Raw genomic sequence first — 70,530 nt, forward strand, 5'->3', positions numbered from 1 at the left:
TTTGTGTGTGTGTGCATACGTGTGTGGGTGCACACGTGGAACCAAACATATGGAGACCAGAATTCAAATTCAAGAGTCATTCTTCAAGAGATGTCCACCTTATTTTTTTAAGACAAAGTCTCTCCCTGGGATCTGGCTCACTGATGAGGGTAGGCTGGCTGACCTGCCATCCCTGGGGATTCACCTATCTCCTTCTGTCCAATGCAGGAATTATAAGTGTCAGCCATCCTACCTGTCCTAATTTTTAAAAACTTTATGTGTATGGGCGTGTTGTCTGTGTTTTAGTTAGGGTTTTATTCCTGTGGAGAGACACCATGACCACGGCAACTCTTATAAAGGAAAGCATTTAAATGGGGCAGGCTTACAGTGAGCCATTACAGGTTTCGTCCATTATCATCATGGTGGAAAGCATGTCAGCGTGTAAGCAGACAAGATGCTGGAGAAGGAGCTGAAAGATCTACATCTTGATCCTCAAGAAGCAGGAAGAGACTAAAACACTAGGTCTGTCTTGAGCATCTGAGACTTTAAAGCCTGCCCCCAGTGACACACTTCCTCCAACAAGGCTACATCTTTTCCAACAAGACCACATCTCCTAGTAGTGCCACACCCTATGGGCCTATGGGAGCCATTTTTTATTCAAACCACCACATTCCACTCCCTGGCCCCCATAGACTTGTAGCTATATCATAATGCAAAATGCATTCAGTCTAATTTCAAAAGTCCCCATAGTCTATAAAAGTCTCCAACTTGTTTAAAAGTCCAAAATTCAAAGTCTCTTCTGAGATTCATGCAATCTCTTAACTGTACTCCCCTGTAAAATCAAAATAAAAAAGCAGATCACATACTTCCTGTTTGGAAAGAGTCTGGTGGAAGATCCACTTTGGCTCCTTTCTCCATCTCTTTCCTTAAACCCGCCCTTTCAAAGCCCCCCCCCCCCCAAAACACAGCTCCACCCCAGAGAGGCTCAGGACAACTCCCCCAGGGGATATATAAACAGCATCCCTGAAAACAGTTTTGTGTTTCTTCCGGTCTCGGTCTCGCATCCCTGTCTTCTCTCTGCAGGGCCGAGGAATCGCCCAGGAGCGCTTCACCCATTAAACCTGGGCTCTTCCTGATTTGGTGGAGAGGCCTTCAGGAGGCCTAAACTTATTACTTCCAACATATAATGGCACAGGATATACATTACTATTCCAAAACACTTAAGGACGCGTAGTGAGGAAATACTGGACTGAAGCAAGAGTAAAAACCAGCCAGCTGGGCAAACTCCAAACTGCATCTCTATGTCTCTATGTCAGATGTCAAAATGCTCTTCAGATCTCCAACTCCTTTAGGCTTTGTCTACTACAACTCACTTCTCTCTCTCTCTCTCTCTCTCTCTCTCTCTCTCTCTCTCTCTCTCTCTCTGGTTCCACTCCCTGTTAGCAGCTCTCCTTGGCAGGTATCCCATGACACTGGCATCTCCAGCATCTTGGGGTCTCCAAGGAAATCCAGGCCTCAACATCATAGTTTCACGCAATGGCCTCTCTAGGTCTCCATTCAGGGACACCCCTGACACATGCCTGGCCTCAGCAGCTTTCCTCAGTTGCGGAAGAAGACTCCATAACCCCTTTCTTCTGTCCTTGACTCTAAAGCCAGAACCAAGTGACTGAAGCTGCCAAGTTCTGTTGTTTGCAGGAGCTGGAGCTCAGCCCCCTTGTTCAATCACCTCTTCACCAGCTTTCTGTTTGTGATGGTTTTCTTCACTGCCTGAGATTGGCTGTCCTGAAACTGGATCTGTAGACCAGGCTGACCTTAGACTAGTGCTGGGATTAAAGGTGTGTACCACCACACCTGGTTCTGAGATTTTCTTTAATTCCTTTTCACCTTAGCTGGGTAGGTTCTTGCCCTGGGGTCAGCACTCCCATTATTCCATTTAACATCAGGAATTTGTTTAAGCTGTTTGTTTTCTTGAACACAGGGTTTAGCCCGATTCTACTTCCTGGCACCCCCTTTTTCCCTGGAACATTCTGTATTTGTATAATACATTTGTAATACAAAGAAATCACATTTGTATTTGTATTTATCCTTGTACATTTTGTATTTTTTCCTTCCTCAGCTTGCTCCTTTTCATTATAGAGCTCCATAAGAGTGAACGCTAATAACCACAGGACAGAGTCTATACTAGGCTAGTTTGAAATTTCCTCTGCCAATGCTATTAATCCAAAACTCTTCACTTTAACCTCAGGTAGACTTCTCGGACAAGGCATAAAGCAGCCACATTCTTAGCTAAAATATTATAGGAATCGTCTCTAGGCCACATACAAATACTCTTCCTCTCTGAAACCTCTAGAGCCAGGCCCCCCAGAGTTCAAGTCACCCCCAACACCACTGTCTTCCATGCTCTTACTGGTGTGGCCCATTAAGCCCCACTTAAAATGTTCAATTGCTTTTCTAATTCAAAGTCCACATTCCTTCAGACAAAAGCATGGTCAAGCCTCTCACAGCAATGCTCCAGTCCCTGGTGCCAACTTCTCAGTTTGGGTTTTATTGCCACTACCACCGCAGTCTGCACGTATGTCTGGGCACCACTTGCGTGCCTGTTGCCCACAGAGGCCACAGGTGGGCATGGGATCCCCTAGAACTAGAGTTACAGATGGTTGTAAGCTACAATGTGGATGCTAGGAACCGAACAGGATCTTCTAGAGGAGCAGCCAGGGCTGTGAACTGCTGAGTCATCTCTCCAGCCCCTCACTCGGCTCTTTACCTGGGTTCTGAGGATCAAATCCAGGTTGTCAGCCTTGCATGGCAAGCGCACTTTATGATGCGCTACCTCTGCAGTCCCAAATTCTTTTTAAATTTTTAAGACAAGGTCTCACCAGGCTAGCCTCTCAAGGGCCAGGACAGCAGGCGTGCACCATCACATCCAGCGATCAAATTCTGACATTTTTGCAGATGGAAAAACAAGCAGCCGGGGGATTGGGACTGAAGGTCTTGTTAGACCCTAAATTAACCTGTAAGCCCCACCTGCCCAAGGACTAGGTAACTTTCTGGAATGTTGGGAGTTGTAGTTCTTGAAAATAACAAAGCATGGCAAAGTACGGTGGCCTATGGGTTTTGTCCTTATTAGACCCACCAACACGGGTCTCCGGGTGGTGGTCCTGACCAAATTCCATCTTGGTCCATATTTAATCTTTTAATAAAAGCTTGCTTTAATTTGGTCAAAATAGTAGAACTTGTTTTTCTCTGACGATTCTCAGGATTAACCGTCACTCAAGCAAGACCACTGACAGAGGGCATATTGGGGTCCTCATGGTTCCTTCCCAGCCTGTGCTGGGGATGAGAGAGTGGAGTCTGGACCGTCCCACTCTATGCCCGGTGGTGGGCTGGGATTCCCCAAGACCTTACAGCCCAACAAAATATGTCCACATCCATTTCATTAAGGAAGAATGGACTTCCCAGATCAGTTCACCCAGGACCCCCATAGGCTCTTTTTTTTTTTTTTTTTCTTTTTTGCTAGAGCTGAGGACCGAACCCAGGGCCTTTGCACTTGCCAGGCAAGCGCTCTACCACTGAGCTAAATCCCCAACACCCCCATAGGCTCTTAAGTCATGGAGTTATCAGGACCCACAAACTCAGTGCACCAGAGGGGAACTGGGACTTCCAGGTCCTCATTCCTCTCCTCTGTTTTTGTGCCCACACCATAGAAGGAGGGACTAGGGACCCACCCAGGCGCCCACTTCATGACCACAGGGCAAGGGGGAATTGAGACGGCCAAGGCTGGACTTCGCGTCCACCGGCTTCATGGAAAGAATGAGACACCCCCTGCCCCCCAATCCCTGCATCCTGTATGAGGATTCAGATGCTCCTACGCCCGTCAGAGATAACTCCTACAGTCACTACGCGCCATTGAGGGGCAATCACTACCCCCAGCCTCCCAACCCACTTCGAGGAAGTGACAGTGAGGGATCCACTGGGCGGTACTCTCCTCCCACGCCCAGTGTGGGTCTCATGACTGAGGATGAGGACATGGGAGAGGAGGAGGGTGCGGCGCCCCGCCCCGTCGCTTTGTTACGTGCCACGCACCCAGGGGCGGAGCCGAGCCTGCTACTTCTAGGGTCCCGGGACCGAGGACTCGTAGCTGTCTCTGTCCTTAGCTCCTCTGTCTGTGTCACCAGGTCCACTGCAGCCAAGATGATGTGTGGCGGGCCCTCCGCCACGCAGCCGGCCACGGCCGAGACTCAGGAGATCGCCGACCAGGTGAGGCTGGGCCCGGGTCAGGCCAGCAGGAGCCAGGCCCACGGGGACTAGGCGGCCTAAGGGACCGGCGTGTCCAGACGGGCCCGGGTCCTGCAGCAGGGTTCGGGCGCGGTCGCACATGTGGCTGGGAGCTGGGACTCTGGGACTCCTGGACTGGGCCATGTCTGCAGCTGCTTGCGTACGAGAGGACCGCCCACCTATTAGGAAACACTCACCCGGGATCGGTGGAGGGATGAGCAGGTCTCAAAGATTGAGGAAGGCAGTGCTAGAGCCCAGGGGTAAAACCAGAAGACGAGGCACCCTCCGACTTCAACCCACACCGAAACGTGGGTCGCTGAAGGCTAGCTTAGGCTACAGTGGCAGTCTCCTTCTTAAAGAACTAGGAATATGGAGCTCAGTGGCAGGACACACCTCACCACCACCACCACTAGGAAAAAAAGTTGTAAAACTTGCTAGTGCCTAGATTGTCTAGTCTACAACCAGAGGGTGGCCCTGGTTGGGAGGGGCTGGTGAATGCAAGTCCGGGCAGCCTGTCCTGTGGCTGTTAGCGGAACAGAGAGTCTATACAGGTTAAGGAGGTTCAGGTTATTAACAAGAGAGGAAAAGTTAAACATGTCCGACCTTCAGTTTTCCTGCTACTTCCCAAGTCCAGGGTCCTGTCCACCAAGCCGAACTGTCCTTGGGAGGTTTAAGCTCTGACCGAAGTGGCCAGGAAGGAGTGAGTCATCTCCATGAGACCCTGAAAATGAGGAATTGGTACTGATACCCTTGCCAAACCCTCCCCTGGCAGGCCCAGGCAACCCTTGTCTGTCATCATTCTTACTTAGCCTAAACCGATTTGCACCCCTGACTCTGAACTGAGTACTGGCCAGGTGTGTGTCACATGCCCACACTCCAGAGGCAGAGACGGGCGAATCTCTCCTAGTTTGAAGCCAAGCTGGTCCACATAGTTCCAGGCCAGCTATAGCTACACAGTGAGACCCTGTCTCAAAAAAGGAGGAGCTGTGTTCCCCAATTATCAGTGGGGCCAACAGCATACCATGTCCCCAGTTGTGAGGAACACTGGTGTTGAGGGCTGGCAGGGAGAATCCTGGGAAAGGCAGGAAAGCATCTATTTGATGATGAGTCTGAGTCCTCCCCTTACCGCCCACCATCCAGGTGAAATCCCAGCTTGAAGAGAAAGAAAATCAGAAGTTCACCGTCTTTAAAGCCATATCCTTCAGGCAACAGGTGGTGGCTGGCACCAACTTCTTTATCAAGGTGGGTACTGAGTACTGAGTGACCTGGGAAGGACTGAGGACATAATCTTAGAGTATAGGAGAGTGCTCTTTCTGCAACCTCTTCTTTTAGAGGGACCCCCCTTAAGAAGCACATACAGGTTGTGAGGGGATGAATTTGGGGTACCGGGGCTCCTGGCCTTGAAGGAAGAGACAAGCATTATCATGGGCCCAGTTGCTGGTGCCCTGTCCTGGCTCAGCTCTTCTGAGGCCGGGTTGAGCCTGGAGCTAGGACCTCACCTTTCCCTCCTGGGGACCTCTTTCTCTCCCTCCAGGTTGATGTTGGTGATGATAAGTTCGTGCACTTGAGGGTGTTCAGAGCCCTGCCTCATGAAAACAAGCCCTTGACCCTGTCTTCGTACCAGACCAACAAAGAACAACACGATGAGCTGAGCTACTTCTGATTCAGCAGCCCCTGAAGCCCCTTTGCCAAATACTTTTTATTCTGTGTTTGGGACCACAAAGTAAATACCCTTCTGTGATGGAGAGGATGGAGTTAAGCAGCTTTTTCTGTGATTCCCAAATTGCATTGTGTTTGTTTTCTTCCAAGTAATTATTTTCAGGAAGCTGTCTATGATCTCTCTCTAAATATATATTTTTAGAGTCTATACAAACTGTCTCCTTTGTTTAGAATTATTCCCTTTGTTTAAAAATCACGATCACTGTCAGGTGGTCGTGGCGCACACCTTTAGTCCCCGCACTCAGGAGGCAAAGGCAGGTGGGTCTCTGTGAGTTTGAGGTCAACCTGGTCTACAGAGCAAGTTCCAGGACAGCCAGGGCTATACAGAGAAATCCTGTCTCAATAAACAAACAAACAAACAAACAAACAAACAAACAAAAATTACAGTCACAACAAAGATATGCCAAGAAAATGTAAGTGATTGTTTACTTGCTATTTAACTTTTTTCTACATTTATTTACCAGTGTGCGCACATACATGAATATTTACATGCATGCCGCAGTATATATATGGAGGTCAGAGGACAGCCTGCTTCAGTTGATTCTTTCCTACCACATAGGGTCCTGGGATGGAACTCAGGTCGCAGCGAGTGTCTTTAGCCACTGAACCTTTTATAAACTGGCACCAGGCTCTGGTTTAATCCCCAACATTGTAAAACCACAGTTGGTCATAGCTGAAGTGACCCAGCTGGTAGAGCCCCTTCTGTGACAGGCATGACCTGACCTAGCCTGGGAAAGACTTTCTGCTCTGGGGCACTGGAGTGACCAGGCTCACTAAGTCGCAGCACCTGAGTGGGAGAATCAGGGCTCACCCCTGGCGTCTAACCTCCATTGTTAGTGACGGTTCAGCTCAGCTACGGGCTCTTGTTCCAATGTCTCAGTCTCCTGATAAAAGGCTTTGGGTGAGTCAACCAGTTCTAGTGTCAGCACTTGGCTGGTGGGACACATTCACATGCTGCACACTACTCTGCCACATCACAGTTGTCAGATAACTACACAGCTCAGAGCACAACGTGTGTGTGTGTGTGTGTGTGTGTGTGTGTGTGTGTGTGTGTGTGTGTGTTCCTAAGTGGAGGCACCCTGGCCAGTCTGCCCCACTTAGGAAGGCCAGTGGTCTTCCTCAGGGGGTCAGTGTCATCCATTATAAAGATGAAGATGGGTGACGTTTCTTGAGTTCAGAGTCATGCTGTAAACATATTACTGAGGACTGCTGAACTTCGGTCACCTCCGAGGCACATCAAGACCTCGTGTCGAGTGTACAGACAGATTTAGGAACCCTGGTGATAAGTAAGGCCAAGTGAGTGCACAGAGGGAGGGGGTGGTGAAGGTGAACGGGCTCAGACCCCTGTGCCGTAGAGGACCCCAAGAATAAACCTGTAACTCAGAGGTGGAATGCCTGCCTAGCATCCCAATGCCCTGGTTAGATCCTCGGCAGCACCAAAGACAGCAGACGGAACATGAAATGTGAGACCTGCCTTGTTCCCAGCCAGGAGGCTGAGTGTAGTAAGGCAGGTGGGGCAGATACTGCTGAGGATGTAAGAAGGGGTCAATGTGTCATCCAACAGGAAGGGAGGTGAATCAGCAGCTGTGACTGAACCCCCCCCCCACACACACACATGCACCACAATGAGCAACCAGAGCAGGCAGAAGCTGGGTTTAGAAGCTGTGCATGCAAGCAGGACACAGCAAGGTCACTGTGGGACCTGGATACAAGCTGTAACTGACATGGAGGGCTGGTATGAACCCTGGTTGGTAAAATGATTTCTACAAGGTGGTCCATTTCATCAAAGGCTTCCCTTGGAGAGCATGGGGGGAGCAGCAGTGTGGGGGTTGCTGGGGTACTCTGGTGCTAGGATGGGGGTCACAGGGTGTGCACTGTGATGCCTGTTCTAACACCTGGAGGGCCGGTTGACTCCTGGAGGAAGTGTGCGGAGGAGCAAAGCCGCCTCGGGTCATCCTGGTGCTCACAGCATGCTGCAAGCTGTTTTCCTCACCTGAGAAAAGTAGGGAGGGATGACTGAGCTCTGTGACCTCTGACCCCATGACTAGGAGCATGTCATTGGGCAGGGTTGCTCACCTCATGGTAACCAGAGGCAGATGGAGCCAGGAAGGGACCAAGGAGGTCAAGTTATGTACTTCAAAGGCACAGGCCTACTGACTTCCTTCTTTCAACCAGGACCCTCTTCCGAGTGGCCATTTAGCTATGAAATCATCCCTGGATTAACCCACTGATGAAGTCACCCTCACATGCCAGTCACCTCAGAGCATGCTGTGGGAGCAAGCCTCCAGCTCAAAAGCCTATGGGGACATTTCACATCCAGACTCAGCAGAAGTCTGGAGGGCATAAATGAGAGGTGGGGGTCTGATGAATGTGTGAAAGGAGCCATGTTCCACTTGAGAACTGCAGAGGAAGTCATGGGGGCTGAGGGTCTCTCCCACTGCCCAGGCGGTAGCAGAGCCAGAGCGCACATTGGTTGAGAACACTCAAGGAGAGAGCCTGACCGTGGCTGAAGGACTTCGAAGATCCCTTTGGAATAATGCTGAGATATTCCACTGGCATGAACTGTGTGCCCAGCACAGCCAGAGCTGAGGACTTGGAGGCCTAGCAAGCCCCTGGTAAGGAGGCCTGAGCTCCTGAACCAATCATGATGCTGGGTCCTTAGTCTCAGCACATGCTCATTCTGGAACAGTGGGAAGGCGACAAAGTCACACCCTTACTCACTTGCAATGGACTACATCCCTTTTAGACCCTAAAATCCAGACGTTACTCATAACTCTGACGGACATGTCTTTCCCCAGAGTGTCCTGCCTGGGCAATGTAAACAAATGACTCAAGAAATCAGTAAAAGCCATCAGTGGCACCCCTATAGGCTTCTCCCTGTGCCTAAGGTTGGATCCTGCTCTAGAGACCGGCATCTGTGTGATATCTCACCACCTCTGCCCCTTGGATGATCACTGGCATGCTTGGGTGCTGCTGCACAGTCTGGCAGCATCACCATGTGCTGGCACTAGGCATCTCTAGTGCATGGTCTTGCACCATGTTCAAGACCAGCTGGGAAAGACAGGCGAAGGGTGGTGTGAAATGCCCGGCATATGCAAAAATAGGCTGTTCTGAGCTGGTGCCTATGTGGTGAGGCCAGTTTGGAAATGCTCATTTTGTGCCTCTTTACAGTGTTCCTCATTCTGCCCTGGAGGATAGGGGGATTGAGAAGGTACTAATTAGAGCATCCTCTGCCCTAAGAGCCTCATGTCTTCACTCAGGATCTCAGTGCCAAGCAGCAGGAGCGGTCCCCGGCCTCCTGGCATCCAGAGTTCTCAGTTACTGTTTTGAAGTCTGAGGGCTTTGCACCCATGCCTCTACTCTAGCTGAGCAGAGTAGCCATGCACTGGGCTGGTTGAAGTCTGAGAGAGCTTTGGCAGGGCAGCCAGGAAGGTTAACAGTGTCCTCCACAGCTGGGAGAGAAGTCAGGCCAGGTGGTAGCACCACACCCTCCTGCACCATCAGCCTGCACCGGGAAAAATACTGTTAGGTGCAGCTGATGGGATGAAATTAGATCCTTATTAAGGCAGTGATAACAATGCATGTAATCATAATTGGATGCATGTTCTGCAAGGGAAAAATTGCAGACCTGAGGGGTGGAATCACTCCTCTCTCACCCAGCATGTCCAGAAGTCCTAATGGACTCCTTGAAGGCAGCATAACTGTTTCTGCCTGGAGGTCATCAGAATCACTGGAGAAGCAGAAGAAACTGGGTTCTGTGGGCCTGAGGCTGGGAGCTGCCATGCATAAAGCTGAGTGGTGTTTCTAATGTGAGGCCTATGGGGAGCCATGAGAGCTGTAGGAGGCCTTAGAGCAGAGAGGAAGGTCTGCCTGTTGTCGAGACATGTCCAGTAGCCAACATGGGTGCTAGGAGCCGGAGCTAGGAGAAGCTGTTTGCTCTGGGCCACAGTTAAGTCCAAGCTTTAAGAATAGCTGGGTCCATGCCTGGACATGAGCACCAAGACATGAGATTGCCACAACCAAGTGCCACATCTAGTGGCTTAAACATCAAGAACTTATTCTCTCAAATTCTGAAGCCTGAGGTCCAAATCCCAGAAGTGAGCAGGACAAGGACCCTGTGAAGGGCCAGGGAAGCCATTTCCCGTGCCTTGTGTCTGCCATGCTGTTGTCCACAGATGGGCTCTCTGCTCCTCTCTAGCTCTGGGCTGACCTCCTCCAGTCTCCTGCCTCCACATCCCATCTTCTGTGTCTCCAAATTTCCCTTCTACATGGACACCAGTCATCAGTTGAACAATCCAACCTAATCTATTGTGACCACTAATTTCATCTCAATCACCACCTCATTCTAAGAGAGGTCACGGGCATGTGATATCAACGTGGAGACAATGTTTGGGGATCCATTTAACCCTAGGACACTGGCACAGTAAATACCAGGGTCTAAGGTGTTGTCTTCTATCCCATGCCCTGTCCTGAGGCCTCACCTATCAGGCTCTGCTCGTGCCTGCTGCCACAAAAAAGGCCATCTGGAATGGGTGTTATGAATTATTGCACGGGTGGGAGGGTGGGGGGGGGGGGGGGGGGGGGACGGGACCCGAGAGTGCAGGGAAACACGCTGCGCAGATGCAGTGGCGGGCTGGGAACATGCACGCCATGTGGGCATGGCGGCAGCCGCGGCCAGTAATTCACAACCCAGACGCTGCATCCACATGGAGAGTTTATTATAATAGAGAGATGAAGAGAAAGATAGGAAAGAGAGAGACAGTGAGAAAGAGAGAGAGGAAGAGGGGGGGGGAAGGGATGCACCTTGTGGGAGGAAAAGTGGAAGAGGTATGGGGAAGGGGATGAGTTTTTCCTCAGAATGAGGCTTTTATGGCAGGACCCAGGGCGTTGCCAAGGGGGTGGGATTTCAAGGGGCAGATCAGAATATTAACAATGGGGGCATCTTTCCTTCTGGCTGAAGTCTGAGCAGGGGTGGCCCAGGGGCTCCAGGCTCTGCAGGCAGGTCTGGAGGGATCAAGGGCAGTCCTTTGCTGCTGGCTCCAGATGTGCTCCATACACAGCCCAGATGTGTGCTACTCCCACTCAGTGGAGGAGGCTGGGGAGCAAGACCACCAGGCTGGCCACTCCAGGTGTCCCGTCCTGGTTCAGGGACTACTCTGTCCCTGCAGGGCCTTTGTTTGGAAGGAAGCCATTGCCCTAGTTCTCAAGGGGTGGGGCCTAGGCATCTCTTGGCCCTGAATTGAGTGCTTTACTCACAGGCCACCTTCTTATTGGGTCACCAGACATGAGGCAGTTCCAATCCTGCCCGTCCTCATCTAAACTGTGATACCTGGAAAGACCCAATTACAAACAACCAACCAACCCTAACAACCCCAACATTCAGGAACACCATTGGGGGTGGGGGGCAATTATTTAGAATTCATTACACCTCCAGTTATATCTTTATAGCAAGATCCTGACCACATTTTGAATGGGTGAACAGTGTGATGTTACATGGCAATAAGGAGACAGATATGTAATGCCAGGCACTCTCTCTTTTCTCCTGCTTCCCTGGCTGGAGTCTGTACAGGACAGGGAGACACTCCATGTGTGGATAAGGTCATGCCACAAGAATGCAGGGAAGCGGTGAGCTGGAGAGATGGCTCCATGGTTAAGAGCACTTGTTGCTCTTGCAGAGAACCCAGGTTCTGTTCCCAGCACCCACATGGTGAATCACAACTCTCTGTAACTCCAGTCCTAGCGGATGTGATCCCTCTTCTGATCTCCATGGGCACCAGATGTGCATCCAGTGCACAGACAAAACACTCACACCCATAAATAAATATAAAAAAGTTAAAAGAATAAAACTAAAAAAAAAAAAAAAAATAGAATGCAGGGAAGCACTGATGGCCTGGGCCAACAGCTGGAAGGGATCACTGTCAGTGACCAGCTTAGCCTGCACATACCGGTTCTCCTAGGTAGTGAAAGTGGGATTCCAAGCAGGGCAAGACCCTGGAGGAGTCTGGAAAGTCTGGCTTGGCAGGCACTGGCCAGGCCTCTGGGGCTCCCTGCCTTCACAGAGAGCAGAAGAGAACAATCTTACACAAGACCGTAGGTAGCAGAGGCCCTGGCAGAGGCCCACTGGGAAGTCAGGGTTGGGTTCAGATGTGCTAGACGTGCTCACGAGAGACATAATGCACAGGAAGTTGCTGAGCCAGGGGCAGTATATGGCCAGATCTTCTGACAGTCACAAGGCCTAGCCATCCATGAGTCTGGTGGCTTACTAGAAACCCCGGGGATGTCTTCCCCACCTCCCTTTACCCTCTGTCCTTTCTCTAGCAGCATGGACAGCTTCCCCTTCACCACTGGCTGGACACATTGGCCTTATTTGACTGGTCCAGGAACTTGAACCCCTGCAGGTAGTGAGCTTGAAGCCAGCCTTCCTTTCTAGGAGAGACCCTGAATTGGTGAGATTGTGAGCCTCGGTGGGATGTTTGACTTAGATCTTAAAAGGGGAGAGGTGACCAAGTCAAGATGCTACCCTCTTCTACCCTTGTCTCAGGATGTTGCTCACTGAGGAATGGCTTCCAAAGATGGCCATATCCTGAACCTTCGGAGATGATACATGGCATGGGCAAGAGGCGGGATTAGACTGGAGATCTCAAGAGGTGGGTGATCTGGTGTTGCTGAGTGGCCCCGTGTCAAACATGATTGCTATAATTAACGAGGCAATTCCACTTGTATACACCTGGCCTCCACAGCTTTAAATAGATGGAAAGCGGTACAGCAATCACAGGACACTTGTCACCACTTTATGTCTCTACTCTGTCCCTGTCAGCCTCCTGCATGGCTCTGCATCCTCTCTGGTGGTGGACGACCAAGTGGGGACTTAGGGATCTCTTTCCCAGTCCCTTCCTTGCCTTCAGACCCGCTGCTGAACTGCTCCAAGGCTTTACACCTAAGAGCCCGAATGAGTTATGTATGGTCGTGGGACTCCCACGCTTCAACACTCATTGTCCCCGCCAAGTGTCACCAGAGCTCACTAACAACTGAGAAGTTCGACCGTCAGCCAATGACTGATCTCCAGAACTTTGCCGGGAGCACCAGGGCAGGTCTTCCATCTCCAAGCTCCCGCTCCAGTGAATCCTGCTGGGAGCCTTAGGTCTGGCTATAAGGCACCAGAAAATCCCACGAGACAGGAGAGAGTGAAGGGTGAGCTGGGAGCCACCACAGGTGGGACCAAGAACACACTTTGCTTTGAGGGGTATTTCAAAACCCATTCGAGGAGGAACCACAAGGCGTAGCCTGGGAGAAATAACCACACAAACACAACTGCAATGAAAATATTTATTTGTGGATAATCATAGAAGTCAACAGACCAGCACGAAACAGACACAGCTACAGAGTGCAGACAGGTGCTCATGTCTACAAACACACTGACAGGGGACAGTACACAGGGCTGGGGGACTTGGGCTGGAGACCACCTGAGCCCAGAGCAAGCCCCTCCTGCGCAGCAGGGACTGTGGGCCAGCCTTGTGCTTTGCTCTAAAGGCTAGGAGCTTCCATGATCTCTGAGAAAGAAGGTAGGTCGGGGCAGCCCCAGAGATGCAGCCCGTCTTCTGATTGGTCCAGGTTTGCAACACATGGGTGAAATTCTGACAAGAATTTCAGGAAATCTTGATATATGTATTTATAGAGAGAGACAAGGTCTATATTGGGAATTAGGCAGCTATGAAGCTAAGAGCACTCAGGAAGTCACCCATGTCTCATCCTTCAAGAGCTATGTTCACGAAGAATCTACCACCATTTCCAATAAATACTCTCTCCCCCATCATCCAGAAAGTGATCTTAGGTGTTTTGTGGGAACCGATCAGGTCTGAGTTTGAAGGAATCAGGCTTCTGCCTTCCTGCTCTGTGGACAGGACAGATGTACTAAGTCTGGGGGGTCTTCAACTTGTCCTGTCACCCCAGAGCATGCCCTCATGTCAGGCAGGAGTCAGGACCTCTGTGACAATGTAGCTCAGACACTTCCATGGCACTGGCCCAGGTCACACTAAGGGTGAAGGCTCCTCCGCTTACCTTCATGGGGGACTGCCTCACCCTGCAAGGCAGGCAGTGAGGTGTGGCCATGGTTTTACACATCTCAGCCTGCCTTGATGGGGTCTGCTGGCTGTATAAGATGGGCAGTGAGGCATGGCCATGGTTACAACCAAGGCCTTCTGGGAGCTTCCAAGCATGGAAGTCTGAGTGACAGGCTCTCCCCTGTTAACACCCAACTAAAGCCTCAGGGCGGGGCAGCCCTAGCTTCTATTTAAGAGCTGACAGGGGCAGGGTGGGGTCCCCATGGCTTAGGGAGACCTTCACCTGGAATGTGCATCCTGTTGCTGAGATCAGGAACTAACTGCTCACAGAGAGCTAGGAGGAGGAAAGAGGAGGTGCTGGCATGGGGAGCTCAGCTCACCATCACCACCCTGAAGTGGGTGTTCCCCAGGGCTCAGCCCCAGATGGGCATGGTGGGTGAAAAGACGAAAACTGTGTTTATTCTACCAGGAATTAAAAAGAAATCCAGGAATAACCGTGTGTTTAAAGATACTGTCTTATTATATAGTTATCATCCTCCTGCCTCAGCCTCTAGAATCCCAGATTGCAGGTGTGCACCACCATGCCTGGCGAAAAATTTCCAAAAACATAAAAAAATAAACTACTGTTAAATTAAAAGTTACTCATTAAATCCTGGTTTGAAGCAAATAACCCACCAGGTTGCCATGAAGGGAGAATAGAACATATACGACATTATTTTAAATCAATTATCACATGGAAAAATGTCTGCAACAAGAATAAACAAAAGTCAACAAGGAGACACACACCTCTTAAAATCCACCCAAATTTAGGAACTGTCAATCAAGTCTGGCTGTGCTGACCAAGCCATAGTTTCTGGGAAGTCAAGAAAGGCCTGGGGACACACTGAGTTTCTACTCACTGTGGGATGTCATACAGCACCAAAGTCTGGATGCTAACACAAAGATTTACACACTAAAAAACCAGCCTACCAAATCTCTCAGCTACTGTTTAAGCTACTGCTGGTACCAGCATCTGCCTGGGCAGCTGACACCACTCTGGTCCCACTGTGCCCCCTGCTGGTGGACACTGAAAGTATGCAACAGGAGGCAGAAATCTCCCCACCCTGGTTCCACAGGACTGGAACCTGAAAATGCCCTGCCAGCCACCACCTGAAGCTGTCACAGGAAGTGCAGGAAAGGAACAGACTGGCACATGCACATCTAGCAGCACCTCCACTCCAGGGCGCTCCTCCATCATTCAAGGCCCTCAGAGAGCAGCATCCACACTGGTAGGACCAGGTTCAAGCCTTCCCTACAGAGCCCACAGTTCTATGAAGAAAATGACAGTGAACCTGACATCCTAGAACTGTCCCTGAAGCGGGTGGTGGTGGGGGGAGGGACAACAACACACCTTTTCCAGGCATCCACTGGTGGTGCCTGTGGTCAGCATCCATCTGTCACTTAAGTAGCTGCATGGCTGAATAGAAGCCCCCCAAATGTCAGCACGACAGGAATAAAAGGGGGCTGGGCTGCAGCACCCTCTGGAGAGCACATGGAATCTGGATGACACCAAAGCCTGTGTCCTTTCCTGCCCCTCTCTGGACCCAGATAGATACCTTGCCCCAAAGGTACATGGAGGTGACCAGTGCAATCTGTGGTCAGCCCAGTGGTCACTGGGCACCTGAGAACTACATAAGTATGGACCAGATACACCCCAGTGAGTGATCCCTCAAGGCAGGAATGAAGCAAAGGGTTCCAAAATACATTCACTTCTCTTTTCTATACTTTTGACCTACAGACAGCGTAAGGTTTGAAGCAATGGGAGCTGGACATTGGGGTCAGGAGATGCCCAGGGCCACAGCAAAGGGCTCAGCGCTGCACTGTCCAACCTGCCTCCTTCAGGAGGGCCCTGCCTTCCTCAACAAGGACAGGACATGGCCTAACTTCTAACACCCAGTGCTATTCTCCTATTCCAGATGGTGGTGGTGACATCATACTGGGAACCCAGGTAGACTGTGGAACACACAGTCCCCTCCTTTCAATACCCCACTTCAGCCCAGTGAAGCCAGGCCTGGCCACTCCCACTGAACAATCAAGCAGCTTTTAAACACTGGGCTCTTCCAACTTGAAGAAAAGGACAGCATTTTTTTTTTTTTACAATCATTAACATACTACAAAAGTAAGCTAGAGGCACATGATCTCCAAAGCATCACTGTCAGAATCCCCTCTTAGTCTTCCAGGAGGTGGAAGGAGATGGACAGAGACAGTCTCAGAGGGAGTCCTCAGCAGGAAGCAGGCACCACCAGGTTAACACAGCTTCATTTCCAAATACTCCATTTCATCACTAGGCAAAGGGAGAGCGGAAGGCAATCCTGACTTGGAAACAAGGGGAGAGCAGACCTTGTGCTTGCTGGCAGGCAGGGCCACAGACATTTCTTTGGACAGCATTGCTTCTGCCCAGGCCCCATGGTCCAATCACTGTTTCTTCTGTCACATGCCTGAGTCACAGCCTCTGTTCCCTGACCCCTGGGCTCCAAAGCACACAGGAAGACAGTCCAGACCACACCCAAGTTTAGGACTTTAGAGGAAGTTCTCATGAGGAAAGAGCACTCACCCAGCTGTGTAAGCAAGAAAGGATCCCCCACCCCCATTAGCTCCTGGTTACAGCAAAATGCTAAGGCTCTCCTGGTGTGGCTGCAGAGTGAGGCCATGAAGACCCCCCCCCCCCCCCCCCCCCCCGCCTCCAGCACACATTAACCACCACACCCAGCACTGCTCTGCCAGTGCCTCATCATACACATATAACATATAGGCTTTCTTCAACCCTATGACTGCTCTTATCCTTTTATTGTGTGCATGTGTGAAGCCAGATGTCAACATCTGGGGTCTTCCTTTATTACTGTCCACTTTTTGTTTTGAGACAGGGTCTCCCCTTAGTCACACTGGATCTCTCCCATTTGAATAGACTGGCTGCCAAGAGAGCCCCAGGGATCTTCCGGTTTCCACTTCCCTAGCTGAGGTTATAGGTGCACACTACAGGACCACACTTAGGTGCTGGGGACTGAACTTGGGTCCTCGTGTATCCACGGCAAGTACTTTACCAACATGGCCATCTTGCCCATCCAGCCTCAATACTCAGAGGAAAAAGGAAATTTTCCTCATTGCTGGCAAGATGGTGTTCCCTGCTCTCTGGGAGGCAGTGATGGAATTTTCCTGTGACTTAGGGAGTGTGGTTGTTCCTCTCCATTCCAGGACACTGGCCAGGGCTTTCTCTTTTCTAGTCTGCATTAATTGGGGCTCAGAGGCCTGCCATTGGGTCCAGAAATCAAACACCAGAGAGCTAGCTAACCTTGGCTTAGGATATTAGTGAACAAGGTAATTTTTGATATTAAAGCTGGTTTCACATGAGGGCCTCTTGCCCCTCAGAGCATAGTGGGCACAGAATACAGAAATGGAGGAAGGAGCCAGCAGGTAAATGTGCCACTAGGGTCACATGCCACCTGTCTCTCCTTCTCTGTCCAAACATGTCTGCAGCAATGTACTGTCCCCAGGAGCACATGGCATGTGCAGTACCAACTGAGGACCACAGGGCTGGGTAAGCTCCCACAAGAACCCTTCCCTGAACTTCCCAAGCCACCTTAGGCTCAGCAGCTGACCCCTAGGTTGGTCAGTTTCCCAGTTTTCCCAAGTTACAGGAGATCCTGCTGACACCCAGAAAGCTTGCAGATCCCCTGGAATGTTTGGGACCCTTAAAGGGTCCCTGTCACAGTGACTATACATGCTTGTGTGCCTACCCAAGCATGAGGATTTAAAACCTTCCCACAAAGTCCAACAGCTGTGTAAGTGTGACATCCTCAGAGACACAGAGAGCAGCAGACACACACACAGAAACTCTGGTGCAGGAACGAGGGTAAGACCCGAATGGCAAGGAAGATATTTGGCGTAATTCTTCCAAATGCCATGGTTAAGACTTAACCGAATTTGAAAATAGTGATACCAGAGACCTAGTCCAATCACAATCAGGAATCTGTGGGCAACGGCAGCCCATGGCCAGCAGAAGGCTCCACAGGCACCAGGCTTGCCTACTCCACCTGCCTTCCACACACCTAGGAGTCATCAAGAGGCGGTCAGTAGGCCCAGAGCCTTGGGGAGAAGGGGCCATGTTTCTGAGTCACATATTTCTGTGACGGCTTTGTTATTATTATTATTATTTAAAAAAAAAAAAAAAACATGATGGCACATTTTCACCATTGAGACTGGATGAGACCCGACCCTCAGGAAGGAATAAAATGTCAAGTGTCAGTCATGGCTCTAAGGCAGACGTTACAGCTTTCACAGGGATGGAAACAGAGACCCCAGCACGCTGTGTGTTGGGGCGGAAGCACGGCCCTCACAACACCGTGGCCTGCACCACAATCTCAGGGTCCTCGATGTCCTTTTTGCTCTGGACCATCCTCAGCTCCAGTTGAGCCGGGCTGGGCTTCTTTCCTTCTCCTGCTTGAACTGAGGAACACAGGCAAGGTTAGAGCTGGTGGGATGAAGCCTCAGGCATCCCTCCTCTTTCCCACACTGGAGCTCCTGCTTCAGAAGGCGCTCCACACTGCCCCCTGCTGCCTCACTTCTAACAGGCAGCGGGATGCAGAGGCTGAAGGGAGAGCTCTCCCCTCCCTCCTGCCCACCCCTAGACAGGGACCATCTACAAGAAAGGCAGAGCACAAGGGCCAGTACCTTTTGCACACTGGATGGTCCTCTGCAGCACATGTTGCATGGCAGACACAGTTTTCTCACAGGCCACCTGCGGAGAGGACAGAGACACTGCCTTGGTCTACCTGGGCTGTGCATCCCTGTCCAGAGGACAAGGTGCAGCTGTCCCAGTCACCAGGAAGCTGGTTCCACTGTCATTCACACTGGACACAGCTGGGCCCCTGTAGGGTTGACTGTACAACAGCCCCCCACAGAGATGCATCTGCATTAGCCTGTATCTGGAGTGTCCCCCTAAAGCCCAGGCTAGAGGCTAGGCCCTCTGCCTGGGGTGCTATTGGAGGAGATGACAGCTTCTCGAAGTGAGGCCTGGTGCCAGGTCCTTAGGTCCCTGCGGGTGGCTCCCGGAAGGGGAGGGTATAATTCCTTTATCCTCTTCCTCTTGCTTCCTGGATCCTACCAGGATGCACAGCCACAGGTCTTAAGCAACAAGGCCATCTCACCATGGACAGATAGATACTTCTGAAACCATGAGTGGCAAGAAACCTTTCCTCTTTATAAACTGCCTCAGGTATTTTGTTACAGTAGTGGAGACGATCCACTTTGGTGTGGATGGAAATGCCTCATGGGAAGGGACCGCAGCTTGGGGCTTGTCAATACTGTGTACACCTGGCACACCACAGGTGCTGAACAGAATTCCTGGGAGTAATAATTATTTTTAAGCTGAGGATCAAACCCAGGGCCTTGCACGTGCTGGGCAAGCGCTCTACCACTGAGCTAAATCCCCAAGCCGGGAGTAATTAGTGTTAAAGACTCTATAAAGGAAAGCTCTGCTGCCCCCAACTCTCAAGGCCAGAGGCACGGCGGACTCAGCAGGTACCCAGACACTCCTCCATCCTTACATGGGTTGGCTGATCCAGGGCTTAGCTTAGGAGCTGCACTGTGAGGTTCCTCTGAGGGCCAGCTGGCAAGTTTCTGCTGCCCTGCACAAAGGGAACCCCCCACTGCTGCCAATTACACAGGGCAAGTCTGGCTTGGCCTGCACCTGAGGGAGGCAGGAGCTGGAGAGTCAGTGGAGGGAAAAGGGAGTGAAGTGAGCCTTCTAGACTTAAATTCAGAGTTCTCAGGGGACTGGACACACGGGAGTCTGTCTCCCTCTCCAACATAGGAGGAGCCAGAGACAGGTGTCAGAGTGGGGTGGAGTGGACGGTGGGACAGCACCAGGGAACCCACTTCCAGGTCCCCACATCCAACTGTCTCTCCTAGGTGACAGCCTTTCTCCCCTCCCTTCAGTCTAAAGGAAGGCAGCCCTTACTCAGCTGTGCCACCCTGGCACACAGTGCGGGACATCAAGGCCGTAGGTAGCGGTCTGCAGGGCAGGGTCAGTCTACACTGGGGTAAGCAGCCCTTCCAACTTTGCAGTCTTTTTCTTTTAGTGTTTGCTATGCTGGGATGGAACCCAGGCCCTGCATGTGCTAGGAAAGAGTTCTACCACTGTGGTAGTTTGAATGTAATTGTCTCCCATAATCTCACAAGGAGTGGCTGTATGAGGAGGTGTGGCGTTGTTGTTGGAGTAGGTATGGCCTTGTTAAAGGAAGTGTGTCACTGTGGGGGTGGGGTTTGAGGTTTCCTATGCTCAGAATACCGCCCAGTGTGTCAGTCGACTTCCTGTTGCCTGCAGGATGCAGGACTCTCAGTTCCAGCACCATGTCTGCCTGCATGGCACTATGCCCCCATCATGATGGTAATGGACTGGACCTCTGAAAGTGGAAGTGAGCCACCCTAATTAAATGTTGCCATTGTCATGGTGTCTCTTCACAACGATATAAACCTGAACTAAGACAATCACTGCACCATAACCCCAGCCCTTGCGACTCTGCCTGCAACATCACTGGAAGAGGACATGCTGGCTGTCAGCTGCTGGGCATCAGGAGAAACAACCTGCTAATTGGCCACCATGCAGCTTTTCTGCACACAGGCCAGGACGTGATAGATACACAACATCAGTCCCAGTTCAGCTCCAGATGGGGCTAAGTTGGCGTGCCTACCTAGCGCAAACTTGGTCCCAGCTGGTCCACTCTGCCCAGGAGACCGGAGCCATAGCACCCTCCTCATTAGTGCATGAAGCAGGTTGGATGGTCATCCAGGCAATCATAGAAAGACTGACCTCCATGACAGGTCTGAGGGGAATGTCTATCTCAGCCTGCATCCTAACCTTCTGTCCTTGATATCTCAAGGGCTGTTTCCATCAAGTCAGGCAATAGCTACATAGCAGGTAACTCCTGAACTGGGCTGAACAGGGCTGAACTGGAAGCGGCTCCAGGGTCATCATGGAGGCACCTGGAAGGCTGCATGAGTTGAGGACTTTTCTCGGACTCCTGTGTGAATGCTAGCTTTATTATTTTTTTTAATTATTTTTTGCTAGGGGATGAAAGGGCTTATTCAGTTTCCACTTTCATATCACTGTTCGTCACTGAAGGAAGTCAGGACAAGAATTCAAACAGGGCAGGATCCTGGAGGCAGGAGCTGATGCAGAGGCAATGGAGGAGTGCTGCTTACTAGCTTGTTCCTGGTGGCTTGCTCAGCCTGCTCTCTTATAGACCTCAGACCAGAAATGACACCACCCACAGTGGGCTGAGCTCTCTCCTATCAACCACTAATTAAGAAAATGCCCGCAGGGTGGTGGTGGGGGCAGGGCTAGGCTTTACTCCCAGCACTCGGGAGGCAGAGCCAGGTGGACCTCTGTGAGTTTGAGGTCAGCCTGGTCTACAGAGTGAGATCCAGGACAGGCACCAAAAATACACAAAGAAACCCTGTCTTGGAAAACCAAGGGGGGAAAAAAAGGGAGAAAGAAAAGAAAATGCCCTACAACGAGATCTCATGGAGGCATTTTCTCAACTGAGGTTCCCTCCTTCCAGACTCCTCTGGTATGTGGGTCAAGTTGATATAAGCACAGCAGGACAGTGGGTTCCTGAGCCCACAGTCATCTGTACCTCCCACAAACCCCTGGGCTGGTGCACAGGCCCAGGATCCCACTAAAACTGGTTTCTGGGCCCCGCCCCCAACTCCTTACCCTGTTTGGACCACATTAACCTATTTTCCCACCGAAACACAGAGGTAGTCGTGTAGAGGAGCAACATGGACAACTGACCTTCAGGTTGTCTGGATGCTTGTGTGTCCACGCCAGAAGCATGGCAGCGAACAAGTCCCCAGTGCCCACAAAGACGGCATCCACTTTGCGCATCTCCATCCGGATGCGTTGGGTCACCGTGGAGCCATCAGGCTTCCCTGGGGGGAAGATAAGGCAGGTCACTGGGTCTGAGACGTCTCAGCTAGACAAGAGTCACCCCTGCAGTGGGAACCAGTCAGCCCAACTTGTCCCCACTTCTCCTGGAGGGACAAGAATGCCAGCACTTTCTCTCCTTGGGAGTGGTCATACAGATGTGGTGTGGTCTCCTTCAGGAGCTCTTGGACTCAGTGTGGGCTGTCATACTGACCCCCACTGCCCCAAAGGGGAGTGAAACACTGGACCCTTAGAAGCTGAAACTAGCATGGCCTTTACACACTCAGAGTGCCAGGAACTGCATGGATGTACTGCTGTGTGTGTGTGTGTGGCATAGGAGCATTCAGGTGCACATCCCCATCCATACCCTTGTGCATTCAGAATGCTCACTGGAGTCAGTGGGTGTGAACTTGGGGTTCCTGTCAGCCTGTGACCCAGGTTTCAGTGCCATTGTAACATTGTGTAACATTGTTCAAACACAGTTAACTCATGTGCTATGTGTATAACCAGTAACTGAATCCAGCAGAAACCTACTCCCTGTAGACACCTGGGCCACAGAAGCCAGATTCAGCTGGCCTCTGGCATAAGGCTCCGGGGCAGGGTGGCTCAGCAGCCATGAGAACCTGGTGGTTCCAGCACAGCATGGATCCCTGAGCATCTGGCGAGTGGGAGTGGGTGAGCCTGCTCGTGTCCCAGTGCCCATCTGGTCCCCCCACCCCACAGAGCTCTGACCTGAAGCTGCCTTCTGCCTACTCTCCTGAGGGGCAAGAGGTACTAGCCACTTGCTGACCAAGTCATAATCTCCCTCCTACCGAGCCCCAAATAGTCTCTGGGGCCTGAAAGCCATGGGCTGCAGAAACAGATGGACCCAGGAGCATGCAGGGGCAGGTGGAACAGGCACTTACGCATCCTCTGGCTGCCCAGTGCGATCAGGTAGTCACTGCCCTGTGGGGAGGGCAGGTCAGAGCTGGTGATGACCACTGTGTCAGGACCCATGCAGTGCAGCATGTCCATCACCTGCCAGCAGCAAGGGAGAGTGTCAGCACATGCAGCCACAGTTAACTCTTCCTGACAGTCATGCTTCTCCAGGGGACAGACCCTGGTCAGCCACCGACCTCTGCAATCAGACCTCAAGCAGGCAGGCATAACCAGCATGCTTGATGGGCTTCCAGAGAACCGGGAACATTGCACACACATGGCCCAGCCTGTGATCTGCCACCTTCTGCCAGGGCCATTGGGAGTTCAGAGTCTGGAAGTGTGGGGAAGCCTGGGGGCCCCGCCCCCAAGTCCTTAGGAACTGGGAAGCTAGTCAGATCCACCAGTGAGATCTCCAAGCTGGCTTGCCTTTCTTTTTGCCAGCTGTTTATTTATTGAGGCAGGGTCATACTATGTAACTCTGGCTGACCTGAAATTGGCATTAGACCAGGCTGGTCTTGAACTCAGAGATTCTCCTGCTCAAGCTGGTGAAAATTTCCTTAAACCTGATGAATGTTCCTGTCTGCACTGGAGTGCTAACAGGGCACATTCCTGAGGCTCAAGAGGTGAACCTAGCCACCAGTGCCGTTCACTGGGGAGACGACATTCATGGAGGTATATACTACACACACTCTGTGGTCTCCAAGGCCACAGGGGTTAGATGGGATGACAACTCTGGACTGCTTGGGTGTGGCACAGAAGATGTCTACCTTGGGGCTGGAGAGATGGCCCAGTAGTTAAAGGCACTGGCTACTCTTTCAGATGACTCAGGGTCAGTCACCAGCACCTACATGGGGGCTCTCAACTGTCCTTAACTTCAGTTCCTAGGAAGCTGACACCCTTCCCTTCCAGCTCTGAGAACACCAGGCATAGACATGGTGTACACATACATACAGGAAAAACACTCACATAAGATACAAACAAATCTTGCAAAAGAAAAGATGCATATCAACCCTGTGAACACACAGGTCACAGGGCCAGGAAAGAGCTGCCACCATAAGCTTCTGGGTGGCTCATTCATGCCCACTGCCTGAATAGTGTGAAATGAAGGTCACCAGAGCAATGTGGGGCCATAAAGAGGGTATGAGAGGCTGGCACACAGAGGGCTATGGGGCTCAATAGGAAGATTGTGCCCAGAGCTTACAGAGTGCCCAACACAAGGTAGGCACATAATACATGTGGTGACTGCTCTGGGCTGACTTATGATAGACATATTGATATCCTCACCCCAATTCCTCACAGCAGGATTCTACTTAGCAATAATCTGAGGCCAAAGTTATGCGGAGTGCACAACATTGTCTTAAAACCTTACACCCAGAACTAAAGGAGCTGGAGGTGGCAGGACGGACCTCCTGGGGGCCTCAGAGGGAATGCACCCTGCCCCCAACTGATTTTGGGGCTTTCAGATTCCAGAGCTGTGAGAGGATGCTTTGGTATGGCAGCTTCAGGTCACAGACATGGACACATGATGGACTGAGTACAGAATTGACAGAAGTACTGGAAATGACAAAGGCTGGGTGCTCCCCACATCTAAGGTCAGAGCTCAGTATCTCTCCGGTGCCCATGTCCAACCCTATGGACAGTGACATGTATGAAGGTCTCCTTACCTCCAGTGCCTCTTCCTCACTGTGGATTTTCCTGCCACTCAGCAACCTGGAACACAGATGGGAGTGTGAGTCAGTCCCTACAGTACAGACATCCTGGCCACTGACCTACATCCCCACAAGAGGCCATCACAGGTTCTACTAGCCATAGGAACCAGGGGAGGCAGAGACACACACAGAGGAGTGGGGAAGGTCAAGAGTGAAATGTGTTATATGGAAACTCACATCCATGGTGAGGTTCCAAATGCTGGTGAATGCATTTAGGTGACAACAGAGAGAAGCAGCCCCTACAACCCCCAGTATCTCTCAGCACAGCAGTCATGTAACCAATGTGCGTGGAACTCTGAGGGCCACAATGACCACCACAACCCATGCACCTGCTTCAGCCTTCTGACAGCACAGGGGCCTCAAAGGGATGCCATCCCTTACTTGGGAAGGGCCCAGGGCTGGGGCCCTCAGCTACTCAGTCTAAAAAACGCCCACCAGTGATTGCATCCAAGGATTGCAGGACTCTGCTCATGGGTCAGAGAGCCCTGCGCCCTGCAAGTCAGGGTTACTGGCAGGTTTCTTAGAAGCTGACTCTTCAGCTAATCAGGGGCCATGTGCTCTGAGCTCAGAGAGATCTGTGGCCAGCAGGTCCACCTGGGGCATTCGCAGCCACATACATGAGCCCTCAGCTGGATAGATGCCACCCCACCTTTCTCTCCTTGGAGCATCTTGTTAGCAGGGGGATACTGTGAGCCAACACCATCATGGACCATAAACCAGAGAGAAAGAGCACGGTCATTACCTTAGAGGCCATGGGAACACTGTGGGGGCTGGGATACATGTATATAGGGGCAAGGGTGACAGGATCAGTCTAGTGTAGGCCAGGCTTTCTAAGGGCCATCTAGGGGACCGAGAGGGCAGATGTGGCTGGGGCACATGTGAAGATGGTGCAGGGCTCCCCAGAGCATCTTCTGATTGTGTAGTTACTTACTCAGCCTCAAACTGGTTGGGAGTGATGATGTCTGCCACGGGCACCACCTTCTCCCTGTACACGGGAAGGAGGTCCTGGGGGACGTACTGGAGAACATGGGAGACAAAGAAGGAGACTCACTCACATGGAAGGAGAACCCAGGAGAGGAATGCTCCCAAAGCCCAAGTACTGTGGGGAGATATGGCATCCTCATCAGGAAGAGTACACAGCTGAGGGCCCGCAGGGACAGGGGCAGAGAAGGGTGTCACCTGGGGCAGGAGGGGAAGGCCTCGGCTCACCACAACCAGAAGGGAGGATGGTAAGTAGGGAGCTAAGACACAGGATTGTACAGGATGACTGGAGTTAGCCTCGGGTCCTCAGGACCTGCCAGCTAGGCTGGGCCCACCTGGCCCTGGTAGCCTGAGTCCTGGGGTGTCTCATCTCCACCTAAGACATGCTTGTGAGCCAACATACTCAATCATCTCATTATTTATTTGTTTGTGTGTTTGTTTGTTTTTTCGAGACAGGGTTTCTCTGTGTAGCTTTGTGCCTTTCCTGGAACTCGCTTTGGAGACCAGGCTGGCCTCGAACTCACAGAGACCTGCCTGGCTCTGCCTCCTGAGTGCTAGGATTAAAGGCATGTGCCACCACTGCCAGGCAATCATCTCATTTTTAAGCCTCTCATATAACTAGGATTACAGACACCCCTTACCATGTCTGGTTCCTGACATCCAAGTACTACATGATGCCCTAAAATAAGTGTTTCTTCCCACGATGCTTTACAGCACTAGTGAGTGGTCCAGGGTTCCAATTTCTCCCCATCCAGTTGTTGAGGAATTTCCCTGGAGGTCCAAGGTCCTATGCAGATGGATTCCTGCTGGCTGGCATAAACTGAAGAAGAGCTAAGAATAGATGGGACCACTTGCACAGCCCAATCCCTAGACTTGGGTCTGACCATGACACCCCAAAAGGACCTTATACAACTGAGTTTGCTGAATGGAACACATTAGTAGTAGTGCATTTGGCTAGCACATTAGAGGCCCTGGGTTTGCCCTCAGCACGAAAACAGAACAAAACTCATCATGTGAGCTACAAACTTGCTGCTTGTCTGAACCTAACACTTTATCTTGAATCTGGCCAGTGGTTCTCAACTTTCCATATGCTGCAACGTTTTAATATAGTTTCTCATTTTGTAGTGACCTCAGGCATAAAATTATTATCTGCTACATAACTGCAATTTTGCTACTGTTATGAATTGCAATATAAGTATCTGATATGCAGGAGATCTGATCTAGGCCCTCCAGTGAAGTTATTTAATCAAAACTAGGACACGCCACAGAGACACTGAGCCAAAAGGAGAGTTCTTTAGGTCCCAAACACCAGTGTCTCTAGGTTGACTGGGGACACTGCAGCAAGCATCATCAGAAAGAAAGGAGGGGGTCTGCTGCAGGGAACCTTCCAGAAAATAGGCATTGGAGAAAGCAGATGGAAAGACAGCCACCAAGCACACTAGACACCTGGTCCAGGTGAGTCCTGCACTGGTGTAGACCCTGTGTGGCCGGTTGTGCTCAGGGAATTCACAATGAGTAATCCATGAGTCAAAAGCCACAAAGGAGGCAAACGCCAGGGTGGCCTGTGAGTTAAAACGCTGACTTTGAAGCTTTAGGCCTCTGAGGTGAGGTCTCCCATCTCCACAGTCTGAGGTGTCTGACATGGCCACAGGACCAGTTTCACTCGTGGATGAGACCCACCCGGTTTTGAACAGCTGGAGCTAAGAGTGACTTCCTGATTGTTAAATGCACAAAGGGAAACTGACAGAAGAAAAAACATTGCATGAGAAGGTGATCCGGCTGTGACATCCGTCACCCTATTGATCTGCAGTGTGGACAGGCTGACATGGCTGGTGAGGTGTCCCCTTCCTCCCTGACTGCTTCATACCCATCCCTCCTGAACTACACAGAGAGGAGGCCTCTCCTGGATGGAGGAGTACTGCCCTGAAGTCCAGGGCAAAGGGCTAGCCTTCTCCCCTGCAAGAGCCTCCAAACAAGCTTTTGAGAAAATCCATTTGCAACAGGAGAAACTGGGGACATTCACCTTCGGTGCCCACACCTGGAGCTTCATTAGACAGCTTGCCCACAGCTGACAGACTGTCTAAGGTACACACCCTAATGCCTGTCATCCATTTGACCAACTTCCTAACAGGAGTGTCTCAGCCTTGTATAGGGGTATAGGGGTCACGCTGGTTAACCCGGGAAGGTGACCTTCTCTTTGGTTCCAAGCAGATGCACAGACCACATGTTTACAGCAGCGTGGGTACACTCACCATGGAGCCTTCCCCGTTCCACTTGTCGCCCATCACGGGATCACACACTGTGGGGACAGAGCATCTGGTCAGCAGCTGCTATAGCTTCCAATGACAGACCTCCACACTGTTTGCTTTATCTCTGTGTAGCCCAGGCTAGCCTTGGACCTTCAATCCTCCTGCCTCAGCCTCCCATGTAGCTGGGAAAGCAGGCATGCACACCACACATGCCTCCATATCTATCTCTTGCTCTAACTGCCGGAGTGTGTGCCTGCATGTATGTACATGTTCCATGTGTGCAGGTGCCCAGGAGTTCAGAAAGGGGCAGGAGATCCCCTGCAGTGGGGTTTACAGACAGCTATGAGCCAGAGTGGGTGCCTGGAACTGAACTCGTGGCTTCTGCAAGAGGAGTACACACCCTAACTGACTATATGTTTTCAATTTGCCCTGGCTGGCTTTGAACCCACTATGTAGATGAGATGACCCTGAACTTCTGACCCTCCTAGTACTGGGGTAGAGGTGTACACCTCCACATTCAGTTTATGTGGTGTTGAGGCTTTATCTTTCCGGGGGGCTTCATGTATGCTAGGCAAGCACTCGACCAACTGAGCCACTCCCCTATAATTTTTTTTAAACATTACATATGGAGACACAGAACCCTAGCACTTCTCTGTCCAAGACAACTAGGTCCCCAGGATAATTTCACACATAACTTACCATCATTCACACCTTTGTCTCAAGAACACATTACTTCAGGTCACCTGGACTGGCATAGTGCCCTCCCCCTGCCCTGGCTGAGACTAGTAACCCCAGGATTCATAGCATCTTCCCAGGTCCAAGCACATTCCCTTTGGCACAGTCCACTGCCATGTGCTATTGGCCTTGAGGGCAGGGCACACTGGCACACTATGCACACCCGGGAAACTGGAACTTAGGATCCAGCCTTAGTCTGCGAGTCTGGTTAACACTGCCTCTGTTCTTGGTGGCACTTGGACCCAGTGCTGCCTGGCAGCCATAGTGCATACCACTCTCCCCGAAAACTAGATATGGTGTGTCCCCCCAACCCCCACCCACTACTTTTGGCTCAGCCTGGGGTATCAACCCAACCTACATCCTCTTTAGGGGCAGACCTCACACATCTTGGGCACCCCAGGCCTTCCCACATACTTAACCCTCCCTTCTTATGCACCTCACAAGAAACCCTATAGTCACCCTGACAGACTTCTCAGTTCCCCTGCTGAGCCTGTCCTCACTCCTCCTTAGCATTTCCAAAAGTCAAATAACTAGTAGGTAAAGGCCAAACAGCAGGCGGGGAGGCCAGAAGACAGTTGGCTGAGCTGCCCTGTCCGGAGGGTACGATCAGCATGGAGCACACAGGGAAGGGGCATCATGGTCCAGCTCTCACCGTACACCAGCTGGGGGTTCTGTTGCTTCAGCTCCCGAACGATGTCCACCACCATGGCCAGGAAGGACTTGTCCCTTGTGTAACCTTGGGAAGGAAAGTCCAGGTTTATCCTCTCAAACAGGACACACTGACCACCTGGGCATCTGCCCTAATAAGAGCTATCAAGCATGCATCGGCCTGGGAGCAGGCCAAGGTCTCCATTAGTCTGTATTCATGGAGGAGGACAGGCCGCTCCCAGGGACGTGAGTTTTGACTGACTACAGATAACTGGCAAATTTTCCACCTTCAACAAAACATGTATCATTTAAAAAAATATTTAATTTATATGTGTGCCTGAGTGTATGCTGGTGCACCACGTGTGTGCATGAGTGCTTAGAGGTTAGAAGACGGTGTCAGAGCCCCTGGAGCTGGAGTTAAAGGCAGTTGTGAGCTACCATGTGTGTGCCAAGAACTGACCCTGGGTCCTCTGCAAGAGTGGTAAGTGCTCTTAACCACTGAGCGCCCCCTCTGTGCTTCTCAATTGTAGACTAGGCTGCCCTCAAACTCACAAAGCTCCATCTGCCTCAGTGTTGAGATTAAAGACGTGTGCCACCACACCCAGGTAAAACATGGCCCTTTAATTGGGCTGAGTTCAAGGCTAGCCTGGTCTACAATACAAGTTCCAGGGCAGCCAGGGCTGTTACACAGAGAAACCCTGTGTCAAAACAAACAACAATAACAACAAATCCAACTAAATTAGGGCCAGTGTGATGGCTTACTGAATAGGAATGTTTGCTGCTATGTCTAAAAATCTACCTTTAATCTCTGGGACCCACATGGTGTAAATACCTCTGCACCCATGCTGTGGCCCCATGCATGTGCAATTGTGTGGATATGAACACATATACATATAATCACAACAAATCAGTAAATAGATTCAATATGTAGAAAATACAACCAGAAACTTAGGTTTCTGTTATCACATGAACTCAGGTAGTGTTTCACCATCAACCCAGGGTGGCAGGACTCTAACAGCCTCCAGAATGTGCCTAGTGTACACCAAGACCCCCTGAGAAAGAGGCAGGGACCAGGCCTCAGGCTCAGACCCTGTGCCACGACCCTGAGGATCCTCACCAGTGAGCACGTAGTCATACTTATTCACACTGTTTATCTTGAGACCTTCGTACAGCTCATGGAGTTCCTGTGAATTCAGTACTTGGCCCTTCCAATGGGCATAGCCTGCAGGAAGAAAACAGGTTAAGCTGTGGGTGTGGGAGCCCCACGTTTCCCTGGTGACCATCTCAGCTGATGACAACCACCTACCCGCCTTGAGGAGACCCAGTGAACTGTTCTTCTGAGGACTGGCCTGAGACACAGACTGGGCCCAGTGCCTCAGTGGCATCCTAGTTCCCTAGAAACACTCCTGTTCCTGCACTGTGGAGGCTGAACAGTGGTCTCCACCCTGCCATGCCCAGTTTCTATCAAATCAGTCCAGGGCAGCAGACAACTCAGTGCCCTAGGCAGCCCTGTGGAACCATGTCCCAGAAGATGTGGATAGGGACACCATGGCACACAGCTGTTTACTTCTGCATTCAACAGGAGCAGCTGAGGGAGCCCACCCCACCCCAGCTCAGGGCAGACCACCTAACCCCTCCTTAGCCTGAGGTATCACCATAGTGGAAAGCAAACCACCATTTGCCTGGGTAAGCATTCAGGCTTTGGAGCAGCATAGTTCAGCTGAGATCCATTTGGATGAGGATTCAGAAGCTTGCAGTCCGAGGAAACAAGACCAGCTGAGGAACTGGCAAGGTGAGGAAACTGTGGCTTGTTCTGTGTCTCTGATCTTCCAGCATTCACCCCAATACCTGGCCTCTCAGGACCCGGCAGCACTCCCTGTGATTTACCTGGGCAGCTCTGCTACCACAGGAGATGCTATGACTGCCAGCTTAGCAGAGAGGGAAACTGAGGCACAGGTTTTCCCACCAGTCAGCTCCAGAACAGAGGTCACACACACCAGCCATGGCACTGGGGTAGACCTTGCACAGAGTGGCACTTCTGGGTTCCATCTACCGGCCACAAGAGGTGGCACCTACTTGCTCAGGGCCAGGTTACACGCCATGCTCACTTCCCACCATGACTACCACCCAAAGGGCCTACCTGTGTGGTTGGAAAACTGCACAGAGTTCACGGCATCAACCTCAAATCCCAAAACCTGCAGGACAAGGAGAAGAGGTGTGAGAGAGGTGCCTGTCTGTGACCCCAAGAACCCAGGGCAGGGCTCCCAATCATGGCTAGAGTCTTGACTTGAGGAGGGTAACAGAAGAGACCATCGGGTAGTACAGACCCCTGGGCAGGACGGTCGCAGGATGGGAACAGAAGGCCTTCCCAAGCCAGCCAGATGTTTGCATTTCAGGGCCACACAAGCCTGACCATGAGATTCCTCTGTTCCTTCACTCTGGAAAACTGCCCAAAGGGCCAGGGTGGAGACACCCTTCTCCCTTGCTGGAGCGCACTGAAGGGTTAGTGGGGCACTCCTGAGGACCCACCTGACAGAAGTGGTCAAAGAAAGCGCTGTAAGCCCCTGTCAGTCCAGATAGGGGCAGGGGTCCCCTGGGTCTTCTAACCCACCCCTGAGTAATGAGACCCAGAGCAGCTGAGGTAGCTCTGCCCAGCCAGCCTCTACCATACCAGCTAGCCAAGTCTCCTTCCCTCCATGTCAACGAGAGAAAGAAGGTCCCACGCCATGGCTGAGGTCCCCAGAACAACCACATTCATTGAGCAGCTTGTGGCTCTGAATGGCCTCTCACAGCTCTGGTGGGAGTCATCCAGACAGGACAAATGGGCCTCCTGAGACACGCTGGGCAGAGACCGAGGCTCCGTGTGGGCAGCTGTTCATCCTCAGCACACAAAGCAGCTCACTAAGCCAAATTAAAGCTATGGACCTCTGAGCCAGCTTTAAGCTATCACTGAGTTTAAAAGCTGTTTATTTCAAAGTGAGAGGCCTGAGCTGGGGAGATCACATAGTCGGTAAAGTTCTGGCTGTGCAAGCTTGAGGATGGACCTGAACTCCATCCCTCAGAACCCGCATAAAATGCCTGGTGCATGGCTGGTGGTAGCGGTAGTGGCGCACATCTTTAAGCCTAGCATGTGGGAGGCAGAGGCAGGCAGATCTCCGAGTTCTAGGCCAGCCTAGTCTACAGAGGGAGTTCCAGAACAGCCTGGGGTATTTGGAGAAACCCTGTCTTCAAAACCAACCAATCGAGCCAGGCAGTGGGAGTGCACATCTATAAGCCTAGCATGTGGGAGGCAGAGGTAGGTGGATCGCTATGAGTTTGAGGCCAGCCTGGTCTACAGAGATTCAAGACAGGCTCCAAAGCTACACAGAGAAACCCTGTCTCAAAAAAATAAAAAATTAAATTAAATTAAATTAAACAAACAAAAAACCCTAGTGTGCCAATGCTGGCACAAAATTCCAGTGCGGGGGAGGATTTCTGGGGCTCAGTGGCCAGCCTTCCCACCCTGGTGAATTCCAGGTCAGTTAGAGGTCCCATCTCAAAAAATAGTTAGGGGTTCCTCAGTTAAGAATGCTTGTATGCAGTCATGAAGACCACAGTTTAGACCTTAGCACCCATTGCCACAAAACAGGTGTTCTATGCACACCTGTAACAGTCCAGCTCCAAGGAGGCGTGAGACAATATCATTCAGGCTTGCTGGCTTCCAGTCTGGCTGAGAAAACACGTGCCTGGGGCTTCAGGGAGACCCTGCCTCATAAGAACAGGCAGAGTGAGAGGGGGAAGTCTCTGGGAGAACTCCTCTTTCCTGGACTTTGTGAGCACACAAGTGAGTCACACATGCACTTACGTGATTGTATACTCACAGACACAAATAAGTAAACCAATCTCTCTCTGTCGTAAAGTTTTTTTTTTTTTTTTTTTTTTTTTTTTTTTTTTAGCTGAGGATCGAACCCTAGGCAAGCGCTCTACCACTGAGCTAAATCCCCAACCCAAACAGTTCTTGAAGAACAGTACTCGGAGTTGATCTCTGGTACCTTCAGAGGCATAGATGCACCCACACAAAGAGGAGCCCTTCCTCTACAAATAAGAGGCCCTTTTTTAGCCGGGTGGTGGCGGCGCATGCCTTTAATCCCAGCACTTGGTAGCCAGAGGCAGACGGATTTCTGTGATTTCGAGGCCAGCCTGGTCTGCAAAGCAAGTTCCAGAACAGCCTCCAAAGCTACCGAGAAACCCTGTCTTGAAAAAAAAAAAAAAGAGGCCCTTTTTAAGTGGAAGGGGCAAAGGATTATTATGTCTAGAGGGCCTGGATGACCCCAAAGCCACTGACTGTTGTGCCCCTTATGACTCAGAGTCACAGAGATTTCTCCTGTTAATTACTTCCTCCACTTCCCTGTCTGCCTATACTCAACAATGATGACCCACACTCTACAGAGCACTCCAAGTCTGTCAGCTGCCAGAGGTGGCAGACACTGGACTCAAGACAAGGGAGAGCCTGGCTCTCATCTGACAACCCTCAGGGCCCTGCCAGCCTCTCAGCCTCACCCACTTGCCTCTTGCAGGTAGTTTCTTTCTCAGTGCCATCCAAGTAGATCCAGGACGGCGGTCCACCCTATGGCCCCATCCCTGGCCTTGCAGTGGAGGTGGCCATTTCGGCTGCACACAAATCACCCAACACAGAGGAAAGGCCTCTAGGGCCCTATGCTCAAGGTGTGTGTGTGTGTGTGTGTGTGTGTGTGTGTGTGTGTGTACACTCCTGCCCCCTAAGGGCAGGTGAGAGGCCAATATAGTAGAAATCTGGCCATACTCCAGATCTCAGGCACCTTGGAGGCTTATTTGCGGATTCCAACTATGACCTATCTTTCTGATCTGGAGCCAAGACACTTTCAACCATGACAGGCAGGGGGTCAAAGAGAATTTGTACTGTCCCCTCAGGTCACTCAGAAAGGGCCAGCATTCTGTTCTGGTAATATATATATATATATATATATATATATATATATATAGCTTGGCAGGAACATGGGATTTGGCCTTGTGCTGATCCTATCTACAGGCAGGCCACGAGGACCAGAACACCCACCAGGACTATGAACTGACCCCACAGTGGCCTCCCACCACCAGTTCAGGTCCCAGGCTAACTATGCCTGGACTGCTGCCACCATTGCCAGTGTTATTGTCCCTTCCTCCTAGGTGCCAGGCCACTATTGTCAGCATCTTTCAGAAGGTTGGTCCCTCATAGCAGCCTCCATGCAGCACCCCTTTCCTTTTGGGGTGGTCTGCCTGCCAGAAGGATCTCCTTTGCTTGCTGAACTCCTCAGGTACATCATTCCCCAATCATCAGATGGCTGTCGCTAGAAACAAAGTCTCCTTAGTTCGGGCCTCCAGTTCCCCAGCCAGGTCTCACCTAAAGTTCACTTCTACAGCAATGCCAGGCAAGGGCCACTGAACAAGACCCCACATAAATGTATCCTACAGTGCAGCAGCCGCCAATATAAGGGCCAGGAAGAGGACCTGCCAGGGTGTGGAAGCCAAGGGTCCAGGATTCAGGAGGAACTGGCTTAATGGCCATGACCCACCAGAATCTCAAGCAGTGGTTCTCAACCTGGGGGTCGAGACCCCCATGGGGGGCGGGGGAGTTCCATGTATCAGTTCTCCTGCATATCAAATATTTACATTACATTCATAATAGTAACAAAATTATAGTTATGAAGTAGCAATGAAAATTTTATGGTGGGGGGGTCACCACAACATGAGGAACTGCACTAAAGGGTCACAACATTTGGAAGGCTGAGCACCACTCCAGACTCTAGTGTGACAGAGGTCAGGAGTATGAAAACTTCATAACACCTTTGCCAGAACCTCAAGGCAAACATAGAGCTGAGGAATCCCTCCACCAGAACTCCAGGATGCCTGACCAAAAAGAGTCCCGTTAATCGGACACCCACGGACAGCAGAGGGGACAGATGTCAGTCACCATGGAGTGCCAGAAAACGGACCCTTTACAGCACATCATTCCTCAGATGCTTCTGATAGGGCAGATGAGTGGGCTGTGTCACCTACAGAACCACCTGGACGAGGCCAGGCAGCCTATAGGATAGAGAAATGGACACAGAGAGTGAGAGCCCAGGAGAGAGAAACAGATCTAGAGACAAGCCTTGGGTAGCGCTGGGGGAAAGGGGTGGAGCTCTGGGTACTGGCCACATGCCACACATTCTGTGTGATGGTGTTTGCTTTGTGCTAAGCCATCAAGCTCAAGTGCTTATGGTTTGCATTCATAAGCTCATCCCAAAAAATTTAAGCCAGTATTATCACTGAGGCAATGCAAAAAAAAAAAAAAAAATTAGCAGTTGTATTAATCCAGGAAGGTGAAAACAGCACCTCGCACATTCGCTTGGCTATTCCAGACTTCTGTGCACCAATATAGCTCCCAGCATCTCAAATCCCTTAAAATTCTAATCAACTGTGATGAGCCAGGCTGGAAGCAGTGATGACACACGTCCCGGAAACCCTGCCAAGCTGTCCTGCCTGCCCCGCTGCTTCTGCGTGTGCAGATAATTAATCCTTCGGAGCTGGCGCGCACAGCTGAGAAAGGAATCGCTATTTCCCACTTCTAAATGATGGCGCCGAGTCCCAGTGCTAGCATTTCCATTTCAAATATTACTGTCAAAAGTGCTGTGTTAATCAGTGTCATATGTTAGTTTCAACATTTCCAGGAATCACCCCCAAAGCTCAGCCATCCTTAGCTGTGAAGGCAAGGACAGGGGCCTCGCTCCCAAATGGGGAGCCCTGGGCCCCAGAGGAAAGAGTATGCTGTCACTTAACTCTTCTCAGTTCAAAGTTATCCTTCTGGGAGGCCATGGCTGTGACTCTGGGAGGTCACATCCTATAAAGTAGTGGCTCCTGTCCGGGTACTTCCAATAAGAGGATGGAATGGGGCCAGAGTGGAAGACAGCGTGCCCACTTCCACTGGCTGACTCCACCCCAGCAGCATGCTGAGTCCCCTGGGTGGTGCTCCTCTCCCGCCAGGTGGCACGTCTCTCCCGCCAGGTGGCACGTCTCTCCCGCCAGGTGGCACGTCTCTCCCGCCAGGTGGCACGTCTCTCCCGCCAGGTGGCACGTCTCTCCCGCCAGGTGGCACGTCTCTCCCGCCAGGTGGCACGTCTCTCCCGCCAGGTGGCACGTCTCTCCCGCCAGGTGGCACGTCTCTCCCGCCAGGTGGCACGTCTCTCCCGCCAGGTGGCACGTCTCTCCCGCCAGGTGGCACGTCTCTCCCGCCAGGTGGCACGTCTCTCCCGCCAGGTGGCACGTCTCTCCCGCCAGGTGGCACGTCTCTCCCGCCAGGTGGCACGTCTCTCTCACCAGCATCTCTTTCCCCAAGTAGCAGCGGGACCTGATATGCAACTTCCCCATAACTTAATTTTTGCATCCATCAGCCGGTGCTCCCCTTTCCCCAGCTTGCTTGCTTGCTCTTTAAATTTGTGTGTTTGGTTTTGATACAAGGTCTTTCCATGTAGCCCAGGCTCACCTTCAACTCAAAGCAAGCCTCCTGTCACAGCCCCCCATGCACGTAACATCACATCCTGCTTTTGCTCCCTGATTGAGTTCTGATGACCCACCCTCTTCTCTCCTAAACCTGGTGCTGATGCTGACAGGCACTCCCCTCCGCACCCCCAATCTCCTTTTGCCTTCTCTGCGCTCCCAGTACCTGGCTTGACAAATGTCACCACTTGTTCATGTTACCCCTCTGGTTGTACTGTCTGCCCCAGCCTGATACACCTTGTCCCCCACAGCCCAAGGGGTGCCAGCAGCAAAAGAGTTCGTGCCTCAAGCAGGGATCAAGACTGTACCCCCCCAACCACCACCACCACACACACAAACACAGTCAACAGCTAGCTGTCTTCTCCCCAACATTCACCTCCTGACAACATGCAGGGCAGATTCCTTCCTGCCCCCATGACAGCCCCACGGGTCACTCTGCATGAACAGACCTCTGCCCCTTGGGGCCTCCTGACCTTGGGCTACATAAGGGTGGAACTGCTGTGGGGTGTTCTGTATGTCAAATGTGTTGCTCTGATTGGTTAATAAATAAAACACTGATTGGCCAGTAGCCAGGCAGGAAGTATAGGCGGGACAAGCAGAGAAGAGAATGCTGGGAAGTGGAAAGTGGAGGCAGAGAGATGCTGCCAGCCACCGCCATGACAAGGGAGATGTAAGGTACCTGTAAGCCACAAGCCACGTGGCATCTTATAGACTAATAGATATGGATTAATTTAAGATATAAGAACAGCTAACAAGAAGCCTGAGCCATTAGACCAAACAGTTTAAATAATATAAGCATCTGTGTGTTTATTTTATAAGTGGGCTGTTGGACTGATAGGGCTTGGCGGAGGCTGGAGAGAAGATCTCCAGCTACAGTCTATCACAGAAACCACATACTCAAATGCACTCAAATGTCCCATGTCAGGCAGGACTCTAAGGGTGGCCCCAGTGGCCCTTGGTCACCCTTATGAGACTCTTCTAAGTGTGTGAACTCCCTCCCAGGGCCACACTTTTGCTATTTAGTTATAGGAGCCTTTTGAGAGTAGTTCCCCTAGATTGTAAGGCATGGGGACTTTGGAGATATAAAGGCTAAGAAGGAAGGACCCAACGGGTGACAGTCATCTAGAAATAATGGGGAACGACATTGCATAGTCCAGGGTTATACAGAGCGACTGCATCAGAATGCCTGTACTTGCACAGTTACATCAAAAGGAAACATGATATGTGGTCTAACCTCACCACTTCCCAAGCACCTACCTACCTACACCGTCTATGCCCAAGGTTCACATACACAGCTCTCTGCATGATGCAAGAAGCTTCATTCAGCCCTAGTCCCACTAGAAACTCTAGTGGGCACTGTCTGGCAGCCCTCCTCACCCCATACTGGCATACCAGCTCTAAACATTAAAGCCACACTACCAGAACACAGTTTAAAAAAAACAACCTGCATGAAGGGGTGCACGAGGCTGAGGCAGGATAGCAGGTAGGAGGCTAGCCTGGACTACATAGAGAGACCCTGTCTCAAAACAATAAAAACAAAAAGAAGAGATTCACTTGAATGAGGAGAAAGTCCAGAAAGCAAGAGGAATTGTCTGTCCCTCAAAGCGGAGCCTTGGTTTTGGGGCTTGTTTTCTTTTGGCTGTTTATTTTACAGGGTCTCATGCAGCCCAGGCTGGACTCTAACTGTCTATGTGTCCAAGGATGGTCTTTCTGGTGGCTAGAATAAGACTGGCCCCCAGAGGCTCATAGATTTGAATATTTGGTCATCAGGGAGTGGCACTATTTGAAAGGATTAGGAGGTGTGGCCTTGTTGGAGGATGTGTGTCACTGGGGGTGGGCTTTGAAAGGTTTCAGAAAGCCCATGCTTCAGATGCCTGTGGATTTAGATGTAGAACTCTCAGCTCCTTCTCCAGCACCGTGTCTGTCTGCCATGAAGATAATGGGCTAAACCTCTGAAACTGTAAGTCAGACCCATATAAATACCATCCTTTGTAAGGTCTCAGTGTCTCTTCACAACAATAGGACAGGACAATAGTCCTCAGTTCCTGTCTCCACTTCTCAAGTGCCGCAGACCACCATGAGCCCGCTCCCCCCAGCTGCCTGAGTTCCCTAAGGCAGCCTGCTCAAGGACTGTGTGACCAGTCCATTCTCACCCCTCTAATGATCTAAACTGACTTGTGTCCATTCCCACTGTGTGCATTCTACCTCTGACCCAGATGGATTCCACTATGCCTCTCTAAGTCTCAGATGTTAGGGTTTTGTTGTTCTTGGGCGAAGCCAGGACCCCTGATCACATGCAATGAACACAGACCAGCACCCCAGGCAGAAGGCTCATCTCCTGCGCTTCTGTGAATCTACACCAGGCCCAAAGAGCTACTGACCACCTTTTGCACTCCAAAAAGTTCTGAACACCCCATGCCATTGCCTGCTGTCTTTTTTTTTTTTTTTTTTTTTTTTGCAGTCCTGGAACTCACTCTGTAGACCAGGCTGGCTTGAACTCAGATCTGCCCACTGCTGCTGCCTCCCACGTGATAGTGCACCACCACTGCCCAACAAGCTTCCCCTTCTTAACCTAGAGGGCAGCAGCTTCCTTTGATCCACACTGTGGCTTTCCATGGTTTCATTTATCCGTGGCCAATGAGATTCCAAAATACTGTGGGTGCTGGAGTGGAACCAGGTCCCCTGCAAGAGCAGCCAGTGCTCCTAACCACTGAGCCATCTCTCCAGCCCCACATTCTAACTTACTTCAGCAGGCAATGGCTACTTTCCTGTGCTACTGTTGTTAAGCTCTGTAAGTGCCAGGCTTACAAACTCAACCTTCTCATAGGTGTATGAGCCTAGGACAAAACACCCCATATACAGCATCCAGTGTTACCTCTGTTTTCAGGAAGCTACCATGAAAATCCCCCCCCCCCCCCCGCAAGACACTGTTTCTTTGTAGCTTTGGAGCCTGTCCTGGAACTCACTCTGTAGACCAGGCTGGCCTCGAACTCACAGAGATCCCCCTGAATCTGCCTCCCTAGTGCTGGGATTAAAGGTGTGCGCCACCACCTCCCAGCTTCTACCACCAATCTTAGAACCGATTCCCTACAGATAAAGCAGATACTGCATACTTTCAGCCCCAAGACCTGCCTGTAATCAGGCTGAAGCAAAACAATCCCAAATTCAAGGCCAGCCTGAGTTACATGGTGAGATGAAGGAGGGAGACAGTTTAAAAAAAATAAACAAGGAAAGCCTTGCCTTCTGGCCTCTGCTGTAGTACTCTGAAACCTGCACCGGATTCTTAAGGCTCTGGGTACCCCCACACTCCCATGAGTCCTGCATGAATGCTGAGCTGGCCAGATCCTGTGCCTGAGCCTCCAATGGCAAACTCACATCTGCCACTACAGAAGACATGAATGTCTTGGCTGAGATGCATGCTAGAAAAAGCTCCTCTGGTTACAAAACTCGGTGCAGACCCAGCTCTAGCAGAGGCAGAGGGTTGACCAAACGGATGACTGTGTGAGCTGGACACTAGTGCTGGGGACATAGTGACAGTGAGAGCCAGCAGTGCTAAGAACCACAGCTAGGGGCTGCCCTCACCCGAGTGTCCAGGGCAAGACAGGGTTCCCTGACCTGCTGATGGATAGGGGTGGGGGCCGGGCAAACTGGACAGCACCACCCCGTGGTGAAGCCTCTGCATGTCCCCTGGGGTAGTTAACACATCCAGACAGGGTTGGGGATTTAGCTCAGTGGTAGAGCACTTGCCTAGCAAATGCAGGGCCCTGGGTTCGATCTTCAGCTTCCCCCCACCAAAAAAAAATCCAGACATAGTCTGATATTACTTCTCCCACTGCTTCTACACCTCCAGGTGAGTGCTCCTGGCACCTAGGAAAGGCAAAGCCAAAACAGGAACATGAAGCTTGCCTTTCCTGCTTCCTGCTGTCCATGGCTGCCACCAGACACAGGCTCCTCTTCCTGTCCCTCATGCAACCCTCAGGACCCTGCCCCAGCAGTGATGTGTATGATGCTGGGGTGCCTGCCATGAGCAGGTGGTGCACATCCCAGGGGCCCCATGCCCGCCTCCACTGCTGCATCATCAAAGCTCCAGTAAAGAGGCACACACAGCCTGAAGCCAGGCAGCCAGGAGAGGCTTGTTTAGAGCAATTGCTCAGCTAATCTCCAAGGGAGGCAGAGACACTCGGCACAGCAGGAGTGGGTGAGCTCTGGAATATTCCAGTGGGGTTCTCCCACAGGCATCTGAGGACAGACAGGAGGGGCAGGCTGAGGCTCCCAGGTGTTTCCAGCTGTGGAGAACCAGTCCTGGGGATGGTGCTTAAGCCTCTTTCACAGATGGGAATCAGCAAGCAGGCTGGGCAAGCATCTTGTGACTCTTGTCACCCTGAGTAATCTAACAGCCAAGGAAGGGGCCTTACATCCCTCCCACCAGTGATCACTCAGCCTTCAAATCCAGCCAGACCACACCCTCTGATTTCCATGACAAATTGCTACTAGACAGCTGGCACCCCACAAAGTATCTCTCCACTTACCCTGCTCACTCCAGGTCCTGTGGTCACCCCCAGCCTGGCTCACAGAACTCACTCCAGGATCACAGTGCTAGGCAGGCATAACTAAAGGCCATGTCTACTGCAGGGGTCTGCCTGTGCTGAGCTCACTGTGGCATCCATTGGACGACCTTGTTGGCATTTGTTGCTGCCAGATCACTCGGAGACTCAGTAATCCAGATACAGGTTCACCTCAGTTCCAGGGGGTCACCGAGATGCAAGCCAGCCAGGAACTGCCCCACCACCCTCTTGTCTATCAGCTGGTCAGCTGCTCACATCTGGCTCACACAGCTAAGAGTGGCTGAACTTCCAGGGGTTGCCAGAACAGCAACAGTTCCTGACTCCAGATGAGTTGCACAATGTGGCCTGAGTTCACCCCTACAGGCCACTGCACCAGAGCGGCCCTTACTCTGTGATGTGGTCTCTCTACCATAGGGCCTCCTGCACGCTGCCCCAGGATGAACTCCTCTTTGTGCCCCAGAGTGGGTATGGGTGGCAGGCTCCCATCCATGGGACCTCACAACACCCACAGCAACTGGCCCTTGGGTGGGTCATGCCTGTGTGCCTCGGCAGTGTGTTCAGTTTAGCTACTCAAGGGACTGTCTTTCCAGGAGACAATCACAAGTAAGGAGATGGGGCAGGAGGTGCCTCTCCAGAAGTCACATTGGCTCCTCTGTCACAGCCAAGTGGCTGCCACCCTCAGAAGACCCAGCTTGGAGACACAGCCATACTCAGAGCTTTGAGACCTCAGTCCCTCCTGCTCTCTTCCCATTCTTTTGTTTTGGTTTGGTTTTTGGTTTTTCGAGACAGGGTTTCTCTGTGTAGTTTTGCGCCTTTCCTGGAACTCACTTTGTAGATTAGGCTGGCCTCGAACTCACAGAGATCCGCCTGCCTCTGCCTCCCGAGTGCTGGGATTAAAGGCGGGCACAACCACCGCCCAGCTCTCTTCCCATTCCTAAGGGACATCTTGATATCAACACTGCAGCCTTTCACTAGACCCTAAACTGGGATATTTCCAGATGTCTCTGAAGGCAAGATGGAATAGAGATATAACCCCCGACACACATAAAGAACATGAGCTGGCAAATTGTTATGTTATGCTAGGAAGACTACACACACACACACACACACACACACACACACACACACACACACACACACACACACACACGGGGCTCAGGAAGCCCATAGCACATAGGTGTATTTCTGCGCATGCTCACATAAACATGCCTACATCTATACACAAACACCTTTGAGATACTGACTCTTCTCTTGCCTCTTGCAACTGGCTGTAGAGTATTTATTTACTCAGCATGTGTGAGAAAGGCTCTGGGCTCTGTTCCCAGCAGCATTTAACAAGGGTATTAGGAAGCCAAGCATGGTGGCATACATCTTTAATCCCCACACTGGAGGCAGAGGATCTACCAAGTGAGACCTTATTTTAAAAAGGAAGGAATACAGGCCTGGGGCACAGCTCTCAGGAAGAGCACAGTTAAACATGCACAAGGCCCTGGGTTCGGTCCTCTCCACCACAGAAAACAAGGAGGGAAGATATGGTGGTGCCTGGTAGGTGGGAGCAGGAAACAGGCTACACTGGACTTCACCTGCCCTTCCCTGCTTACCCTACAGTCTAGAGCCAAAACAGCAGAGAGCCCCCAGCTTCCCAGGCCCTCCCCTGCTGCAGAGGTGAGTGAGAAAGGGATGGGGTAGGAGCAGGGAGACCAGGAGCCTGGCTCCACTCTCCCTTTACCCTCCCTCTGCCCTGCAAACTTTGAACTATCCCCCCTGGTATTCACCTCCTACTGGCTCTGGTCCCATGAAACCTTTGGCCACTACACCCTGGCCTGGAACCAGAAGTAAATCTGAAAACAGGGACAAGGTTCTGCTGCCTCTTTGTAGGATTATTTTCCCAGATGCCTGTGAGAGACAGGGAAGGGAGCTCAGAAGATTTTGCATGGAGCCAGGGCTGATGGTCCAGGTGGGCGGGTCTATGCCACATGACAGAAGTTGGAGGGAGCTCCCCAGTCACAGGCACAAGCCCAGCACAGGGGACTCTGAGGTCCTGGTGCCAGCTCATCAACAGCTTGGTGCCAGGTCTACAGGGGATGCCCAGAAACTTCCCCAGCCATTGCTCTGGCATGACTGGACCGCCACCTGATGGTATAACCTCCAGTCACCTGAGTCAGTCCCAGGAGACCTCCCCAGCCTCCTGCCTGTGGCCTTCTTGGAGCGGCACTGGGACAAATCTTGGGACCCCAGCCCAAGACTGCATTCTCCCCCTTTCCAGCTCCCCCCCCCATATTCAGCCATGCCAATGAGACTTCATACTCCAGATTGTACAGGAAGAACACACACCGGCCTCCACGGAGAACAGCTCTGGACCCGAGGGGTGTTCCTCTTGGAGCAGCTGCTCAAAGACTGGGTAGTGCTGGCCCCAGCCACCACAGACTGACAGTGCCAGCCCCATGTGCGCTCACTAAGGCTCTCCACGTTGGAGGTGTCCTCCCTACCCAATGCATTGCTTCTCCCTATCCAGGGGTGCACAGAGGTATGGTGAGCAGCAAAATGCCAACAGGGGCCTCAAAGGAGTCCCCAGGTCCTTAAGCTCCTCTCTGGAGGGAGGCTAAGAAGAGCCTCCTCTCTTGAGCAGGTGGGACACCACGTCTTCAGTCTGAATGAGGCAGCTGAGCCCTTGGTGTAGTCTAGAGGACAGAGGTCCAGGAGAGCCAGGGAAGAGGACCCAGTGAAGGAAGAGCAGCACTAAGGGGAAGAGGCAAGGGATGCAGGACACAGGGCCTCAGGAGCCCTGCACACCTCTGCCCAAGGTGAGGGGATTGCTTGGAGCTCAGGCCGGCTCCATCCTCCCTGGCTTCCCTGCTTCAAGGACTCTAGCCCCTTGCTCCTAAGTTCAGTCTCACCTCAGTGACCTTGCTACCCACCTGTGGCCCCGTAACCTAGAAAGCAATGGTTAAGAGCATGAAGCACCAGACCAGTGCATCTTAGGTAGAATATGAATGGGTGTGGCCGGGCGCACGCCTTTAATCCCAGCACTTGGGAGGCAGAGCCAGGTGGATCTACTGAGTTCAAGGCCAGCCTGGGATACAGAGTGAGTTCCTTCCAGGAAAGGTGCAAAGCTACACAGAGAAACCCTGTCTCGAAAAACAAACGGTATGGGTGTGAAGAATTGCTTATTGACTAATAGGGATTCAAAACTCAGCAACCGCCCTCTGCCTATGGACTTGAACCCTGTACTGTACACCCACAACCATTTGCCCTACTTTGTCTGCCAACCATGCTTACCTCAGGACAGCCCTCATATTGCCCTTAGATACTGCCCTGGGCCACATGTCTTCCTTCCAGATCCTTCCTGAAGGATCTCGGTAGCCAGGTGTTCCTTAATGTCCCCAAGGAGTCAGTGCAACGACTGGACATGAGCTGAAGGGGTACAGGGACCTGCCACGTTGCTCAGTAACCAGGCAAAGAGGTACGGTGAAGGAGGCCACCAGCTGGCTGGCCAGGTCAGCCCAATCTTTCTGCTGGACCGGCCAGGCAAGAAAATGCCAATCACTCTGACATTGTCCCTGGCCCCCATGCTAATACCCTCTGCACCCTGGTTCCCTCCTAGGGCCACCTGATCACAAGCAGAAAGCACCACCGGCCAGACATCATCAGAGACAGCCTCATTCATTGCACACCTCATGGGAAAGAGGCTCTGGCAAGACGACAATGCTACATACAGCCCTACTAACAGGTTGCTTCCAAAGCAAAAGTCAGCAAACTGTGTTGTCTCTTATAATACAGAAGCAGGCCTGTGGGAGGCACAGCCCGACCCCACGGGGTGACAGATCACCCTAGGAGTGGTCGAACCCAAAGTGGGGCCTAGCCTCCTCCTTGGTCCAAGCTCACAAGGTGGGCAGAGGCAGAACCTGGATTTCGGCAGGGAGCGAGCAATCACCCGCCAATGATTCTATCAAAAGGCTGTCCACGCTTCCTATCCTCCCAGCTCAGCATTTCGTCGCCTTGGGGAGCCCCCGCCCACGGCTGGCCAGCCAGCCGGAAGCAGCAGGGACAGAGTGCGCCACAGCCGAGTAGGGGGCTTCGTGCCACCTGCACCACCCTACTGTAGGCTCCCCGGGGTACTCCACGCCCACCGCCTGCGTGCGTCAGGCTCTGTCCATAGCACGCAAAGCTCGCAACGGGGAAATGAGGGGTGGCCCCAAGTGGGGACCAAGGTCATCGCTCCAGGGAGTCTACGCCTCGATCCAGCGGACTCCCCAGCAGCCCGGGTTACATAAGCGGCGGAGAGCGTACCTGCAGTGGAAACATGGCGGCCCGGTTGCCCACGTAGCCTCGGACGACATGGCTCTGGATGGAGAGCACCCGGCACTCGCCCTCCATGCCGGGCAGGCAGTGGTGGCGTGTGGCCCAGGTGGTGTCACGGAATCCGGCTTCCCAAGCCGCACACTGGGTCTCTGCTCCTGGTTGCCTTGAGCACGCGCAGGCGCTGGGTTTTGGACGTGGAGCCCGCCTCCTCTGACCTCAACAGGCCGGCTGCTAACCCGCGAGTCCCGCGCGCCGAGGGGCGGGCTGGAGGCGGTCCCGCACATAGGCCACGCCCCTCGGAGAAAAGGGACTTGTGGAATTGAGCTGGATGCGGTGCAGGGCGTGAGCTTTCATCTCTTAAGCAAACTTCAGTCTGCACCAGCCAGCACCCTTGAGACACTCTCTCTAGTATGGTACATTCATTCCACACCATTCCCTCTCATTAGCCTGGGGTGCTGATTGCCCCACGGGTGGCACTCCTGGGAACTTCAGTCTAAAGAGCTCCCATTGAGCTCTAGCACCTTAAAACTGAGATCCAAAGGATCCCTGCTGCCATGAGTCCTACAGGGACTCCCAGTAAGGCGCATGCTGGGCTGTCTGATCTAAGGCTGCTTCTGAGTTGAGCCACAAGTCCCTTCCCAATATTCCAGCTAGCCCAGGCTCAAGTCCACCTCAGAGCCACTCACGGGGACAGACTCAATGCCGCTGCACTGGCTCTCCTCTTTTTTCAGTCCCCACGCAGTACTCTCTGTCCTTAGGAAAGTGAACCTCTCTCCTGTGTCCCATCTCCAGATCTAGCATTTTGGAGTTCCTGTGGCCACAGGTTCCAGGTTCACAGAGTGGTGGCAGAGGCCAGCATGTCCACTTTGTAGTATCTGGTGAGAGTACTGGGGGACCAGGTCTGCTCTGTGGAGGGAGGAAGGACCCCCATTGCTTAGGGAACAATTTAGAAAGAGGAAGTGGGGATTGAGACTCAGTGGAGTGCATACCAAGGCCTTAGCTTTAATCTCAGCACCAAAAAAAGTGAATAGAACAAGGAAACACATTGTAAGGAATGCTTGATTGGGTTAACTAAATGGAGTACAATGTAGGAATAATTAATTGCCTACTGATAAAAGCATTTACTGAACATTTGGTGGGGTGGTTTTTTGTTTTTGTTTTGTTTTTTCAAGACAGGGTTTCTCTGCGTATAGCTTTATGCCTTTCCTGGAACTTGCTTTGTAGACCATGCTGGCCTGGAACTCACAGAAATCGCCTGCCTCTGCCTCCCCAGTGCTGGGATTAAAGGCGTGCACCACCACCGCCCGGCATTTGGTGGGTATTAAACATTTCTTGTAACACAATGAATCTTGCCAGGAGCAATGGGTGCACCTATAATCCCAGCATTTGTGTGTGTGTGTCTTTTTGCTTTTTTGAGACAGAGTTTCCTATCTCCCTGCCTGGCTCAGAACTCACCTGTCTTTGAGTACTGGGATTAAAGGTGTGTGCCTCCTCATCTGGATCTGCCATAGTTTATGTATGTACATGTGAATGTAGATATCCTCTAGGACCTGGTAGTTCTCTCTTAGTCTAGGTGTCTGGCTATGGATCCCCAGAGTGTCACCTGTTTCTACTTCCCCAGTGCTAGGCTTATGAAGGGGCCCCAAATTATAGCTTGACCACACAATAGCCATGCCAGGCTTAGGGGCCTAGACACAGCTTCTGTGTCAGGCTTACTGGCAGGCAACACCCAGATCCAGGAAAAGCCTTAAACTGATACCACCCAGGGATCTACCCCGGGGTGAGGAAGTACCTGACATCCCAAACGTTCCAACCATTAGATAAGGTGGCCAGATGTCCTTGCGTCTAGAACACACCTATTTTTTGTTTTACAGATACCTAGACAATTGTCAGCCAATCAGGGTCCTGGACCCTGGAAATCCCCTCACCCCAACCACTGCTGTGATAAATAATAAAACCCTCTGCCCTACCTGAGTTCAGGGCTCTCTGCTCTCACCACTGTGTCAGACAGAGGGATGGAGCCCCGGAGCTTGAATAAAGGCGCTTTGCTTTTACATACGGGATTCTGTCTCTGTGGTGGTCTTCTGGGGGTCTCTGTGATCTGGGCATAACAGGATTACAAATTCTAAGGTTTTTGTTGGGTTGTTTTTGTTATTTTTTTTTTTAAGGCAAGGGTCTTACTATTTAGCCATGGCTGGTCTGGAAATTGCTGTTGTAGGACAGGTTGGTCTCAAAATCAAAGATCTACTTGCCACTGAGTACTGGGATTAAAGGGCTGTGCCACCATGCCTGGCTAAAATGTTTTAAATTTACATTTAATTTATATACTGGGGAGGGGGAGGGGCGAATGCACACATGTGGGAGTGCACACACTCCAGGGTGTGCATGTGGCTATCAGGAGACAACCATGTAGAGATGGTTCTCTCCTTCCAGCATGTGGGTTCCCAGAATCTCATTCAACTGCCTGGTTCTGTGGCATGCTCTTTTGCCTGTTGAATCAGCCACGTGCTGCAGATGACAAGATTTTTAACCTTTAACATCTCCATGATTCAGGTCTGCTTTTTTGTTTAGAATGCTGGGCTGAGGGAGGGTTAGCAAAAGAAACTCAGCAGATACCTCTTGAACGGTGGCCATTGTCACTGAAGAAAATAAAAGGTGGCTCAGAGCTCCTGTGTCTTCCTGTCCCTAGCCCGGGGGCTATGGACAGCTCTGAGATTCTGGTTTGCAGGATACCTTCAGATGGGCAGTGTGTAGAGCCCAGAGCGGAGTCTCAGTTTTCCTGCACAGGCTTGCCTCTTCTGTGGGTCTTTTTGAGGATTTGGGAATCAAATGTGGACTGAAGCTCCCTGGCACAGTGTCTGCGAGCAAGTGCTCCTACTCAGGGTTTGTGTTCTCTCCTTTTCTCTTTCTTCTCATGCAGCCTGCCACAGCCTCAGGCCTTTTGCTACACTGTGTTGAGCCTTCTCTGGAGTGATGTGAACTTGAGTGTGCCCAGACTGCTGTGTGATTCCAGGAGACCACAGACCAAATAGTGTATCCCTCTCAGCCCCAAAGCAAGTTCCCTTTAGCCAGGAAGCAGTACCTGCCCCACCCACTGCTTTGCCTTAGGACATTCCCTGGAGGATTGGGGTGGTTAGTGGCAGAATCTTCCTCCTATAATCCAGGCAGGCTTCAAACTTAGATCCCTGCCTCTGCCTCCAAAGTTTGGCAATGATAGTCATGGACCAAGACACCTAGACAGAGCCTAATGCTGAGTCTGACTGACTTTATCGCCCACTGGGTGGTCTCTGGCAGCCCTGGGGAGGGTCCAGCAGGGGTCATGACCTTTCTGTGGCAGGTGCCTTGCTGATGGGCTAGTTACCATAGTACCTCCAGCCTTAGCCTCCCAGATTTCCCAGGAAGCTAGCCTAGAAAAGGCCTTTACTTTCAGCTCTAGGGAAGTTCCCCAACCCCCAACACACACACACACACACACACACACACACACACACACACACACACACACACACACACACACACATACACAGCTGGAGAGGCAGCCCTGGCAGTTCACAGCAGCTCTCAGTAACACAGGCCAGCATGCTCTCTAGGAGGACACCAAGGAGCCTGTCCTCACCCAGCCAGGCACTCTGGGGACACAGCACATCTCAACAAGGCGTCATTCCCACAGAGCTCCTGCAGCTTGTCAAGTACAAACTGGCAGCTGACTTCTGTCTGAAGCTGTTGCTAAGACCTCAGAGGTCAGGATAGCCTGAGGTCACAGCCATGAGACTGGTTTGCACAGCAAATGGTCAGAGCCCTGGAGGGAATTTTGTTATGTTACCAACTCCCCAACAAAATACCGTGTCTCCATGAGTGAAACCTGAGCCAAGCCAGCGTTTTGTCTAAAAGCACAGTGCCCCTGAGTCTGTGGTCCCAGCACCAGGGAGGATAAGGCTGGAGGATCTCAAGTTCAGGCCAGCCCAGGCTACCACAGGAGAATGAGTTTCCATAGACAAAATGAAGAAAATCAAACTCAAGATGGAGGAAGAAAGGTAACTGGGCTTGTCTCTTGGGAACCTGCAAGAGTTACCAGGACCTGTGATCTCCTGCATCTACTAGAGATCCTGGGGACTGGGCAGGGCACCTCTGAGCAGAACACCTGGCTCCCACCAAGCTTTTGGCCAGCAGGCATGGTGACATGTGGCAGCTGCTGCTCCTCCTGAAGATGAAGAAGGTGAGAACAGACCTGGCACCCTGCCAAGTGCCCAGTGACAGGCACCAAGAAGCCCAGGAAAGACTTTCACTTTCAGGTTCTGAGGAGCAGAGGCACACCAGGACGAAGGAAGCACCCGAAGTGCCCCCTGGGTCACAGACTCCAGCCTTGGCCACGGCGGGCCTCCCAGCTTCCTGGAGTGGCAGGCTTTCTTTAGGGCCAGCCACCAGTCCTCCAGTCATGACACAGAGACTTATTAGTTATGGATGCTCCACCTAGCTAGCTCTTTTAACTTCAATTAACCTGTTTCTCTTTATCTACCTTTTGCCTGGGGGCTTTCTTTCCTCTGTTTGTCTTACCTTCACTACTTCTCGCCTCTTCCGGCTGGCGGCCGCCTGGCTTCTTGCCCTGAGCGTCTACCTCATTCTCTCATCTTTCTTCTTGTAACTCCTGAGCCTAGGGGTTTTTTTCCCTCCTATTTATTCTCTATCCCTACCAGCCCCACCTATCCTTTCTTCTGCCTAGCTATTGGCTGTTCAGCTTTTGATTAGACCAGTCAGATGCCTTAGGCAGGCAAGGCGAAACAAATGCAGCACATCTTTACATAACTGAAGAAATGCAGCACTAACAAATGTAACACATCTTTACATAATTAAACAAACACAGCATAAACAAAAGTAGCACACCTTTACACGGTTAAAGTACTACTCTACAGCATAAACAAATGTAACACATCTTTGCCCAGTTAAAATAATATTCTGCATCTTTCTCTTTCTCTGCCCTCCCCCTCTTTCTCTTTGTCCCCCCTCTCCTTCCCTCCCTCCTTTTTAAGATTTATTTATTATGTATACTGTCTTCTGTCTGCATGTATGCCTGCTGGCCAGAAGAGGGCGCCAGATCTCATTACAGACGGTTGTGAGCCACCATGTGGTTGCTGGGACTTGAACTCAGGACCTCTGGAAGAGCAGTCAGTGCTCTTAACCTCTGAGCCATCTCTCCACGCCCCCCCATCTCCTTTTTAACAGAGCTGATTATGTAGCCCCTCCTGTCCTAGAACTAACTCTGTGGACCAAGCTTGCCCTGGACTCACAGAGATCTGCTTGCCTATGCCTCCTGAGTGCTGAGATTAAAGGTGGGTTCCACCACATTTTTTTTCTTTTATGAATAGGCTCTCACTATGTAGCTCTGGTTAGCCAGATACTCACTATGTAGCCTAGGCTGACCTCAAACTTGTGGCAATCCTCCTGCCTCAGCTTCCCCAATCCTGGGATTACAGGCACAAACCACTTGACTTGTGGGCACATTTTATAAACAAACAACTGAGTATAGTAACATGAGCACATTTTATAAATGAATAAACAACAAACAACTGGGTACAGTGACATAGACCTGTATCTCTATCTCTTAGGAGACTGAGGCAGAAGGATCTTTGAACCTAGATGTTCAGGACTAACCTGGGCATCAATGCTAGATTATCTTGAGAAGCAGTAGGGAGGGGGGTGGAGAGTAAGAAAAGGAAATTAGCAAACTATGTTATCAAATTTATTCTGAAATACCAAAAAATTATCATTTCAACATGTAATCAGTATAAAAAGTCAAGGTCATGTTCAGTCATTTTCCCATAGTCTCAGAAATCCATGTATATTTTACATCTCTGGTATGCATCACAGGGAACCAGTCTACCTGTGGCTCAGTCTGTGATAAAGACTAAGGATGTTCTACACCCAAAGGTGAAAGAATGTTTACTGTGGGGGACCCACCCCCACCTTTTACCCCAAGGTACTCATGAGGAGTGAGGGATAAGAGGTTTAGATAGAAATATAGAGGGGGAGAGAGAAAGAAACACAGGGTAGCCCCAGGAGAGCCTAGATCCTTATCCACCGGTGCAGAACTTTATTCAAAAGTCTTTTTACAACAATTGAGGCAAAAGACCTCCCCCTTGCTAGATACTACCCAATGTAGACCTTTCCAAACTTTTGGTACCCAGGCCTGTGCTCCAATCATCCTCTTATGCAGTCCTGTTGGGTAAAGCAAGCTCAGATCTCACTAGGAAACATCTGTGGGCTCCCACAGGTTCCTCTTCTTAATATTTTAAAAAAGCTCTCCATTAAGTGCTTGCAAGTAGCTGTAACAACTACAGCAATCCCCAAAGCTGCCACACCTCCCAGTGAAGGATAAAATGGAATATCCTTTTCGGAATGGGTCTAAGGTGACTACAGCAGTTTTATCTGCACCAAGCCATTTTTTAAAAATCATCAAACTCCTGATGCAACTGTACCAAATAAATCAATAAATTTCTGATGCAATTGCATCAAACTTAAATACTCCCTTAGCTTCATCATTAACAGGCTAACATTATTCTAACGTAAGTATTACTATACGTAATTACAATTCTCTCAAACTTACATCCAAAAGCAAACTCTTAATAGAACCATTAACACTTTAAAAACTTTAGCAAAAATATACTTTAAAGCAATCTCTTAATAGAACCACTTGCATTTCTTGCTAACAAAACAGGATAAACTTCTGATGCATGTGCATTAAACTTGAATACTTACTTAACTTCTCCAAACCATGGTGCATCAATATCAACAGGTTAACATAATAACTCTAACATAAATATTACTATAAACAATTACAATTCCTACAAACCTACATCAAAAAGCAATACTCTCAATATAACCATCAACACTTTAAAAACGTTATCAAACATCCAAAAGCCATTTCTTAATAGAACTATACAAAGCATAGGGTACATTAACACAAGTTAAACATTAATCCACTCGAGTAACAAGAAAATATTTTTTAAAAAATTAAATAGACTGAGGAATTTTTTGTTTGTTACGTTTTGTTTTGATTTGTTTTGTTGAGACAAGGTTTCTCTGTGTAACAGTCCTGGCTGGCCTGGATCTCACTTTGTAGACCAGGCTGATTCCAAACTCCCTAGACCTACCTGCCTCTACCTCCCAAGTGCTGGAATTGAAGGTGTCTACCACCACTGCCCAGCTTAAACTGAGGAATATTAACTCCCCATTTTCTTTATAATTTTTTAAGCTGCACCTTGAGTTTGAGAAAAAAAAACCCAAACTTCTGTTCAAACAGTTCCATTTTAAACACAAAATCAGTACCAAAAGCAGTTCCATTTTTAACACAAAACTGTTCATGAATCACCACACTACTAGTCTATATGTATAGATAAAGTCAAAATTGTCCCATTGTAATTAAATCACTCCACCTCATTTCTTAAGTCTGAAAATTCAAAAACACAGTTCTATCACCAGTCTTAAAGTTACAAAAAGCTTTCTGATATCAATCTTAAAGTTCTTCTGAGCACTCGAAATCAGGACCTGTCTTGTCTGCTGCCCTTAAATCTTTATATAGCTGTCAGAGTCATAATGACTGTAAAGCAAGCAGCTCCAAATATAAGGAGTCTCATAACCGAAACTTTTTCCAGTTCAAGCAAGCCTCTCTGAAACTTTCACTCCTCTGCTACAGCTGTGTTTTGCAATCTGTAGACTTCCCCTAAAGCCATTTTTTTTTGCTCCAAGGCAAAAGCTATTAGCTGGCTGGGGCACAGTCCTTTTCAAAGAGACAGTTTTATAGCCAGCAAACAGAAACTGCATGGCTTTAGATGCTAGCTGTTTTCCGGCTTTTACAGTTTTCACAGTCCTGGTCTGTCTGTGCCTCTAGTAACTGTCCATTCCCAGGACCCCTGTATCCTGAGGCCCTGAGGGCTTTCAATTGTTGCATGCCACATGAACTCAAGAGGCTGCCTCTGCTGCTTTGAGCCACTGCTCTCAGCACCGAGTCCGGAGGAAACCCACCCATGGCCAGTCATGGCTCCTGCACCCGGGCTGTTACCCACTTTGCTAGTAGTCCTCAGATTCTGTGCTCTGCCTCGTTTGCATGGCCAAATGCTGCTGCCCATTACCTGCTTTGCTGGAGGTCTCTCCTCTGAGTGTGCTGTCTGCTTGCATGGCTGAATGTAGCCCCAGGGCAACTCCATGGTTCCAGCCACACTCTGATGCTGGGAGCTCGCGCTCTGTCAGTCTCAGCAGTTCTGGCAGAGCCATGGTCTGGGCTCCAGCACATCTCAGCTGCTTCTCTGGCTGCTTCTCCCGCTACATCTCACAGGGACTGTGGCTCAGGGAGACAGACCTGCTCTGTCTGCTGGGGTCCATTCTCTCTATTGCACTCCAAGCCACTGCCTGCTGTTTGCCTCTCTTGCAGCAGGGTGTCTCTGCTTGGCTTGTCAAGGTTGAGTGCAGCCTCAAGCTCTATCAGTCAGGCTTTCACAAGTACCCTAACTGACTGCTCACCAGGGCTCCTCACAGCAGGAAACACACAGAACCTCACTGCTCAGGCTGGCTCTCAGATATCTGCCACCTGTGCTGTGCTGATGCCCTGTGGGTATCAGCAGCTGCTCCCCAGCTGCTGCCACTTGTGCTGGCCCTGGTGTCCACTATTGTTGGTGGCTTCTGGAGCTCCTGAAGCCACTCAGACTGCCAAGTTCACAGACTGCCATGGACATGGACGCTGCTTTCTGTATCCCAGGTTCCATTAGTGCTGGGGTGGGGAGAACTACTCTACTCTAAATTACTATTATACCTAAGTCTTATTCTACCCTAATAAACCTAAGCCTACACAATATCCTTTTGCCTAAAGCTTATTCGACCCAAATATACCTAAGCCAATATTTCTATGACTTATGTATACTACCATTTTAAAACCTAATTTAGTAGCTAGAGCTTAAGAGATGCCTCAGTTGGGCGTCTTTCAGCCACTTCACTTATACTCCCGAGAATAAAATATCAACACCTTTATTTTTCAATTCCTTATCGGCATGCTTCCTCATGCCCATGACGCCCCCTCTCTCCTTTCACCAAGCCCCTGCTCCCTGTTTGTTGTGGGACCAGCCCCTACCTTTGTCGGGTACTCTTGAGGAGTGAGGGACAGAGATTTAGATAGAAATATAGAGAGAGGGCAGAGAGAAAGATAGAAACACAGGATAGCCTCAGAAGGGCCTGGATCCTTATCCACTGGCCCAGGACTTTATTCAAAAGGGCTTTTTATAACAATGCCAAGGGGCAAGGCAAAAGTTCTCCCCCTTGCTAGATACAACCAAGTGTAGACCCTTCCAAACACCTGGTACCCATGCCTGTGGTCCAATCATCTACTTATGCAGTCGTGCTGGGTAAAGCAAGCTTAGATCTCACTAGGAAATCTCTGTGGGCTCCCACAGTTTACCCAAGGGCAAGCTGGGGTAGGGACAGAGGGAACCCTGCAGCAAGGTGTGCAGAGGTGGTAAGAGGCATAAAGCCTGAGTGTGGCTGAGGACAGAAGGGCTGGCCAGGTGTCCTCCAGTCAGGACTGGTGTGGAGACCTGTGGAAACATCCAGGGCTCTGACACTTTAGGTAAGTCCAGGTGAGATTTGGTGGTGGCCTCTGGGGAAGGAGAGGGTCAAGGAAGAGGCGGCACTGGGTGGGTCCCAGCTAGAGAAACAGCTTGACTTGTCTCCAGGAACGCAGCGGGAGAGGATGGCTTCTGGGTCATGAATGAGGTGACCAGGGAGAGTGAGGACAGAAGAAAGGTCACTATTAAAGGGTCCACCACTCAATCACTTCATAGTTCTGGTCCTGACAATGTCATGGTTCACCTGATCTTCGAAAAGGAGCTGGGGAGCTGGGCATGGTGTAAACAAGGACTGCCATGAATTCCAGGCTGGCCTGGTCTGCAGAGTGAGACCCAGTCTCAGGAAAGAAAAAGAGAAGGGAGAAGGAGGAGGGAGGATAGAGAGAAAGGGAGGGTAAAATGACAGAGGGAAGGAGAGAAGAGAGACCGGAAGTAGACAGCCTTTACCCTCCTCTCCTATTAGGCAGGCCAGTCTCTGCATCTCCTGAACCCCCTGCGTGTGGTGGATAGCTCTCAAGGGGACTTGAGGGTTGTCTTAGTTAGGGTTTCTGTTGCTGTGAAGAGACTCCATGACCTGGAGACAGGCCGAGGTAAGAAAGTTGGCTCACTCCATGTCTAGTAGCAGGGGTGGGGAGACTCTTGTATAATATTAAAAGAACCAGCCTTAATAATATACTTTCCAGGGGCTCAGGAGAGAAAATATGAACAGCGAGAATTATTTTTGAGAAAAGAATCTAAGTACACCGAGCTCTTCAGTCCACTTGCTTTAATTCCCCATTCCGTCTCTAGCTTTACAGTTCTCTACCCAAACAATCACAACCCTCCGCTCCAGCCAGGTCATATAGGCAGGTAAGAGTTTCCTCAGACAGTGACTGTCGGGCTTTCTTTCACGACCTGAAAATGGAGTGGTGAAAGGAGGGGTCAGCTGAGAGCTAACATCAGTTAGTCTATCAAAAAGGGAATGTATGTGCTCAGTCTACATTCCTAGGAGTGGTCAGGTAAGAAGTTAGGGGTCTATAAAGTTAATAAGGCTGTAAGAAAAGAGGGTCCGAGCTAAACTATGCAAAGCTATTACTTAAGGTCCACCTGACCTAGGCTGTGTCTCTTTGTGGAATTTACCTTAAATCAGGAGACTTATTATATGGTGGTTTGGACTCTTATTTCTGTTAGTACTTGAATGTGGCTAAGGGAGATATCTGAGTCCAGTGCTGAAAGGGGAGAAACAGATGGGCTGGGGGGAAGGAAGTCTTTCCTGAGGCTGTTCTACAAATACCTTGAATGTATATGTCCTAAGAGTGAACAGTCCACACTGTTAGCAATTCTTAGGGAAAAATCGACTGGGAAAACTATGAAAGCACTCATGATACTCATAACAGAAGACAGCTGATATATAACAAGTCAAATAAGACCCAAAGCTCCTTGGAATTTGGCTTCCTCTGAAGGAACTCATTGATCCCTTCAGGTAGTGACTTTGTCATAACCATCAGAGTTCTTGTAATATATTCCTGAGGCCTGTAGCAGGGGACTGCCCCAGAAGTCAGCTGTACCCACCTCTCCACAGTGACAAGTTGCCCCTGAGGAAGCCAATCACGCTGGGTCCCTGACTTCTGCAGGATGGAGGATGGAGCAGGTGCTGGACCACCCGGCCTTTGATGGACAGCGCTGGTGTTCCTCCCAGGCTCCGAACACGCCTTTTGTTCTTAGAGCTCTCTGCCTTTCTGAACCCAAGCTAAAAATTGCTTCCATTCTTCCTGGAGTGACTCATCGCCTGGTGACTAATGCTTCAGTCCATCAATCTTTAAATCCTTTGTTATGTCTCAGCCCAGGGTCTCAGGAACAAAAGTTGAAGAGGTATTCAACCGGAAGTGAGCAGACGGCAGTCCTGCTTACGCTGTCCCTTCCAGAGGGTGGGCAGTATGGATTGCACCACAGCAAAGTGGCCGTGATAACTTTGGGGGAAAGTGGTGTGCCGCTCATGTCTTCCCAGCATGCAATTTCCTCTCTAAGGCAGTTGCACAAGAAACAAGCTGCGAAGTGGTGTCTGAGATGGGGCAGGATGCAGGTGTGCTTTGTGTGATGGCTTTCTTGGAAGAAGCTGGGCCAAGTCCAGATGCTTTGCCTCCTCAGTGCTGCCCTGGCCCTCTCCAGCCTTCCCACCTCCCACACCCTGTTCAGATTACTCTCTCTCCCCCAGCTTCCCAGACACCCACCAGTCAGGCAGCTGTCTCCCACTTCCCGCCTGGCTCTCATCCCCAAAACTGTCTCCAGGCCTGCCACATAGGTGACTGCTTGGAGTGTCTGTGTCACCCCGATATACACATGTTGAACCTGTCCCCAGTGTGATGGTATTTAGAGGGGGTGGGATCTTTAACAAAAACTCTGGCCAGGCGATGGTAGTGCACGCCTTTAATCCCAGTACTCGGGATGCAGAGGCAGGAGGATCTCTGTGAGTGTGAGGTCAGCCTGGTCCACAAAGTGAGCCAAGATTGTTATACAGAGAAACCCTTTCTTTTTTTCTTTTTTTCTTTTTCCCTCTAGAGCTGAGGACTGAACCCAGGGCCTTGTGCTTGCTAGGAAAGCGCTCTACCACTGAACTATATCTCCAACCCCATGAAACCCTTTCTTGAATAACCTATACTGGCTGGTTTTGTGGGTCAACTTGACACAACCTAGAATCATCAGAGAGAAAGGAGACTCAGTTGAGGAAATGCCTCCATGAGATCCAGCTGTAAGTCATTTTCAATTAGTGATCAATTAGGGAGGGCCCAGCCCATGATGGGTGGTGCCATCCCTGAGCTAGAGGTCCTGGGTTCTATAGGAAAGCAGGTTGCACAAGCCATGGGAAGCAAGCCGGTGAGCAGTCCGTGCCTTGGCTTCTGCACCAGCTCATGCCTCCAGGATTCTGCCCTGTGTGAGTTCCTGCCCTGACTTCCTTCGGTGATGGACAGCAATGTGGAAGTGTGAGCCAAATAAACCCTTTCCTCCCCAAAATGTTTTTTGGTCATAGTATTTCATCACAGCAATAGAAACCGCAAGACATAACTAAAACCAACCAACCAACTGTGAACTGGCTAGTTTGTAACAGGCATTCATTCTGGCCTTACCTGAAGGCTGGAGATCCAAGATCAAGGTGCCTGCAAAGCCAGAATCTGAGGAGGAACTGCTTTTTGGCTGAGAGCTGATGACTTACATGTGGTTAAAAGCCCATTATTAGAAAATTATGTATCTACCAGATACATACACCTTTAATCCCAGTACTTAGGAGGCAAAGACAGGTAGATCTCTGTGGGTTTGTGACCGGCCTTTGGTCTAGCTAGTAAGTTCCAAGCCAGCCAGGGATACACGGTGAGTCCCTGTCTCAAAATCATAATAATCATACTAATAACAATAACATGTATTTGCTGATCATGCTAGCACACTCCTAGAATCCCAGCACTCATGAAGCTCAGGCTGAGAATCGTTCATTGGAGATCAGCACTGGCTACAGAGGGAGATCCTAACTCACAAAACAAGTCCAGGAGGGTAACTCAGTGGGTAAAGATGCTTGCAGCTAAGCCTGATGACCCGAGTTCAATCCCCAGAACCCACTTGGTGGAAAGGAGAGAATCAACTCCCACAAATTGTCCTCTGACCTCCACGGCATTCCCAGTTTTAGCTCTGAAGCACAAGGCCTCCTTGACTGAGAACCCCCTCATTCCACCCCTGGAGTCCATCCAGGGAACAGCCATGTAAGTGTCATTCAGAGCTTTCCTCATGTCTCATGCTGTCCCCTGGCTGTGAGGATGCCCTGCCCAGAACACATTCCTGCCTGCAGGCTGCTGGGCACCGGCCCCCAGCAGGATGAAGAACCAGCCCTCCTGAGAGAAGTTGGGGGTGGGGGTCCAATTCAAACATCAGAGAACAGAAGGAAGTGATGAACAGAGGAGGTGGAGGGAGGAGGAAGACGCTTTAGGGGCCATGCACACACCACAGCACAGGACACAGCCCCAGAGATGGGTCTCAGTCCCCTCCCTAGGACCTGAATCCCTGAGGATAAGGTGCTTGTGACCCCTGGTGGGTTTCCAAGTCTGAGAGCCAACTCAGTTTGGCACAGACGGGGTACCAGGCCACCCCAGCTGCTGGGGCACACCTCAGCCCCCTCCAGCCCGGGTGAAGGGTTGGCCCCTCCAGCAGGACAGTTTGGCTGCCTTTAGCCTTTGCACACCTGTGCAGCAGCTTTCTGCCTGGGCAGGTGTGCTGCCCTGCTGGGGCCGGCATGAACCAGCCATTCCAGCAGCCTGGGAGTTCCTCTGACTCAGCTCCCACATGGTGTTGTTCTGATTAGGTCTGATGTGTCAGCTCTAGGAGTTTATCCTTTTTCATTACAGTTTTTGTTTAAGGCAGAGTTTCTCTGTACAGCCCTGGCTAGCCTGGAGCTTCAGGGGCAGAGCAGGCTGGGTTCATGCTTGAGGTGATCCTCAAGTACTAGGAGAACAGGCTTGCCCCATAATGCCTGGCTAAAAGCTTGTTTTTGGTGATGGTACAAATTGAATCTAGGGCTCACATTTTTGGTTTTTGGAGACGGGATTTCTCTGTGTAGCTTTGTGTCTTTCCTGGAGGCCTTGAACTCACAAAGATCCACCTGCCTCTGCCTTCCGAGTGCTGGGATTAAAGGCATGCGCCACCACCGCCTGGCTCTTTTTTTTTTTTTTTGACACAATTTTGCTAATAGCCCTGCTTCATCTAGAAATCACAGTGATCCTTCTGCTTGTTTTGTGAATGTGGTCACAGACATGTGCCACCACTAACAGGTTCATGTCTTGGCTGCCTTGGAACTCATAGCCTCCCTCCAGTCTGCTTCTCCAGCGCTAGGATTACCAGGAACATCATCATGCCCTGTATGTCTTTTCCCAGGGGAAGTGCCACCAAGGAGAAGGTGTCACATCCGGCCACGTGGCCAGCAACGGAGGCTCAGCTCATGGTTGTATCTTTGGCTGAGGAGCTAGCTGTGGAGAGCCCACGTAAGACAAAGTTGCTTTGGGCATGGTCATGCCTTTAATGGGATGCACATGAGACCTTGTCTCCAAATAAACCAAAACAAACAGATGGCTGGGGCCCAGAACGACCTGAACAGCTGTCATTAGGGGCCCTCCATTCACCAAAGGATGCAAGGTGAGTGAGCTACAAGCCAGGCGTATTTGAGGCTTGAAACATCCAACTCCAACTGAAAGCCAAGTCAAGCGTGTAGGAAAGGCTGGTCCAAAGAGGGTTAAAACTTGAGAATGGCCCAGGAAGCTAGGTGTGGTGGTGCACTATTGGAGTTCCAGCACTCAGGAAGCAAGAAGATTGAGTTCAAAACAACCACTTCTCAGTCAAATGAAACAACGTCCACCCCATAGGGAAGGAGGGAGAGAGTGACCTTGCAAACTGGGCTGCTGCTAAAAGTTACAGGAGTGACGGGCCTGGGTATGATGATGCATGAAAGCTGAAGAGGGTGGGGGCGGTCAGGAGTTAGTTCAAGGAGCTGGGGCCACAGGAGTCCCTTTCTCAAAACAAACAAACAGCAACTACAAAAACAGGGAAGCAGGAGGGAGGGAGGGGGGAGGGAGGGAAGAAGAAAAGAGAGAGGGAGAGAATGGCATACATCCGTAAAGCAAAAGGAGTTATTTTTTTGTTTGTTTATTCTCTGGGATGGCCTTAAACTGACAACCCTCCTGCTTCAGGTCCCGAGGGCCGGGATTACAGTCTCAGGCCACAGGGCCAGGCTGAGACACTGTTCTGAGTGGTTCTTAGTCTTTTCTGAGTACAGTACATGATTGGGTAACTTAACAGAAGTTCGTTTCTCACTGTTCTGGGAACTGAAAGTTCACGTCTCAGGTGCCAACTGATTTGGCTTCTGGTTGGTGCTGTCTTCCTGCCCACAGCTGCCCGCCATCACACTGTGCCCAGTGCAATTCCCAGCCCCCATATGATAGCTCACAACTGTCTGAAACTCCAGTTCCAGGGGATCTGACACCCTCACACAGGCAAATGTGCACATAAAATTAAAAGAAAGAAAAAAGAAAACAAACAAAATAATAAAATAATAAACCCAACCCGAAAAGAGCCTGACAACCTGTGGCACGTGTGGGGGCCCACAGAGGCTCCCTTGTAAGGCCTTGCTCAAGGTCAGAGAATCTGAGCTTGCTTTACCCAGTAGGGCTGCAAAATGGGATGATTTGGCCAGGGGTGTGGTTACCAGGTATTTTGAAGGGTCTACACTTGGCTGTACATTGTGCTTTGATCTTGAAAGGGGGAGGTCTTTTGCCTCTCCCTTTGGTAGTGTATAAAAAGCTCATTAGAAAGTCGAGGCGGCTGGGTATTCTATATCTATCCTGTGTCTCTCTCTGTCCTTATCATCTCCGTCTATATTTCTATCTAATATTTCCTCATTCCTCCTCCTCCCACTAAGAATCATTCAACAAGTCAGAGCTGGTCTCCAACAGGCATGCAGTGTCATGTGCCAGCTGAGCCCACAGGTGTCAGTGTCAATGTCTTGGACCATTGTGTCCAAGCTGTACACTTACCAGATGGAATGCTAGAGTGAGATGAGAATTCACACACATGACATGCAGGTCATCAGCAGTGTGACATCTTTGTTCACACCTAGTCAGTTGGTATTGTGTTCCTCAAAATACTGTGCACCCTAATACACTTATCTGGGGTCAGAGAACAGAACAGCCACTAGATAGACATAGAGGCCAGAAAATGGTGGCACCCACACCTTTAAATCCTAGCCTTCTGGATCTCTGTGAGTTTAAAGCCACACTAGAAACAGCCAGGCATGGTGACTCATGCTTGTAATTCCACGAAGTGATGGCAGAAAGCAGAAAGTATATAAGGGATGAAAACCAGGAATTAGGCGGGTTAAGCTTTTAGGCTTTTGAGCACCACAGTTCAGCTGAGAGGCATCCAGTCTGAGGAAACAGGATCACCTGAGGAATTGACGAGGTGAGGAAGTTGTGGCTTGTTCTGCTTCTCTGATCTTCCAGCTTTAACCAATACCTAGCTCCGGGTTTGCTTTTATTAATAAGACCCTTCAAGATTCGTGCAAGTTGGCCAGAGAATAACAATGTACCACACTGGATGACTTAATGTACAGCCATGTTTTCTTTCGCATTTCTAGAAAACAGGGGTCCAAAATAACATGTTGGTCAGGTTGGTTTCTTCCTAAAGGATCTGTTGCAGCCTCTCATCTTGGTGTGGCAGCCATTCTCTCCTGTCACCATACTGCCCCTCTTTTTTTTTTAAATGTCTGACTGGGTAGCCCAGGCTGGCCTCAGACTCAGAGAGATCTACCTGCCTCTGCCTCCTGACTTCTGGGAATAAAGGTGTGCACCACTGTGCTTGGCTTCTATACTGGATTCACCTCCACTTCTTTTCATTGGAGACAGAGGATCCCCCACATAGCTCAAGCTAACTTTGTGCTCATGGTGTACCCCAGGCTAGCCCTGAACACAAGCTTACTCTTGCCTCAGCCTCCTTAGCGCTGTGGTGTGTATACTGTTCTGGTGGAAGTTCCACCTGAGCCCCTGGCACCTCTCTCTCTCCCCAGACCCTGCCCCATTCCAGAAAGCCCACCATTGGCGGCTCCTCCCCCCAGAGATGCCCAGGACCACACCTATTGGCTGTTTAAGACTCAGCCTGGCCGGGTGGTGGCCAGGGGTTCAGAACCCCACCATGTCAATTTCCAGGAGTGGGAGGTGGAACAGGATAACATTTAACCCCTGATAGTTGTAAGGTTCTTAGGTGGAGGAGAGAGGAATGAGAAAATATCAGATAGAAAGACCTAAACAATGAGAAGAAAGAGACACGAAATAGCTTCAGGAGGGCCTGGGTCTATACCCAACAGCCCCTTCATTTATTCAAAGGGGCTCTTTATAATATGCCAAGGGGAGAGGCAAAAGACCTCCCCCTTGCAAGATCAAAGAACACTGTACAGCCAAGTGTAGACCCTTCAAAACACCTGATAAACATGCCCATGGCCAAATCATCTTCTTACTCAGCCCTGCTGGGTAAAATAGGCTCAGATTCTCTGACCCAGAGTAAGGTCTCACTAGATAGCCTCTGTGGGTCTCCACAGATAGCCCAATTACAATGCAAGGTTTCCCCTGAGAAGAATGTGATCCTGATCCGAAAGTGGAATCATCATCTTCCAGGTCAGTCCACAGGGCACCTTTCCGAAGGCAAGGCTGCAGGTTTGGCAGGTTGGTAGGGTGGGGAAGCCTGCCTAACTTTACCTGTAATGGTGTGTGGGGTTGGCCCTTTGGGAGATGATGAGGTCAGAACTGGTCACAAGAGTAGAAGCCACATGATGAGATTAGCATCTTTCTAAAAAGAGGAAGAGAAGAGCTTCGGGCTAGCAGGATCAGCTCAATGATGCCTCTGTGCAGCCAGGGTTCTTCTCAAAGACTCCACTCTGGTAAAAGCTGCATCCTGACCTCTACAGCAGAAAAAAATTTGAAGAAGAGCCCATGTAAGACAAAGTTGCTTTGGGCATGGTCATGCCTTTAATGGGATGCACATGAGACCTTGTCTCCAAATAAACCAAAACAAGAAAGTTGAGTTTATTAAGGAAGGGTTGTAATACAGATTTAAATACCAATATTAAGCCATTCTCTCTCTAGCTGGGCATAGTAGCCCATTCATTTAATCCTAGCACTCAGGAGGCAGAGGCAGGCAGATCTCTGTAATTTCAAGGCCAGTCTGATCTGCAGAGCTAGTTCTAGGACAGCCAAGGAGATTATAGGTTGTCCTAGAACCTGTCTTGAAACCCTGTCTTGAAAAACAAAATTAGAAAAAAAAAAAAAAACAAAAAAAGAAAAAGAAAAAATGAAGAAGGGAATTCTAAATGGGTTTGGCTTTTCCAGGAACAAGGCTTACTCCCCTTCTGTCTTCATGTGGGATTTTCCAGATCCATCATGATAGACATAGGCATTGTACAAAGCTAGCATAGGCCAAGCCCTTTGCCATGTTTATCCTGGCTAGTTTGGGTTTATTAAAGTGATCTTGCTATGACACAGCTCTTTGACTGCATCAGTCGCACGTACCTTGAAGTTCATGGGTATACTAAGCCCTCACCAGGAATGACTCTATCAGCCCTTTGATCTTGGACTCACAGCCTCGGGAACAGGGAAAGGATTTCTGGTGGCTAAGATGCTCCATCAAGCTGTGTTTTGTGATAGCAACCTCAACTGTACACTTGTTGGTGTTATGGACCCCCAAAAGACCACTGCAGATATCAAATCCCACATGTAAAAGCAAAGACCCTTTATTTCAAGCTCCAGAGCTTGGTCCCTCTGTCTGTCCAACACGGCAGTGAGGGCAGAGAGCCCTGAGCTCAGGTGAGGCAGAGTTTTTATCATAGCAGAGGTTGGGGTGAGATCCCTGAGTGGTATCAGCTTAAGGCTTTCTCTGGATCTGGGTGTTGCCTGCCAGTAAGCCTGTCACAGAAGCTGTGTCTAGGCCCCTAAACCTGTCATGGTTGCTGTGTGGTCAGGCTGTTTTGGGGCCCCTTCACGGTTGGAACTTCTGGCCAAACACAAGGCCAGACCATCACTCATTCTACTGAAGAGAAACTGCCACAGCCCTTAGGCTGATTTAGGAAACCTCCCAGTGGCTAGGAGACAGTTGCTCAAACATCCCGTGGGAGTGGTATCCTGATAAGGGCATTTAAATGTGCAAGGGCACAGACACTGTGCCCAAATCCAATGCATCTCTCCCTCCCTAGATCAGCCACTTATGCCCCCCACACACACTGGGCAAACTTCCTATAAATAGTCTCTTTACTGGGCATGGTAGCAGTCAGATCTCTGTGAGAAGCCAATCCAGCCTATATAATGAGTTCTTTTTTGTTGTTTTGTTTTTCCAGACAGGGTTTCTCTGTGTAGCTTTGTGCTGTTCCTGGAACTCACTCTGTAGCCCAGGCTGGCCTTGAATTCACAGAGATCTGCCTATCTCTGCCTCCCAAGTGCTGGGATTAAAAGCATGCGCCATCACCTCTGTTGAGGAGTGTCCTGGAGTCCACAGGCCTGGTTGGCTCACTCCTTTCCAGTCCTGCATTTGATTTGCCCGGACTAACGGGATGAAGGAGGTTGGAGGAGGAGGAGATTGTTCCCAAAGTTTGCCCAGAAAGAATAAGGGCACTGGTGGCAGATTGAGGTGGGGAGGGACAAAGTCAGCTGCAGTGAGGATTCCTTCGACCCCAAGAGCCAAGGGGATAACCTCAAAGGCAGGATGAGAAAGGAACAACGGGGCAGCGGCTGGTGCCATGGGCACTGTGGAATCTTTTCGCTCAGTAATCCTTGCCAATGATGTGTAACCTCTGGCCTCTTTTCCTAATCTTCAAAATGGTACTGGTCATTGGTGGCCACAGACACGTGTTCATGGGATGAACTTATTGGGTTTTTGCACAGATTTGGTGCCCTCCCCCACTCCAGGTCTTATGCCTCTTGTAGCCCAGATTGTCCCGGACTTGCTGTGTAGCTGAGGATGACCTTAGACTCCTAATCCTCCTGATTCTTCCTCCCAAATGCTGGGATTATAGGTGCGCAACGTCACAGGTATGCAAGATTCAGTGTGGTACATGAAATATGTTTAGCGCATACCAAGTGTGCAGTAAAAGCTATTATCAGCAAGCATTTAATTATTCCTACAATGTACTCCATTTAGTTAACCCAATCAAGCATTCCTTACAATGTGTTTCCTTGTTCTATTCACTTTTTCTGGTGCTGAGATTAAAGCTAGGGCCTTGGTATGCACTTCACTAACTGAGCCAAAATCCCTACTTCCTCTTTCTAAATTCTTCCCTAAGCAATGGGGGGGGGGGGTCTTTCCTCTCTCCTCAGAGCAAACTTGGACCCCCAGTACTCTCACCAAGATACTGCAAACTGGACAAGCTGGCCTCTGCCACCACTCTGTGAACCTGGAATCTGTGGCCACAGGAACTCCAAAATGCTAGATCTGGAGATGGGACACAGGAGAGAGGTTCACTTTCCTAAGGACAGAGAGTACTGCGTGGGGAATGAAAAAAGAGGAGAGCCAGTGCAGCGGCATCGAGTCTGTCCCCATGAGTGGCTCTGAGGTGGACTTGAGCTTGGAGATAGCTGGAATATTGGGAAGGGATACGTAGCTCAACTCGGGGCAGCCTTAAGGCTCGCACCAGACTGGGTCCTGGTTCCCCTGTAGGCCTTGTGGATGGAGGGGTCCTCCTGATCTCTGAGGGTCTTTTAATCCTGGAGCTCGTGTGGAATGAATGAACCACACTGGGGAGTGTATCCCAGATGAGATGGCTTGAGGAGAGGGTCCCAGTCAGTTCTGCAAATCCCCTTCCCGGAGGGGCGTGGCCTGAGCTTGACAAGGTCTCCAGCCCCCACTCAACTCGCCAGAGGGACTGGCAAGTACAGTCGGAGCTAGTGGCCTGGACAGCCCGGGCCCCTAGACACCACGGGCCCCTAGACACCACCGCCTGCCGGGGATGGAGGGCGAGTGCCGGGCGCTCTCCATCCAGAGCCATGTGGTCCCGGCTACGTGGGCAACCGGGAGGCCATGTTCCCGCTGCACGTAAGCGCTCTGCCGCTCACATAACCTGACCCGGCTGCTCAGGTGTGGGGCTGCGGGTTCACGGGGGTGGCCACTCCCAATGATGACCTTGGTCCCCTGCAGCCTTCTCAGGTCCCTGTTGCGAGCTGGGCACATTACGGACAGAGCCTGGCGAGTCTGGCGCTTGCAGGCTGGGGGCGTGGAGTACCCTGGGGAACCTACAGTAGGGTGGTGCAGGTGGCGCGAAGTCCCCGCCCAGCTGTGCCCACTCAGTAATCCAGCAGGTCCGTGCTGCTGCTTCCTACCGCCTGACCAGCCATGGGTGAGGGCTTCCAGAAGCGATGAAATGCTGAGCTGGGAAGACCCAGCCCCTTGGTAGACATGCTGGCGAGCGATTGCTCACTCCCTGCTGAAATCCAGGATCTGTTTCTACCCATCCTGTGATCCTGGACCAAGGAGACTGAGTAAGGTCGCAGACAGGTCTGTGCCCTGGAGGCTGAGTCCCACTTTGGGTCTGATCACTCCTGACGTGGTCTGTCATCCGCTGGGACGGGACTTGAACCGCCCTTCACCTCCCATAAACCTGCTTCTATCATAAGAGACAGTACAATTTGCTGAGTTTGGCTTTGAGAGCAACCCTGTAGAAAGGCTGTAGCCTTGTCGTCTTCCCAGAGCCTCGCTCACGTGAAGCTGTCTCTGATCATTTCTGGCAGGAGATGCTTTCTGCTTGTGACCCGGTGGCCTGAGGAGGGAACCAGGGTACAGAAGGTATTAGCAGGGGAGCCAGAGGCAACTTCAGAGTGACTGGCATTTCCTTGCCTGGCTGGTTAAGCAGGAAAATTGTGTTGACCTGGCCAGCCAGGTGGTGGCCTTCTTCACTGTACCTCTTTGGCTGGTCACTAAGCAAAGTGGCAGGTCCCATTGCCCCTTCAGCTCATGTCTAGTCACTGCACTGACTCTTTGGGGACATTAAGACGGAACACCTGGCTACAGAAATCCTTCAGCAAGGATCTGGAAGGAAGACAGGAGGCCCAGAGCTGCATCTAATGAAAATCTGAGGGTTGTCCTGGGGCAGGCATGCTTGGCAGATAAAACAGGGCAAATGGTTGCAAGTGAACAATACAGTGTTGGTTGAGTGCTTGAGTCCCTATCGGTCCATAAGCAATGCTGCACCCATACTACGTTATGTACCTTCTAGTGCTACCCAAGATGCAGTTGTTCGATGCTTCATGCTCTTAACCATTGCTCTCTAGGTTATGGGGCCACAGGTGGGTAGCAAGGTCACTGAGGTGAGACTGAACTTAGGAGCAAGGGGCTAGAGTCCTTGAAGCAGGGAAGCCAGGGAGGGTGGAGCCTGCCTGAGCTCCAAGCAATCCCCTCACCTTGCAGGGCTCCTGAGGCCCTGTGTCCTGCATCCCTGGCCTCTTCCCCTTAGTGCTGCTCTTCCTTCACTGGGTCCTCTTCCCTGGCTCTCCTGGACCTCTGTCCTCTAGACTGCACCAAGGGCTCAGCTGCCTCATTCAGGCTGAAGACATGGTGTCCCACCTGCTCAAGAGAGGAGGCTCTTCTTAGCCTCCCTCCAGAGCGGAGCTTAAGGGCCTGGGGACTCCTTCGAGGCCCCTGTTGGCATTTTGCTGCTCACCATACCTCTGTGCACCCCTGGATAGGGAGAAGCAATGCATTGGGTAGGGAGGACTCCTCCAACATGGAGAGCCTTAGTGAGCACACATGGGGCTGGCACTGTCAGTCTGTGGTGGCTGGGGCCAGCACTACCCAGTCTTTGAGCAGCTGCTCCAAGAGGAACACCCCTCGGGTCCAGAGCTGTTCTCCGTGGAGGCCGGTGTGTGTTCTTCCTGTACAATCTGGAGTATGAAGTCTCATTGGCATGGCTGAATATGGGGGAGGGGGGAGCTGGAAAGGGGGAGAATGCAGTCTTGGGCTGGGGTCCTGAGATTTGTCCCAGTGCCTCTCCAAGAAGGCCACAGGCAGGAGGCTGGGGAGGTCTCCTGGGACTGACTCAGGTGACTGGAGGTTATACCATCAGGTGGCTGTCCAGTCATGCCAGAACAATAGCTGGGGAAGTTTCTGGACGTCCCCTGTAGACCTGGCACCAAGCTGTTGATGAGCTGGCACCAGGACCTCAGAGTCCCCTGTGCTGGGCTTGTGCCTGTGACTGGGGAGCTCCCTCCAACTTCTGTCATGTGGCATAGACCCGCCCACCTGGACCATCAGCCCTGGCTCCTCAGTGCTCCATGCAAAATCTTCTGAGCTCCCTTCCCGGTCTCTCACACAGGCATCTGGGAAAATAATCCTACAAAGAGGCAGCAGAACCTTGTCCCTGTTTTCAGATTTACTTCTGGCTCCAGGCCAGGGTGTAGTGGCCAAAGGTTTCATGGGACCAGAGCCAGTAGGAGGTGAATACCAGGGGGGATAGTTCAAAGTTTGCAGGGCAGAGGGAGGGTAAAGGGAGAGTGGAGCCAGGCTCCTGGTCTCCCTGCTCCTACCCCATCCCTTTCTCACTCACCTCTGCAGCAGGGGAGGGCCTGGGAAGCTGGGGGCTCTCTGCTGTTTTGGCTCTAGACTGTAGGGTAAGCAGGGAAGGGCAGGTGAAGTCCAGTGTAGCCTGTTTCCTGCTCCCACCTACCAGGCACCACCATATCTTCCCTCCTTGTTTTCTGTGGTGGAGAGGACCGAACCCAGGGCTTTGTGCATGTTTAACACGTGCTCTTCTGCTGAGCTGTGCCCCAAGCCCCTCATCTCCCCCCCCCCCCCCCCCCGCCACCTATTTTTCTTTTTCTTTCCTGAGACAGGGTTTCTCTGTGTAGTCCTGGCTATCCTAGAACTCACTCTGTAGACCAGGCTGGCCTTGAATTCAGGGATCCCTCTGCCTCTGCCTCCCAAGTACTGGGGTTAAAGATGTGTGCCACAATACCAGGCTTCAATACCCTTGTTTATTTTATTTTATTTTTTTATTTTGTTTTATTTTTTTGTCGGAGCTGAGGACCAAACCCAGGGCCTTGCACTTGCTAGGCAAGTGCTCTATCACTGAGCTAAATCCCTAGCCCTCAATACCCTTGTTAAATGCTGCTGGGAACAGAGCCCAGGGCCCTTCTCACACATGCTGAGTAAATACTCTGCAGCCAGCTGCACCTCCAACCCACTTCCACATGCAAGAAGCAAGAGGAAAGAGTCCATATCTCAAGGGTATGTGTATGTGTGTGCATGTGTGTGTGTACATGTGAGCATGCACGTAAGTATTTGCTGTGTGCTTCCTGAGATCCCTGTGTATGCAAAGCCTTCTCAGCACATTGACTTGGTAGCTCCTGTTCTATATGGGGGTTGGGGGTATGTATTCCATCTGCCTTCAGAGAAGGTGGTATCCTTCCTTCAGAGCAATCTGAAAATGGCCAAATTTAGGGTCTAGTGAAAGGCTGTAAAGTTGGTGGTGTCAAGATGTCCCTTTGGAAAGGGAAGGGAGCAGCAGGGACTGCATCCCAAAGCTCTGCCTAGAGCTGCGGCCTCAAGCTGAATCTTCTCTGATGGTAGCCACAAGGCTGTGACAGAGGAGCCAGTGCGTTGGGTGGAGTGGTAGCAGGCCCCATGTCATCTACTGGTGATCCTGTGGAGTAGCTAACCTGGCTGGCATAGCCACTGCAGATATGTCTGACCCCTGTGCTGGGTAGTCACAGTGACACTGTAGCCTCAAAATGCCATCAGGGTAGCAATG

At 50.9% G+C, this 70,530-nt stretch overlaps 2 protein-coding genes and 1 pseudogene across 2 annotated transcripts; 2 read left to right on the forward strand and 1 right to left on the reverse strand.

Moving 5' to 3' along the window:
* The first annotated feature begins 4,035 nt into the window (after nt 1-4,035).
* Nucleotides 4,036-6,127, forward strand: Cstb (cystatin B). The gene is made up of 3 exons (XM_036168118.1): nt 4,036-4,236; nt 5,395-5,496; nt 5,789-6,127. The coding sequence occupies exons 1-3, from the start codon at nt 4,171-4,173 to the stop codon at nt 5,915-5,917; spliced, it is 297 nt and encodes a 98-aa protein (XP_036024011.1). The 5' UTR covers nt 4,036-4,170; the 3' UTR covers nt 5,918-6,127.
* Nucleotides 6,128-18,227: 12,100 nt separating this feature from the next.
* Nucleotides 18,228-45,874, reverse strand: Pdxk (pyridoxal kinase). Its single transcript, XM_036167759.1, has 11 exons — nt 45,625-45,874; nt 31,377-31,431; nt 30,354-30,458; nt 29,241-29,324; nt 27,857-27,903; nt 25,555-25,640; nt 24,579-24,624; nt 22,902-23,013; nt 21,865-22,001; nt 18,741-18,807; nt 18,228-18,515 (listed from the first exon to the last, which is right to left on the reverse strand). Exons 1-11 carry the CDS (start codon nt 45,709-45,711, stop codon nt 18,403-18,405), a joined length of 939 nt encoding a protein of 312 aa, XP_036023652.1. The 5' UTR covers nt 45,712-45,874; the 3' UTR covers nt 18,228-18,402.
* A 20,864-nt stretch (nt 45,875-66,738) lies between these two features.
* The window catches only part of LOC118569429, an 18,936-nt pseudogene continuing 15,144 nt past the window's right edge, over nt 66,739-70,530 (forward strand).

This window comes from Onychomys torridus, chromosome 18, assembly GCF_903995425.1.
Source record: "Onychomys torridus chromosome 18, mOncTor1.1, whole genome shotgun sequence".
Classification (NCBI taxonomy): Eukaryota; Metazoa; Chordata; class Mammalia; order Rodentia; family Cricetidae; genus Onychomys; species Onychomys torridus.

Excerpts from the sequence above, each read along its gene's own strand:
- Pdxk (XM_036167759.1), bottom strand. The coding sequence starts at position 45,711 with ATGGAGGGCGAGTGCCGGGTGCTCTCCATCCAGAGCCATGTCGTCCGA. Across the intron at positions 23,014-24,578 it reads GTGAGGAAGAGGCACTGGAG|GTGATGGACATGCTGCACTG; the intron begins GTAAGGAGACCT and ends TGCTGCTGGCAG. Across the intron at positions 22,002-22,901 it reads ACTGGGCAGCCAGAGGATGC|GGAAGCCTGATGGCTCCACG; the intron begins GTAAGTGCCTGT and ends TCTTCCCCCCAG.
- Cstb (XM_036168118.1), top strand. The coding sequence starts at position 4,171 with ATGATGTGTGGCGGGCCCTCCGCCACGCAGCCGGCCACGGCCGAGACT. Across the intron at positions 4,237-5,394 it reads CTCAGGAGATCGCCGACCAG|GTGAAATCCCAGCTTGAAGA; the intron begins GTGAGGCTGGGC and ends CCCACCATCCAG. Across the intron at positions 5,497-5,788 it reads GCACCAACTTCTTTATCAAG|GTTGATGTTGGTGATGATAA; the intron begins GTGGGTACTGAG and ends CTCTCCCTCCAG.